Below are 72,089 nucleotides of genomic sequence, written 5' to 3' on the forward strand. Positions count from 1 at the left end.
GATCATGATCTCACAGTTCATGAGATCAAGCCTGGCATTAGGCCCTGTGCTGACAACATGGAACTGCTTAGGATTCTCTCTTTCCCTCTGGCTCTACACCTCCCTCTCTTTCTCTCTCCCAAAATAAATATATAACCATAAATAAATAAATAAATAAATAAATGTCTCTTCTTCTTACCTTCCATCTCCTTCAATTTGCCCAATTTTCCTTTTCAGATGATCACAAAAAGTAAATCATCAATGCCATTTTATAAACAAAGAACCAAGCTTATCAATGAAATACCAGTCCCTTCTTTGTATAATTGTTTCCACATTTATTGGCTTCTTGTGGGGTCTTCTTCATGTGTATTAATGGGAATTCCACAAATTTGTATGACGATGTCTTGGCAGTTCTACTTAGAATAACAGACAAACAATCTATTGTCTAATGTCTGTTAGGGACATGTAGTAGAATGAGTATTTTTTTTCAGCGTTCTACACATATTCAGTAATAGGATCACACATTCACATTCTTTGCCATGTTGCTTCCATGGGCCATATTTCCCTACTCCTCCACTCTCAGTTCAGCTATGCATCTCACTTTTGGGATGATTATTCAAGAAGCAAGCTCAGGCTTGAAAAATGTTTGTACTTTTGCATTTATTCCAGAACATCTGAAATTGTCATGAGAAAAACATGCCCAGTATAGTTTGATTTTTATCAGAAGGGAGAAAAAAAGTCTTGGAACAATCACACTGTCCATCTGAGTGCAATCCAGATCAGCTGAACCCTGCCTAACCTCCACTGAGTCACCTGTGGGAGCCCAAAGCTCAGCAGAGTGACCAATCAAAACACAGTCTAGACCAACGGACCCTCAACTGATCTGGAAACTTGTGAGGACGAATGATTACTGTGACTTTGGAGATGGTTAGCTTCTTTTGCTTGTTTCTTTTTTAATCACAGCATTTTTGTGACAATAGCAAACTAACACAAGGATTTAGTCCCAAGTAGGTATACTCAGGGAAAAGGGGAAAAAAAGATAAATATATAAATTACCTATTTTTTTTTACTTTCTCACATATGCTTATTTTTGAAGTGAAAAAATAATGACAAAACAGATTGAATATTCATTTTTCTAGTCAAACATGGTTTGCCATCGTATAAACTTGCCCTTTTGCTGAATTTGATTTTAAAGAATTCCATCAATTCCATCATCTTTTTATATGGGCACGCATTTGTATCAACCTACTGCTTAGATTTTTATTCTTTAAGCATAAATTTTGTAGTTAGAAATGTCACCTTTGTGTAGATTACTTATCATCCCAGCATTATATATTTTTTCAGCTTATTTTGATTTTGCATTGCATTTTTTTTCCAATATAAGAACTTGGTACTGGATATATTATCGAAAATATTTGGATAGACATTTTTTTTCTCTTTGTAAATACCAATTTAAAACTACTCAACAAAATTCTCTAAGTAACATTGAAAGACACACAATGCATATTTAACATTAAGTTAAAATGGCAGAATTAAAAACCAGCTAGACTTTAAACAAGAATACAACATTATATTAAAAAAAAGCAAAGGTTTTTCTACTTTATTTTAGCCATTTTGTTGTTTTGCTTGATGACAAAGGTTTTCTGATTTTCAAGTTATTGTGTAGAAATTGGGATAAACACCACAGAGGAATTTGGGCTTCATAAAGTAAATCAACTTCCATTTATGACTCCTGTTTCATTTTCGTACTTCCCAGGCCTTTTAAACAGAACAAACATGCCTTGGGCTTTTTCTTAAAATCATTTTGAAAGTGTGATTCTGTTATGACCCATCAGTATGAAATATAGTTTTCTGATAACATGATGGCTAAAATAAGTTTGGGGATTTTTTTCATAGGTAGAGAGCAGGTTGGATATGTGGAGTTTCTATATGGCAGGAATTTAATCTATTAAGAAACAATGCTTCAATGTGTCAGCATACAACATAGATTCAAAAGTGTGTTTAATATGGAATAGTATTGAAAATTAAATAAAAGAGAAACCAAGGTTCAAATGAAACAGAAACCCATTCAAGTGGTGCCACTTCTATGACTGAGCTAATAAAGATCAATTTCTTAAAATGCACAAACTATCAAAACTGAGCTGATATTAGATTGCCTTTATCTATTTTAAAAATTGAATTTGTTTAGTTAGTTAGAAAAAATCTCCCCAAAATAAATCTCCAAAAGCAGATGATTGTACCAGAGAATTCTACTACAAGTTTATAAAATAATTAACACCAATTCTACAGTCTCTTTTAGAAAATAGAAGAGGGGATGCTTCCAAACTCATTTTATAGATTCCATATTATCCTGATTCAAAAATTGGATAAGAGCAGTTCAAAAAGAGAAAATCACAAACCAGTATCCCTCATGAAAGTAAGTGCAAAAATCCTCAAGAAAATGTATAACAAATTAAGTTCAGCAATATTAAAAGTAATTATACGTTGTGACCAAGGGATTTTTATTCCAGAAATGCAAGGCTGGCTCAGTACTCTAAAATTAATCAATATAATTTATCATATTAATAAGCTAAAGTAGAAAAGCAACATGAATATATCATTGGTATGGAAAAAAATATGTGCCAAAATTCAACAACCACTGGAGACAAAATTTTCTCTGAGTAAATTAGGAATAGAAACTTCCTCAGCTTGATAAAGGACTTTTACAAAAAATAATAATAATAAAGCTAACATATTTCAGGATTAATGAGTAAATGTTTTCTTCTTAGATTAAGAACAAGGAGGGGTGCCTGGGTGGCTCAGTCGGTTGACCGATCAACTTTGGCTCAGGTCATGATCTCACAGCTCATCAGTTTGAGCCCCTATTCAGGCTCTGTGCTGAAAGCTCAGAGCTTAGACCTGCTTTGGATTCTGTGTCTCCCTCTTTCTCTGCCCCTAACCCACTCACATTCTGTCTCTGTCTCTCTCAAAAATAAATAAACATTAAAAAAAAAAATGAACAAGGAAAACATGTTCTTACTCTACATAATCCTGGAAGTCCAAGTCAGGGCAACAGGGGAAAAAGGAAATAAAAGGCACATGGATTGGAAAGAAAAAAAATTAAATGTCCTTATTTGCAGTTTATATGATTGTATATGCAAAAATTCCAGGAAATGTGAACAAAATTTTCAAAACCTAATGTAAGATCAGCATATATAAATAAGCTGTATTTCTATCCACTAGTAATAATGTGGAAAACACAAAAGGAGTTACAATTACTCAAAAGATTAAATCCTTGTGTATAAACATAACAAAGATGTACGGGACTTGCATACTAAAAACTACAAAATGCTAATGAAATAAATCAAAGAAAATCTAAATAATTGTAGTGATATGATACACCATGTTCATGGATTAGAAGACAGAGTAAAAAATCCATTTCTCCCCATGTTGATCTATAAATAAATAATAAAGGGAACTTATCAGTGCTTAACCATATTTAAAAAACAAACACATGGAAAACATAGCTTTATTTTAGAATTGAGAATTGGTAGTTTCTTAAAAATCTAAGCATCACACTACCATACAACTCAGCAACTGCTCTCCTGGAATTTAATTCAGAGAAATGAAACTGTGTGTTCACACAAAAGCTGTACCTAAATGTTCACATAAAATTATTCAGAAGAACACCAAAGTTATCTCTACAGATGGTTTTCATCAAATAAATGGTTGAGTAAACTGTACATCCATATTATGCCATATTATGTGACACTGCTTGGCAACAAAAGGAAACTATGAGTCCACACAACTTGGATGGATCTCTGAAGAATTATGCTGAGTAAAAAATGGCAATCCCAAAATATATATACTTTAGTAATATATTTCTATAACATTCCTTACCCCACCCTACCTTTCTAGACTCTAAGGTGAATGTGGCTTTTGTTTCCTTTCTTGGAAGAGGAGGGGGAGAGGGCCTTTCCCATTGCAAATCAATCTAAAGAAGAGGTGAGAATGACTCAGAAGATGCAGCTAGAAGGGCAAGGTGATTATTCCTAAGCCTTCACTGCAGTTACTCCACACGGGGTGGCAGCTCCTGCCTCAACAGAGGCAGGTGTGTGGTGGTGTTCATGAACAGGATGGAGAACAGGTGCAGTGAGTGACTGGAAAGAGGGCTGGAGTAGCCAACCCTGCACCGATGCCTCCCCAGAATGATAACTCATAAAATGAGTCTTTTCAATATGATGGCTGGTCCTTTAAAAAGGTCCATCTCAAGCTTTGACTCTTTACTTTTTCACTGGTTTTTCTTCTGGGCTTTGAGGCAGGTGACTCTGGCTGGCTTTATTGGAGGGCTTATGGCAGGCATGGCTCATGACCTTGGAAATGGTGCCCCAGGGAAATGGCTGTCCAAGCACTGTCTCTGTGGCCCAGGCCTACCTAATATTCCTGAAGTGGCAAATTTATTCAAGCAGAGTCCATATTAATAGTTGCTAGAGTTTAGAGACAGAACAGGGGGAAAGAGTGGATGTAATTATGAAAAGATAACAGAAGATATTTATGGCAATTCAACAGTTCTGTATTTTGGTTGTGATAGTTATATCTATTTACTCATGTAATAAAATTTCATAGAAGCACACACAAATGCAATGCAAACATACAAATAATAAAATGTCTGAATAAATTATGTGGATTATACCAACATCAATTTCCTGGTTTTGATGTTCTATAGTTGTGTAAAATGTATCAGTTGAAAACTGGGTGAAGGGACCTCTCTACCATTATTGCAAATTCTTCCAAATCTACAATTATTTCAAAATGAAAATGGTTTAAAAATTGTTGTAGCTTTGTGGCATGAAGCTTAGAACAAGCATTCATGAATACTCAGCATATGCCTGAAGGCAATGTTGTATTGCTGACAATACAATTACTCCTGAGTACTGCCATGCCAGGATATCACCATACTGAACTTGACAGAAACTTTAGAGTTCATCAGATATTGATCGTTTTAATCAACCAGAAGAATGGATGATGCAATTTAAAAATGAATAGCATATAAAGCATTTTTTATCAAAAAGATTTGGCATTTAAAAAATCTAATTTCTACTTTCTACAAATATTTACTCAAAACTGTTTCTTACATATGGATGCTTCTGTGTACACCTGAGGCTATGTAGTAACATAGCAGGATTAGGCATAGCCTTATGGTAAACACGGTGATTTTTTCCAGATTAGTAAGTGTATTTTAGGATTTACAAGTAAACATTTTGAATGTCTGTACTCCCCAAAAAAGAAAAAAAAAATGTTGAGAGTCTGTGCAAACACAGTCAATAGAATACCAGTTTTATGTGAGATTTTCGCGTATGTATGTGAGAAGGCTTTCAAAGTAGAAAAAAATAATTTACCCAAAAGGATTAAATGATCTGATATTTTTAGTTCTCAAAGAATCTAGTAGAATTTATTCTGTAGTCATGTCAAAATGAAAACAGCAAGCTATTGGAGTTCAAAAGTATTTTATTGTTGGTAACCAGTTCTGAGGGGATTAGCTGAAATCTATGGCTTCTTTCTGAGACTGTTCACCTTGAATTGACCCAGATGTTTGTTATTTATTTTTTTTTGAGATTATCAAACAAAATCTTGTCCATAAAATTATTTGCTTCCTACTGCTATTGTCACCATCAGTTTTTTTGTTTGCTTTGTATATTTTTATGATATAAAATTACTTATCATTATTTATTATTACTTAATAAATTATTTGATATTAGTTGCAGTACATTTAAGTGTTCAAGAAAGGAATTTTTAAGGAGATCAAAACAGCAAAATATGCAAAAAATAAAGGAAATTAAAAATTCCTTAAGCTGTAAATGACTGAAGCAGACATAGTATTTTCACTTAAACAACTCAAAATGAACTTTACAGCAAAAGACAAAAAACTAACTTAATTAGAACTAAAAATCTTAATCATTAAAAAAATGGTCACTGTAATAATAATTGTTGCAGACACACTCCTCTAGTGGATGTTAAAATCAATGGACCAAAGTTTAGGGACAAACTTGAGAATATCTTATAGTTTCAAAGTATAGTGTCATGATATTTATGAATTGCAAAAAAAAGAACATTGACATTCAGTGAAGAAACTCAGAAGACCAAGTTATCAAGGATAACATTATTAGTAATAAGACTTATTAACATCAAATAGTTCATCTGACAAGATGAACTGAGGACACCACATCATTATGGGGTATTCTTATCAAAACTGGATAACCTCAATCTAATCATGAGAAAATGTCAGAAAAATTAAAATTGGGAGACATTCTGAAGTAAAAATGATTACTAGTACTTTTCAAAAGAAGTGAAGATTAATCAAAGTCATACAAAGACTGAGAAACTAGTTCAGATTGGAAGAAACTGAGGAGACACAATAATTAAATGCAGTGTGGGCTCCAGAAACAGAAGGACGTTAGAGGGAAAAGATTGAAATTTAAATAAGGTCTCATATTAGTTAATATAGTTAATATCACTACTATCAATGATCTTTTAAAATTTAATATTGGGCTCTGTGCTGACAGCTCAGAGCCTGGAGCCTGTTTCAGATTCTGTGTCTCCCTCTCTCTCTGCCCCTCCTCTGTTCATGCTCTGTCTCTCTGTCTCAAAAATAAATAAATGTTAAAAAAATTTTAAAAATCTAATAATTGTGGTTATGTTAAATATAGAGAAGGCTAAGTGAAAGGTATAAGTAAACTCTATACTATTTTTTTTCAATTTTTCTGTAAGTCAAAAATTATTTGAAAATAAAAGGATTTATTCCTAATATATTCACAGGAGTTAGCGGTTCCCAACCAAATTAATATATTAAATTTTCATTTTACAAAAATAAAATAAAATATTAAAATAAAGAAATAATTATATTTTGCATATGACTAGATGATTGTGGTAGAATTCGTTTTTAATCTTATCAAATATCCTCATAAACATTAACAAAAATTCCATATAGCCAATCTAAAATCAAACCAACAAGCAAAAACTACAGTCATGATAACATTGTCAATAAAATTTAAAGATAAGACATCTTTATATCTCCTGATCCAGAATATTAATATGTGGGGACAAGTTACTGACACCAGCAAGTCCCTGGTTCAAGATGAGCAGTAGCATAGGAGAGTGCAGAGGGAAGGAAAGAGTTAGTCAGATGGTCTTATACCTAAGCCAGAGAATCCAGAAGTTCCCCACAGGTACTTACTTGTTAGTTCCCAAAAAACGAAATGGAAATTCAGCACATGAATCTGGTAAAGACAGCCAAAACTGAGGAAAAGAATACACAGGTTCCATCTGTAAATTATGTCAAAGTTACTGCGAAAAATTTGGAGAGTACTTTGGGTGAGGTGTGGCTAAAATCTCAAAGTACCCAACAAAAACTCTTTCCCAAGAAGACTGAACAAATCTGCTGAGAGTGGACTGTAAATATAGCTGAGTAGAAATACTGATAATAAAGAAGAGAAAGGAGAGCAGATACAGAGAATATACAGAAGGTGCAGAGAAATCACCACTCTCTTCCTTACAATACAAAAAAAAAAAAAAAAAAAAAGCAAAGCAAATTAAAACTCAATGACTTTTCTTGAACCCATCCAAGGACTGGCATTACAGAACAAATCAAAGCCCTGAAACTTGTAGATGGATGAATCCATAGAGTTAAAGTCAAGAGCTACTACCCGGAGCACAGCTGCTGGAGCCATCAACTGGTAGGAACACTAAAATGATAATTTTGACAAAGTGCTGGAGTCTGAGTGTGGGCTAGATATAGAGGGAGAAATTCCTGGGGCCCACAGTCTATGCAGGGTCCCCACATTTTCTTAGGTTTTACCCATATGAAGCCTCCAGGTTCTCACTGGCAAGAACTAAGTATAATCTCTCATGGCCTTGGCAGAGGGAGGGGAAGAATCAATCTTGTGAAACATGATCAGGGCATTGTCCATGATAAAGGTTCACTCTAAAGGGCAGCTGACCTTACCAGAGTGTTATCTCACCTGCAAGATAAACATTTCTCCTACTGCATCCTCATGTAGCCTTTCTGTGTTATCTAAGATGTGGAGGGATCAAGAAATATTGATGAAGTTTGTAGTCCAAGGACACAGGCCAACGACAAAATTGAAATTTAATTTTAAGATTATAGAAGGTTTCCCTTCATTCAAACCTTAGTATGATACCAGTAGTTTTCCAGAATAATAATAGTGGATTACAGCTGAAAGAGATGCGAGACACAGACTCTTCTTTGATAACCAAAATAGAAGGAGAACAAAAATAATGCCACAAAGGATACTAAAATGCCTGGTACCTACAGCTACAGCAGATATCAAACATGATCCAACATTCAAACAGATTAGCAGATCTCATTCTAAAATCCTAGTTACCTCAGATTCCAATTGCCCATTACATCATGCCTAGCTTTCAACAAGAAAATTCTAGGAAAAAAGAAAAAACAAAACAAAACAGAAAACCATAGTCTAGAGGGACAAAGTAAGCATCAGAATCAGACTCAAGTATGACATAGAGCTTGGAATTCTCAGACATGGAATTTAAAATACCTGTGGTTAATATGTTAAAGTCTATAAAGTAGGCAGCAAGTGATAATAGATGGGTAATACAAGCAGAGAGATAGAAAACCTAAGAGCGAATTAAAAGGAAATGTCAGAAACTGAAAACTGAAACAAAATTATAGAATACTTTTGATGGATTTATCAGTAGACTAAGCATGGGAAAGAAAGGAATAAGGAAACTTGAAAATAGGTCAATAACACTGTTCAACTGCTCAAATGCAACAACAAATAATATAAAAACCAAAACCAGAATATTTAATATCCCAGGGGAAATTAAAAAATTTTATATGCATGTAGGATCCTAGAAGGAAAAGAACATAACGGAAGTAATATTTGAAGTAATAATGGCTGAGAATTATCTAAAATTAATGAAATAATCAAATCAAGATCTAAGTAGCTCAGAGAATACCAAGTGGGATATATACCAAAAAATTAGACCAATATATATCATATTCAAACTGTAGGAAACCAAAGATAGAAAAGGTTTTTAAAAATCCAAAAACAGAGTGGGGGCCGAGGGGAGGGGGGAAGGGTGGATGGTGGAATACCTTAACAATAGAAAAACAAAATTTTCTTTTCAAAATGGAAGAGAAACAAAAAATAAAAAAACACTTTCAGACAAAAACTGAGATAATCCAGCAGACGGCACTAAGGTAATATAAAATGAAGATCTTTAGGAAGATTAAAATGGTAGACGTAAGGAGTTTGTATTTACACAGAGAAAGGAAACCACTAGAGAAGGAATAAAAGAAAGTAAAATGACCTTTGTACTTTTATTTATTATTTGTTGATCTATAAGACAGCTGTTCATTTCAAGGAATAGCAGTAACCATGTAATGGGTGTTTATAAAACACGCATGAGTAAAATGAATGGTATAATGACCTAGTGGACAAGAGGAAAGATGTGAGAATTCTCTGTTGTAAGATACCTGCTTAGACATGACTTGGCATAGTATTATTTGAAGGTGGACTTAGACTAGTTAAAAATATATACTGCAGACTCTGGAACAACCACTAAAATTATTTTTTTTATGTTTATTTATTTATTTTTGAGAGCAAGAGAGAGTGCAAGAGGAAGAGGGGTAGAGAGAGACACAGAATGTGAAGCAGACTCCAGGCTCTTGAGCTGTCAGTACAGAGCCCAATGCGGAGCTTGAACCCATGAACCGGGAGATCATGACCTGAGCTGAAGTTGGACGCTTCACTGACTGAGCCACCCAGGCACCCCATTAAAAGTATTTTTTAGGCACACTTGATATTCAAAGAAAGGAGTTAAAATAGAATCATATAACATGCCCAATTAAAACCAAAGAAGACCTTGAGAGAGAGGGGAAGAGAGAAAATGTAACTAATAGAAAATTTGTTTCAACAAGATAGCTTTTAATGCAACTGTACCAATGATCACTTAAAATATAAATGGTCTAAATATGTCAATTAAAACAGACTGACAGAAGTGGACAAAAAAAAATCATGACCTGATTATATGTTGTCTGCAGAGAAATCACTTAAAATTTAAGGCTTATGTAGGCTAAACATAAAAAGATGGAAAAGTAAGTATCATGTTAACACTAAACCAAAGAAAGCCATATTTATGTCAGATAAAGCAGACTTTAAAAATTAGAACCATTATCAGTGATAAAGAGAGACATTACATCATAATAAAGTGGTCAACTCTTTAAGAATACATAAAAATCCTAAAAGTGTATGTATCTAACAACAGAATGTCAAAATTTGTGAGACAAAAACTGATAAAACTGCAAGGAGAAATTGGCATATCCATTATTATTGTCTGAGGTTTCACCACCTCTCTCAATAATTGATAAATTAAAGAGGTAGAAAATCACTGAGGATATAGTTGACCTGAACAACGTTATCAATCAATTTCATCTAATTGATGCTGATAGACTACTTCATCCAACAGCAGAATACACATTCTTCTTAACCTCACATTGAACACACACCTAGACCACATTCTCAGCTATAAAACATACCTTAAGAAATTTAAAAGAATGGAAGCATGCAAAGTGTGTTCTTAGACCAAATGAAATTAAACTAGAAATCAATTACAGAAGGATAGCTAGAAAAATCCCCAAATATTTGGAGATTAAAGAACACACTTTTAAATAACAAATAGAAAAAAAAATTTCAAGAGAAGTTAAATAATATTTTGAACTTATCAAAAACCAAAACACAACTCACCAAAAATTGTGGAATGCAGTGAAACAGTGTTTCGAGGGAAATTTACAGTATGTAATCTATATATTAGGAAAGATAAGGATCTGAAATAGAAAATCTAAGCTTCTATTTTGAGATAATTAGAGAAAGAAGAGCAATTTAACTCTAAACAAACAGAAGAAAAGAAATAATACAGAGCAAAGTTGAAAAGTAGGATACATATTCTCCACTCTGGGCCAATACAATGAAGTTTCTCACAATTTTGAAACTAGGGCTAAGAGGGTCAGACACTTCTGATTTTCCTCTAAGAGAGGTGCAAATAAACTACAGTTCAAAGCACATGCATGGAGAAGAACAGAAAATGTGTAAAACCTTAAGGGTGATTCAGAAACTTGGAACTATACCTTGATGGCTTCCCAGGCCTTGGTTTCGATACCTTTTTGAGACCCTACTGTAAACTACCTCCTGGTTTCCATGAGATTCAACCAGATTCCTTCGTGAAACTGTCTGGAATGTTACTGAAATTATTTCAAGTTGATTTCTATTACTTATAACAAGGGTATAATAGCTAAGATACATAGCTAAGCAGCAAAGGCATTTAAATAAAGATTCATCTTGAACTTTAGCTTCATTTTTTTTTCTTATAATCTAGAGGATAGCAAAGGATTTGAGCTATTTAGCATCACCAAGTGCTCATATTATTTTTTTCTTATTTTAAACAAAGTACTTATATGTATTTTTAATATTCTCATTTGGAAAATAGGAACTTCAATTTGGATGCATATATCATTTCTGTGAGGTTCTCTATTGAAAGGACAATATGGATCAAGTTTACTCTCATGACACTTATCATGAGATAACCATTAACAAAATAGTATATTCAGGGAAAAAAAGTTCCACTGGAATTTTAGAGATCCATATTGAAGATAATATGCTCTTCACTGGGTATTCAAAAGGTTTTATATCTCTAAATATTTTCCACTTATTTCTTGGTGTAATATTGACTACTATTTATTTTTGCATGTGATTATTTGTAAAATCACACCTATTGATATATGAATAAATAAATGCAAACATGCAGATGTTGATGTTCATACACATCTTTGTTATTTTTCTACTCTGCGATTTTTTTTAACTTAAAGTACTGTGTACACTCTGAACTCCTAAAGTTGAAATCTTTTGAATAAAACCTTCAGAACTGTACATGAGTATCATTGTGAAAGGCAAGTACAAAATACAATACAGGTTAAGGACAACCTATATCTTGAAATAACACCTTTGACTAAGTATACAGAGATTTCAGAACCTTATGATGAAAGTCATTAGCATGATACAGATTCTTGATTACTTTTGTTTAAAAAAAGCTTTGAGTATACCCACTTAGTGTTTTGGCCAACTCTTTTGATTAGCTTGGAGTTAATCAGTTCTATCTCCATTCTTTTACTAAGGTAAAATGTGTTTTGAAGTTCCTTTTCTATAAAGGGCATTGGTATCAATGGCAATTCATTTTCTCTTGGGATGCTCTTGCAATTTTGCTGTGCTAAATGCTTCCACTAAGCACTTAGTGAAGGCTGAGGTCACCTCTCTTGTTAAAGAAGAAAAATTGCAACGCTTTAACTCAAAGTTTCCCAAAGTGCAGTATAAATTGTAATTAAAGGCTGGAATTAATTTTTTCAAATGACACAGAAGTTTTATCCTTGTTTACCCAATCTTCCTGTTTAGCTAGGTAAATATTATCTTGAAACTATATGTTATGACCCTAAGGACATTTATTTTATTCCTTAATGTCATACGTCGTATAAAACATAGTGATATAGAAAGAGGAATCATATTTCTTTCTGGTGTCTGGAGACAATGTCATGTTCCATGTAAAAATGTCTTCTATTTTTTTTCTTTTTTTCTTTTAGAAAGAGAGAGAGAGTGTGTGTGCATGCCAGTTTGGGAGAAGGGCAGAGTGAAAGAGAGAGAATCATAAGCAGGCTCCATCCGCAGCACAGGGCCCAATGTAGGGCTCTATCCCATGACCCTGGAATCATGACCTGAGCAGAAAGCAGGATCCGAAGCTTCAACCAACTGAGCCACCCAGGCACCCCAAAAATATCTTCTATAAAAGTGATGGTTAACTCATTGCCAGCGTGATACTTTTCAGTAATTCGTAGTTTATTACTAAATAAGAAAGCAAATTCCACTGTTCATACCTCTGAATAGCAATGCTGCTATAATAGAGGCTTAAAATGTTCTTTGAAATTTATGAAATCTACATCCTATTTAGTGTTCCACATGCATGAGTTATATTAAAGCTCACATATTGATCTGATCATATAACATTTTGTCCTTTTAGGAGTGGTCTTTAATTTCTAAAATGAAAATAATAAACAAAATAGTAACGATTAAAAAAATACTGTGAAATAATATTGCTGCAGTAGATAGCAAGCAAGCATTAAATTAGTCCAAGTAACCTATCCTTCAGCACCTACACACAATAACAAATGTGCACATTTCTTTTGGCAAGAGTGTGATTTTTTTTAAGGTTTGTTTATTTTGAGAGAGAGAGAGAGAGAGAGAGAGAACGAGCACACATGGGGGAGGAGCAGAGAGAGAGAGGGAGAGATTCCCAAGCAGGCTCTGCCCTGTCAGGGCATAGCCCAACACGAAGCTCGATCTCACCAACCATGAGATCATGACCTGAGCCGAAATCCAGACTTGGCTGCTTAATCAACTGAGCCACCCAGGCGCCCCAAGAATGTGATCCTTCATAAGATTCTTTGGAATTAGAAAATAATTTTTAAAAAGAATATCTTCTGAGAGTTAAACTTTTAAATCTTCACAAGTATGTCACATTAAATGCATACATGTTTTAAAATGAAACAAGTCTCTGACAACTGGCCTGGATTCTTATCTGCTTGAAGTAGTTAACACACATAAAAAATAAACATTCCATGGAGAGGAGGACTCATCCAATCAAAAAATCATGGAAGAAGAGAAACATTGAAGCAAATAAGAGGAAGTTTGAAAGGAAGGTTCTGACATATAGACTGAAGCAACTTTGCCTCATTAGCTGGTCCAATGCTATTAAAGGGATACATGCATTTGTATAATTTTACCTCTTGACATTAACTGCAAAAACAATCTGATTCAATTTGCTTACATCCATATGTACTCAGCAAGATACTACCTCTCTGTGGAGAGAATGGGTTAGTCATACGCATGCAAGTATTTCTGTGCTAGTGAGAATTGCTTCTTATTTTTAATGGCATTTTTATTCCACAGAATTTTCTCTTAAAATTTATTGATTTGATTTTCTTTCTTATAAATATAGTCACATTTTTGATATTATGAGAAAGTTATGATTCATGGTGAGAATGCAGACTTTGGTAAATTTGCCAAAATAATGAATACTACAAGTGAGACTTCTTTAGAATCCTATCGCTAATGTGGACAATGAAAATCCACATTGTTGAGAAAGTCGTTCTCCTCCACGCAGTCTTTCTGCTGCCTGGATGACTAAGAATGGGCTTAGGAACAGTTCCTTGCCAGGAGCCTTCGCAGCCTGTACTGGAATTATCATCTTGTACGGGAATGTATTTGCCTGTTTCAGACTCAGGGAAAATCTTCTGTTCTGCTAATAGCCCTGAAGCACACACCCAGCTTTCTCTATTTCAGACCCCACGGGAGAGGGGCTGAGGTACTTCTACTGCAGCCTGGACCGGGGTGTGCATAGCTACACCACCCACATGGGCATGTGTCCACTGGCCAGGGGAACTGATGCATTGCAAGGGGCTGGATCTTATGCACTCTTTCTCCTTTCTCACTGTGAGTACACAATCACTGCCCTACTTGAGCCTGTTATACATGCTCTCTTCTTAGGGACCTTGCATCATACATTGGTCTCTTCCTTGGCTGCCACTTATCTGCCCCTTAACCTTGGCCGCACAGCGAGGCCACTGAATTATGCACCCATATACACGTAGTCCATCACAAAAATGCACCTATGATCTCATACACACCTTAGAAACATCACAGAAAAATATCTTCAAAACAAAGCAAAGCAAAACAAAACAAAGCAAAGCAAAGCAAAGCAAAACAAAACAAAACAAAACAAAACGGTAAGTTAGTAAAATGGTAAGCGGGTATTGGTACCTTACTGGCTCTGATATTGTTTGCTCATCTCTGTGATCAAGTATATTAAGTATCAATGGCTTGGTGTCCTGAAAAGGTGGCCTGGCTTTCACACGAACTTGTGTAATGAAACTCAGACACCTAAAACCGAGATCTTGAAACCTACTGTGGATCATACAACAAAGGGAGATTACAGAGCTAATATCCACAAAATGTCACTCAAAAGCGATTTTTAAAGAATGCTTTTTATAAGAAAGAACACTATTTCAACAGCATAGTCCAAGATTAAACAAACACTACTGAGGAAAGAAACTGAAAAAGGTGGGTATGACTCCAAATGAACGTTGACTGTTTTAAACACTATTTTTTGATTTTTTCAAAATGTTTATTTTGAATTTTTTAAAAATTTTTGAAAATATGTATTTATTTTGAGAGAGAAAAAGAGCATGGGGAGGAACAAAGAGAGAAAGGAGTGAGAGAATCCCAAGCAGGCTCTGTGCTGTCAGCATGAGCCTAATGTGGGACTCGATCCCACAAACTGCCAGATCATGACCTGAGACAAAATCAAGAGTCTGACACTTAACTGACTGAGCCATGCAGACGCCCCTCAAAATTTTTATTATTTTTCAAAAGTATTATTATGAATAGTAATAATCATTGTCAAACAGAGGAGGGGAAAAGAAAATGTACATAAAACCTGGAAAACGCTAACATGAAGTTGGTAGCATGGTGCTTGGTATTAGATTTTTAAAAGGCATTTTTTTTGTCTTTGTTTATTCTTATTATTTGAGAAACGGCTACAGACATGTTTTAATTTTAGATTTTGTCAAATTTAACATTCAATTTAATATTTTATTTTATTTTTTCTAAATATTTATTTTTGAAAGAGGGAGAGACCACAAGCAGGGGAGGGGCAGAGAGAGAGAGGGAGACACAGAATCTGAAGCAGGCTCCAGGCTCCGAGCTATCAGCACAGAGCCTGACACTGGGCTTGAACCCATGAACTGTGAGATCATGACCTGAACTGAAGTTAGCCACTTAACCAACTGAGCCACACAGGCACCCTCAATTAAAAATTTTAGGTAGCCATTAGTAAATGAGAATGTATGCAATTTCCAAACCAGGAAAAAGAAAACAAAACTAGACAAGCAACAAAAACAAACAAAAATCACCTCCAGTCAATCAAAATGAAGGTAGAAGAGGAAGAAATAAGAAAAGGACATAAATGACTATCCTATGCCTGGTTCCACAAAAGCAGATCCTGGGTAAGTGGTTTATTTTCCTTCCTTCTTTTCTTTTCCTTCTCCTTCTTCTCCTAATCCCTCTCCTTCTCTTCTCCTTCTCCTTTTCTTCTCCTTCTCCTTTTTCTTCTTCTCTTCTTCTCCTTTTCCTTCTCCTCCTTCTTCTTTGAATCAAGACAAAAGGAAGGGGATGTAATTAAGCAAGGATATCATTTCAAACAGTCTTGCAAAGGTTATCTTCAGTCTAATCCTTCATGACTGCTCTGTTGTGTAAGTTATCTTCAGATATGTCCAAACCTAAGGACAGGGCTTTTATATTCCTGCACCATCAGGCTTTGGTAAAGAGCTGCCCTAGGGGAATGTGAACTCCCAAGTTCTCCAAGTTCTGCCCCAGGAAGCAAAATATGTCCCAGTAACCTGAGAAAACCTTTCCAGCCACGGGCTGCAGAAGCGGGCTGTGGCCAAATCTAAAAAAAGACATAATGCTAAAAAGATCTAAGAAAATCTGGCCAAGTTTTCAACATCATCTGCTACAAAGACATATAAGGAAAGTCAAAAATAAAATTGTTTAAATACTTTCAAATATACCACTAATCATAAAAATGTAAATGGCCTTAATTATCCTGTGAAAAAACAGAGGCTGCCAGATTGGGCTTAAATCAAAATCTAATAATAATATATTTATAAGAGGTACACATAATACGTAAGGATGCAGGAAGATTGAAAGTAAACATTAAAGATATACTTACCAGTATACCAGGCAAACATGAAACAATTAGAAGCTAATATCCTTATTAACATCACATGAAATTGACTTAAACCCATATGTACTATTAAAGATGAATAGGGCCCTTAGATAATGATAATGTAATTTAAATAAATATATACAACAAAAATTATTTGTCCTTGTAAAATGGTGAAAACTATATGGAGCAAATGACAGAACCCTATTAAAATTTGCAAAACTAGGGGCACCTGGCTGGCTCAGTGGGTTAAGCCTCTGATTTCAGCTCAGGTCATGATCTCCCTGTTCGTGGGTTCAAGCCCCACGTCAGGCTCTGTGCTAACAGCTCAGAGCCTGGAACCTGCTTCAGATTCTGTCTCCCTCTCTCTCTGCCCCTCCCCCACTCATGCTCTGTCTCTCTTTCTCTCAAAAATAAATAAACATTAAAAATTTTTAAAAAACAAATATTAAAAAACAACCTCAGTGGCAGATTTGTTTGGTGATTTTTTAGTGATATAAAATACACATACTAAAAGGTAAATACATTTTAAGTTTACAATGCAATGAATTCACACAAAGTGAACACTGCCATACAACATCAAAGTCAAGAAATAGAACATTACCAATATCCCAAAGTCATGCTACTCTCTCTCCCAGGATATGCCCCATCAATTTCACTGCACTATTGACATAATGCCATGAATTAACATCACTTGCTTTATAATTTTCTACAAATGGAATCATACATTGTTTACGTTTATCTCTTTGGCTCCTTTTACTTAGCAATTTGTACTATTTGTCTATGCCATAGATTGTAGAAGGTTTATTGTTCATTCTCATTGTTGTGTAGTGTTCTACTATATGAATAGAACCCATTGTCCTGTTAATAAGCATTCACATGTTTCCAATTTTTGTCTATTATTCTATTATGAATAAAGTTGCTCGAATCATTTCTGTGCATGACTATTAAGTCTATACACAGGCATAAAATGGCTGATTGACACGGTATGATCCACTTTTAATGGATATTATCAAATAGTTTCTCAATGTAATTTATGAACATTAAAATTTCCGCTAGTATTTCATGAATGTGGGACTTCCAGCCCCACATCCTTGCCAACACTTAGCATTGTCAATCATTTCACATATAATCATTCTGGTAGATATAAAGTTGTCTCTCATAGAGGGTTTGGTTTGTTTTGGTTTTGTTTTGTTTTTTTTTTTTTTTTTGCATTTCCTTAGTGACTAATGAGATTGAGATATTTTCATATTTTTATTGACAACCCTTTAGATAACTGTTTTTCGAGATGCAATTTCCACTGGAGATTTTTACTCACTTTTCTATTTATCTGTTTTTCTTATTGATTTTAAGATTGTTATATATTTTGAATATTGGAAAGATGTATACCTTGTGTATGTATACCTTATGGATAGCCTTTCATCCTCTTAAAAAATGATGAGCATGCATTATTACATTTAATGTAGTTATATTTATCACTTTCCTTTATGGTAGCAGATATTTGTGTCTTGTTTTATTTCTCTTGGTTTAGAATATTCTATGCTTTCTTCTAGAAATTTAGTATTTTAATATTTTATACTTTAATATTTATTTAATTTAGACTCACTATTCTTTTTTTTTTTTTTCTAATTGAGTATTTGCTTGCCTCTTTCTCTCTCTCCCTACTGCAGTGCCAATCTTCTTACAAACCATGCATGTGTGGTTCTATTTCTGAACTCTATTCTGTTCCATTATTTTATTAGTCTATACTTGAACTGATATTACATTTTTGTAATAGCTATATCTAAATACATTATTGTCTCATAGTGTAAATCTTCTTTCTTCTTCTACTTCAAAATTTTCTTGGACATTTTGTCTCTTTTCATTTTTATGTTTTTACTTGTATCAGCTAGTATTTTTCCACAAAATAGCAGCTATGGCTTTGAATGGGATTAAATTACATTTATATATATATTTGGAAAAATATTTTTACAAAATTGAGTGTCCTGCACTCATAAATATTTTATGTTGTCCATTATTTAGGCCTCCTTTAATTTTTTGAGTATTTTTATATCTTCTTATTAGATATATTGCACAATTTCTGTTAGATTTGTATGACTGATTTTTATGCTATTTCACATATCATTTTAATATTCTAATTCAATTTTTAGTGGTATATAAGAGTAGGATTGATTCATCTATCTTAATTTTATGCTTATTAACCTTGTTAAATCAAATATTTCAATTTTTTTGTAGTTAGACATTCACAATTATGTTGTCTTAAATCTCAGCAGTTTTAGCACAACTTTTCTGATCCTCATATATATTTTTTTCTTGCCTTAATGTACTTGGTAAAATATAGAGTACAATACTGAGTGAAAGTGATAATCACACATTTTTTTTTGTTTTTGCTTCCAACATTTGAGTAATATTGTCAATAATTCATAATTAAACATGATGCTTTTGTGGGATTTTGTATGGTTTCTCCATACTAGTTAAGGAAATTTCTAATTTCCTTCTATTTCCTGGTTCATGAGGTTCTTTTTTCTTTTTTTCTGAGTGGATGTTGAATTTTACAAACTATGATTTATATCCGATATTTCAGAATATTATCTTTAGTTACTTTTAAATTTTATTTTTACATTATTTTTATCTATTATTCTGATCACATAGTAAATCTTACTGATTGAATTAAAATTGTTAAGTGACCTTTACATTATTGAATAATGAAATAAACCTAATATTAACACTAGTAATTAGTGACACTGAGTTTGTTCTGCTAATCTTTTGATCATCATTGTCCTGTGAGCAATGCTTAATATATATCAATTAAGTCGTTTCTGTCAATCGTGTTCATATTTCATGTTTAAAATAGTTAATGAATTTTGTTTCTTTGTCTATCAGTGACAGAAACAGTCTACCTACAACACTCAGTTTGTATATTTCTTCTTATCTATGTCCATTTTGCTTCGCATATTTGGAAGCTATGTGTTAGATGGATGCAGACTTGAAGTTGTGTATCTCCCTGATGGATTCACTTCTTCATTTTAAAGAAATGGCCATCTGCATATCTGCTAATTCTTCTATCCTAAATTCTATACTGCCTTCTGTTATTGCATAACTCCCACCTCCCTTGGGATAATGTATTAGTTTTCTATTCCTGCTTTAACAAATCCATACACTCAGTGCCTTAAAGCAATCAAATTTATTCTTCTTTTTGTTCTGCAGTTTGGATGTCCAAAACCAGTTTCACTGAGTTAAAATCAAGGTGTTGATGGGAGAGTGTAAGAGGATTACTGCTTTCTTGCCATTTTAAAATCTTTGTGGCCCCTGGATCCCTTGACTTATGGCCCTTTCTTAATGTCACTATAACCGCTTGCTTCTATCATCTCATCCTCTATTGCCCATCTGATCCTTCTGACTCCTTTAAATAAATATCCTTTCATTATATCAGGGCAACCCAGAAAATTCATGATAATCTTCCCATCTCAAAATGTTTAGCTTAATCACATCTGCAAAGTCTTTTTTTGCAATATAAGGGAATATTTACATGTTCCAGGGATTAGAACACAGACATTTTGAGAAAGGGAATTATTTAGCCTAAAACAGTGTTTCATAGCATAGCTCTTCCCATTCTATTACTTTCAAAATTACTGATTACCTATATTGAATGTGTGTATCTTAGTTGTATTATTCTGTGTATTCCAATGGAATATTGTTGTGATATATATTTTTAATATACAACTTAATTTTTGTGTTATATTATTCTACTTGTTTTATGTTATTTTTTTTGCTTCTTTGTTTTCTTTGGGATTACTTGTTTTTACTATTCATTTTTCCTACTATGACATGTTAACACATTCTTTCTAGCTCATTTAGTGCTTATCTAGAAATTATGACATGTCCCATTTAGTTGCTAAAGTCTAATATTAATTAGTACATCTACCATTTATTGAAAAGTGCATGATCTTAGAACACTTTAACTCCACTTCGCCCTAAACCTGCATGTTATTTTATGTAGTTTTTATTTCTACACATATTTTAACCTCTACAAAATCTTATTTTATATAGTCTATGACAATTTATATTTTCTGCGTACCCACTCTATCACTTTATACTCATTGCTCTCTGTATTTCCATGCTTCCATCTGATATAATTTTCCTTTCATCTCTGTGTTTTTTTTAACTGCAGACTTGCTAATAATGCCATTTGGGGTTGGACAATATTTCTAAGTTTGCTTCATCTCTGAAAGATTGGTTTTTGCTCATATGGGGCTTTGTGTGGGTAGTTATTTTTTTCCAGCAGTTTGATGACACTGCCCCCCCCCCCCCTCTTCTGCTTGGTTCTATATTTGAGTAATCAATCATCAGTTTCCTCATGTCTTTTGAAAATAATATGATTTTATTTTCTGGCTCTCTTATAAGATTTGTTTTCATTAGGTTTAGTATTATGTGTCTTGGGGTGGTTTTTCTCTGTATTTATTCAATTTGGTTTAAAAAAACTAAAATCAGTTATTTATTGTGTCATCAGTTTCCGAATATTCTTAGACTTTATCTCTTCCATTATTCATTTTCTGTCAGATGCACTATCTTCTTTTAATCTTGAACTCCAATTACATGATTATATGATACCCTTTAATATGGTAGTTAAGAACAGGGAGTTGGCAATCATATGGATTAAATTTGCACCTGTGCTCTTTTTTTTACTAGTTCTGACAGTAGGTAATTGTTCACCTGTCAGTTTCCTCATAGGTAAGTGGAAGATCATAATTCCACAGACACTAACTGCTGAGTAAATATTCAACAAGAAATACCTGTAAAGCATTTAGGACACACATTTTGTTTCCTATATAGCAATATAGCTTTTCGTATACCAAATAGACTGAGTATAAAATAAATTGCTTTAACCAGCATCTCTTTATTTCTTATACTCTTATTACCGTGTGTGTGTGTGTGTGTGTGTGTGTGTGTGTGTGTGTGAAACATGTAGTTGCATTACCATTGTACTTAATCTGAACTGCAGTCCAAATACCTCAATATAAATTAACTTTCTTCTATGAGGTGAGCTTATAAACTATGATTATACTTTCCAGACGTTATTGGTCAGAGCAGTAAGTCAAAGAAGGAAATCAGAGAAGTAATGTGATATTATAGGAGGAGACCAGAGAGTACATGGTCCAGAGCATTTTCCCTGCCCAGATTTTGCTGATTGTTGGTCTGAAGGATCCTTAGGAATTTAATAGATAACATCAACTATCCACAACTATCAAAGACAAGAGGATTTAAACAAAGCTTTCATGGAATAATACTACTACTGAACACTCCTATAAAAACCGATTGCACAAAATAACAGATATTAATAATTAAGGATATTGTTTATTTCTGTGTTCATATTAACCAATTCACTTTGCATTCATATCAAATAATTCATTTTGAAAATGTATGTTTGCTAAATTCAATTAAAATTAGTATCTCCAATTGAACTAAATGTATAATTAGTATCTTTCAAAAACTAGTGTAGTTATTCACTTAATTCCATGACTTCTGTTTTAGTCATTAAGCTATATATGCATTATACATGCCTGTGAATAAAACCAGTGGAGCATTTCTATTTCAGTTTTGCAATGATAATTGGGACTTAATTAAAAGAGAAAGATATACAAAGCTATTGATTAGTTTCCTACATATTTAAAAAAAAAAAAAAACATTTGTTTCTCTCCATTCTGTGTCTATGTACAAAAATATATAAGAATATTGACATAGAGTATATTGCTTACATTGGCTTTGGAAAATAATTTTCTGTGTGATCTTTCTAGTGAGCATCAAAAATTTCAAAAAGAAAAAAACAAGTTTTCAAATATGTCTGTACTGTGGATTTTATATATTTAAAAAACAAATAAGCAGGGGCGCCTGGGTGGCGCAGTCGGTTAAGCGTCCGACTTCAGCCAGGTCACGATCTCGCGGTCCGTGAGTTCGAGCCCCGCGTCAGGCTCTGGGCTGATGGCTCAGAGCCTGGAGCCTGTTTCCGATTCTGTGTCTCCCTCTCTCTCTGCCCCTCCCCCGTTCATGCTCTGTCTCTCTCTGTCCCAAAAATAAATAAAAACGTTGAAAAAAAAATTAAAAAAAAAAAAAACAAATAAGCAAAGAGAATAACTTTGGGAGCAACCTTCCTAAGTAGATTACTTTAAGAGCACAAGAAAAAAAATTAGGCAGTTTTTAGCCAAATATTTTGCTTTGATTAAAATGTCTTCCTCTCTCAAAAAGAGAACCAGAAGTCAATATCTCTGATGAACATAGATGCAATTATCCCTGTCTCTCTTTTTCAGCATGAAAAAATGGTTTCTGTTTTTTTTCTAGTTTTTATTTTGATTATTGCCATTTTTAACCCAAATTTTATTTTTAAATTTTTATTAAATAAATTAACTCTTTTATCATTTTATAAATTGAAAATGTTTTCCATGTTGGTATGTAAGTTTATATTTTAGTAAGGATTTTATAATGCTATGTAAGTTTAAAATTGTGAGTAAAAAGGATAGAAAAATGTTTCCTACTCCTGAGGAATAACCTCTTGGATAACATCATACCATTTTAACATTACATTCTATATTTTTAGATTCAAAATGAATTTATTCAAGCTCATGAACTTGCTAAGCATTTCTTAAATTAGAATTTTCTATCTTATCACAGCTAATTTAGATATCAGCATATTAGATATATTTTCTCATGAAAATTATTTTGTAACATTTATAGATTTCATTAAATTATTGCACTATACTTTATAGAAATAGAATGTATGTTGGCAGCCATCCATGAGGCACTTTAATGTATAATGTACTCAACCTTCTTCTTCTATCATTTTTATCATTAAAGTATTTATAATGAGTAACATATAGTCCCATAACTTAATTGTATAAATTGAAGAATGTTTAGATGATACTAGTAATCCAATATGACTCAGAATGCAACAAATATATTTGAGACAATTTTTAAGGTAATGATTGTATTAGTGCCTTGAAAAATTGTTGAATATTCTAAGAAAAAAAAAATCTGATGATGGCTTAGTCTGAAATGGCTTTTGTCAAACTCATGATTAGTATGTCCATTAACTAATCTCCATTGTATGAAATAAAGAAAATACAAACCAAAAAAGTCAATTTTTAATCAGTTGTTCAAAATATCCTAGTTTAGTCACCTGTGGGTATAGTAATTTTTATTCTATTTAACAAATTTTATTATCCCAAAATGTATTGGAAAACCACTATTTACTTCTGGAAAAATAAACCTGAAAAAAAAACTCTTAAGGACAGAAATTTTCTTTTTTCTCAGCTTTATTGAAATATAATTGACTTACAATATTGTGTGACTTTAAGGTGTACAATGTGTTGATTTGATATACTTACATCATGCATAATGATTACCATAGTAGTTTTAATATAGTTACATCATCTCACATAATTACCATTTATTTTCTATAGAGAGAACACTTAAGAATTACTCTCTGAGAAACTTTCAAGTATAGGGGAGCCCAGGTGGCTCAGGTGGTTAAGTGTCCACCTCTTGGTTTTGGCTCAGGTCATGATCCCAGGGTTCATGTGTTCCAGCCCCAGGTCAGGCCCTACACTGATAGTGCGGAGCCTGCTTGGGATTCTCTGTCTCCCTCTCTCTGCCACTGTCCCACTTGCACTCTCTCTCTCTCAAAAATAAATAAATTAACTTTTAAAAGAAGAAACTTTCAAGTGTTTAATACAGTATTGTTAACTGTAACTATGATGCTAAATGCTAGATCCCCCAAACTGACTCATTTTATGATTGGAAGTTTATACCCTTTGACCAATATCTCCTCATTTCCCCAAACCCCTAGCTCCTGGTAACCAGCATTCTAGTCTTTGGTTTCTATGAGTTAAGCCTTTTATATTCTACATATAAGTGATATTATACAGTACTTGCCTTTATATATCTGCTTATTACACTTAGCATAATATACTCAAGATGCATCCATGCTGTTGGACATAGCAGGATAGGCAAGAGATTTTCTAGTATGTTAATCCCCATACCTAGTCCATGTAAACCCACAAATATTTTCCAGAATAGTGAATGTTTACTTACCTCAAGTGACTTCTTTATTATAAGTCCTTTTACAAATCGTCTTTTCTTGAAAGAAGATCTCTATCGTCTAGGGGGAAATAACTTAAAAAGTGAGAAGATTGATCAACCAGTTGATGATTGATAGATGATAGATAGATAGATAGATAGATAGATATGATAGATGACAGATAGATAAAAGATAGGCAGACAGATACAGGTTAGTACAAGAAACAAACATCTTTGTGGTCTGTAAAAGTAAAGTCCCTGAAGAGTTGAGCCTAAAATATTATAACTTATAATATAAAATATTATAGAAAACTATTGTGGTCCAACTTCATAATCCTAATAAACAGAGTCTGTGGACTTGTTTCTAACTTGGCAGAGATAATTACTCTCCAATGTTTAAATTTGGAAATGAAGTGTCCAATAACTTTAGGTAAAACCCAAGACCAGATCTTGGTCTCTTGTTTGTATAAGCCCAGAAATGAACCTTTTATGTGATTCAGAGCCTAGAACTTAGCTGTTAATGTGAGACTAGCTAAGAACTGTGAACAATAAAAAGCTAACTCATTGACAATGTTTATACCATCTTATAGGCAAACATCCCTTTAGAAGATCCTAACAGACAATGAACTGTCACATAAAAATTTCAAAATACACAAGGAACACAAGCACTCAGACACACACACACACACACACACACACACACACGCACACAGGCATGAACAGGTCAAACAAAATGAGGCAAGAAGAAATTAGATACTCTAAAAAAAAGAAAAGAATTACATATTACATATAGAACTAATTACATATAGAATTCATATTACATATAGAACTAATTACATATAGAACTACATATTACATATAGAACTACATATTACATATAGAACTAATTACATACAGAATTCATACTACATATAGAACTAATTACATATAGAACTAATTACATATAGAACTGTTAAGTGTCAAGAAATATTGAGAAAATTCTCAAATGGAAGAAATGAAGTTTTGCCTTCCAGATATCAACCATTAAGTATGGGGATAATTTGCTACACAGTAATAGGTAATTAATACACTGAGATTCTAGTCATTGTTCTAGATTATGCATTTTAATCATGATTCTGGTCCACTAGTAGCTCAATGTTCCTGGAGGAGTTGTTTATTTGTTTTAAATTTTACTTTTCTTTGTACAATTGTTATATTTAAAGTGACTTCCAAATAGAAAAAAATGAAATTTATTAGCCAAGTGTATACTTTCTTGTAGCCAAAAATAATCTTATGAACATTTTAATAGCAATGACCTTAAGTAGTAAATGGCATTTTGAAATAACTACATTAAATGTTCATTATTTTATAAATAATTATAAACCCAGTTGTAATTATTTCTGAAGAAGGATCCCAGTCCCACATAAATCTAAATCACAAAGTGTTACACCATCTTGCCAACAGTTGTATCAATGTCTTATTATACTTCGCATATGAAAGAAGCAGAATTCTCAGATTTCCATTTCTGTTGATATCCACCACAGTTAGAAGTATATTTTAATTTGAATTAGGAAGTAAGTTTGAATTAATAAAAAGTAAAGAGAGAGTAATGCAGTATCTAGACATGCCTATATATGCTATGTTTAAATATTTTCTTATGTTATTTACTAATACTTGTTGATGGGTTATTTTTTAAGTCACATATGCCATAAATATTTGTGGCATCTGAAACATTATGTTTTATGTTATAATTCTTATAACTAAATAATATGACTGACTATATAAACACCGCAAGGCTGTATCACGTGTAGCATGATTTTCAGTTCTTCCCGTTTTGACGACTATAGAGGTGATATGATTTACTATTCTGTTTTTATTCAGCCTCTGTTGATAACAATGGTGTGAATTTGTGAGCTCCATATTTGATATATACAGTTAACACAAGAATAGAAGTAGTTCTGTGTAGGTTAAACCTTTCTCCTGGCAATAGTGGCATGGGGATCTTACCAAAGAATTAAACATCCAGTCTTTGCAGTGATCACCAACCCTCAATAATTTATAATAGAAAATACAAATACTGAAGAGGGAACCCATATCTAATTCAAGTGTATATCTACCTTTAATATATGTTAATAATGCAAATTCTCAAAAGCTTTCCTTAGTATATTTTATGAATTATATTATTTTTTAAAATGTCGCCACCTGCTAGACACCAATAATTCAAACCATTTACCTTAAAAGAGGAACAATAATACAAATTATATTTGTTTTTATGAAATTCATAACGATAGAAAAAACTGCAAAAAAAGAAAAGAAAAAAGTGCTTGCTTAGTCAACCAGTTAAATAGATGCTTTCCTATTTTTGACACTAAAATGTTTTATTTTTAATCAATGAAACTCCTTCTTGATGAAAGTACATTTTCCATGCTGCTAGAAGTACTCACATTACCATTTATATTCCATGGAAATAAAATGCTTGTTCTTATAAATGTATTAAATATAGGTAGCTTAAAATGGTCTTTTTAATTTGATACATAGATGATACAGATGATAAATGATAGAGAGAGAGAGAGAGAGAGAGAGAGAGAAAGAGATAGCCTATATAATTTATCATTAACTATAAGAACACATTATTTTTAAAAAAATCTCAGACTATTTTTATTTTTATTTTTTTAATTCTAAAATTTTATGACTCAGATGGCAGATCCTGGTGAAAACTGAAGTCTTTGAATGGCCATAACATTTCAAAGAGCAGAAAAAAACTTCTTCCAAAAATATGTGGCTGTTCAAAACTTTCCTTCTTCATCCCAGTGACAAACTGGGAACATTCATCTGACGCTACCGTCGTTTTGTTCTCCATAATGCAGGTTACAATTTACTTCAGAAAGACATGAAGGACTTTTCTTCACAAATAGCTGCAGTGAAAGAGGATTGTGTCTTTTATCTGTCTTTTTTTTTTTTTTTTTTTGCAAGATAAATGGAGCAGGTGTAGAGGAATTAATGAAGCAACTGCCAAATTGTAGGGGTCATTGGTGTGTTGAAAGCTATAAATTAGCCAGGTCTTGTGGGAAATTACCCTCTACCTCTATTGAGATTCTGCCATTTCTAAATTCAAGTTCTAGACAAGAGAAAAAGCAATCTGAAAGTGGAAAAGAAAAGTGCTAGTTAGCTTGCATTATTCAGGGTCAAACTAAGTGAAAAACACATAGTGGAATATTTCTAAATATTAACTTTACAATGAAATCCACCAATATACATATAGTTAAATTTTATTAATTCTAGAGAAGAAAATATAGTTTATGCTTAATTAAAATCATATTTCTATTGGTAGGAACAACTTAATACTATTAGGAGTACAATAGAAACTAGTGTTCGCAAAGATACTGATTTGTTGAATTCATAATAAATCCACTGTTTTTTCAGGGAACTGTTACAAGACTAAGGATTAAAAAGAATTTGAATTAAATATGAAATCACGGGATATGCTTCTTGTACTTTCTGCCTCAGACTCTCATATTTAAACGAAACATCAAAGGGAAAGTACTTGTTTTTTTTAGATTTATTTCATTTTCAGAGAGAGAGAGAGAGAGAGTGTGTGTGTGTGTGTGTGTGCAGAGGAGAGGGGCAGAGAGCGACAGACAGAGAGAGAGAATCCCAAGCAGACTCCACACTGTCAGCACAGAGCCCAATGTGGGGGTCCATCCCAGGACCCTGCGATCATGACCTGAGCCAAAATCAAGAGCCGGATGCTCAACCGACTGAGCCTCCCAGGTGTCCCGCAAGTGCTTTATTTTTAAAATACATTTTCTATAATAAACTAAAAGCTAAAAAAAGAAGACATTTGAAATTCTTTCAAAATAGTATTGAAATTTTATTCATATTGTTTCAAAGTTACAAAGAAGCCAAACAAGACTTGTAATGTAGCTATGAGGCAAGAAAAATAACTTACTTGCATAACAAGAAAACTTGTAAATTATGTTCTTACTAATATAGTGCTCTTCAGAAAATCTACAATTTTAGTTCAAATGTACATATATCCTTGTAAAGTTCTCTAGAAATACAATATTCTACACATAAGGCAAAGACAGAAAGTACAGTTTTGTCTAGAAACTGAAGCCAAAATTAGTAAAAATGATGTATGTATCATAGGCTTCTTTATTTAGATGTCAAACATGTACATTAATGTTATACTACCATTGACTGTGCAAGTATGCTCTAACAGTTTTCTTTTATTAATTTCCTGTTGATCACATTACTGCTTCTCTCTTCTCCAAAGTATATACTTCAATGTGTTTGATATATATTTTACAATATGTCTGTATCATTTTAAATATATAGGATTCTAAATTTTACTTTATATGTTGGAAAACATTTTTCATTTTTTCACTAAGCATTATGTTACATAGCATTATGTAATGTATGTACAATTATGTACTCCAACCATGTTGCACTTTTTATAAATTAACCGCTTATAATTGCTAAGAGTGTTGCTTTGTATGCATTAATCACATTTTACCTGCTTCCTCCCACTGCGGGGATGCACATTATTTCCAATAATCAATGTCACAAAACTACATAAAAGGAAAATCTCCACAAATATTCCTTGTGGACGAGGGCAAGCATTTCCATTCATATATGTGCAGGATGAGTTACTCAATCCTAGAGTGAATATTTGCCTTAGTTCATTACATTCTTCTGAGGTTGACCTCCAGAATGGCTATATCGTTCTAGAGACTTGCAAGCAATATATGAAACATTCATTTCCTAAAATAGCAATGGACTTACCAGCTCTACAGATTTTCCCACTAGTGGATTTCCTGTTTATTTAATATTCCTAATTTTGTAATATTTACTTTGGGTATATGGAGGACAACTTTTATATTCCAAAGATTAATTCATTTTCAGATTTATATGGCACAAATGTTTTCTCATACTGTTACCGTACCCTTACTCAAGAAAGCTGTCTTTGAACAGAAATTCCTATTTTGTGTGTATGTAGTCAAGTTCATGATTTTACTTATGATATATTCTTTGTGGATTTGTTTAATATATGAATCTCTATCCTTATGTAATAATTAATTGTCTGAATTTTCTTTGATTACACTAACAGTTTTTTCCTTCACATTTTGACAGTCAGTGGGGTGTATGTTTTGTATATAACATAGCATAAATGTTTAGCCCTAGTTTTCTGTAAATAATTTTTGTCCTAAATGATAACTTTTCTTCCCAAATGATTTAGTAAAAATTCATCTGTTTCCCACTGACATGTGGTGTCACTTTTACCATATTACAATTTCTTATATGTACATTTATCTAGTACTGAACTTTCAATACTGGTTCATTGTTAATGTCACCGATAGGACTATATTGTTTTTACTATTATTTTGTGATAATCATTATTCATGAACTTTACACATCTATAAAATTTCTCGGGTAAATTGTTGAGGTCCTCAGTAAAATCTTCCTATTACTGTAATAGGGATTACATTTAATCTATTGATCAATGTGGAAAGAAATAAGATATCATAATGTTAAATAATTTCATCATGAAGAAAGTATAATTTTTTATTTACTCATCATCATTTATGTATAGCAATAAAGTTTTAAACCTTCTCATCCTGTGCTCACTTCAGCAGCAAATACACTAAAATTGGAATGATACAGAGAAGATTAGCATGGCCCTGCATAAGGATGACACCCACACTTTATCAATCCTATCATCCTTTTATTGTCCTCTACATTTATCTTTCAACATCCTATCCCCTACTTAAAAGTTAAGACCCTTCAACATCTAAATTGTCTTCTTACTACTTACACCCCATATTTCATCATTATGAAACCTTACTTACATTATAAAAACCTCATTTACCACAAAGCACTATCTTCATGATGCAAGTCTGAAAAAGGCCAATTCATGTCTACAGTAGGACAGCCAAATGTGGGCGGTAAAGCAAATATGAAACCTTCAATAGTCTTACTTTATTTTTTAAAAAAAATGTTTTAATGTGTATTTATTTTTGAAGGAGAGAGAGACAGAGCACAAGCAGGGGAGGGGCAGAGAGAGAGGGAGACACAGAATCTGAAGCAGGCTCCAGGCTCTGAGCTGTCAGCACAGAGCCTGATGCAGGGCTTGAACTCATGAGCCATGAGATCATGACCTGAGGTGAAGTCAGAGGCTTAACCAACTGAGCCACCCAGGTGCCCCTAGTCTTACTTTAAATCTAGAAACTCTAACATCAATTATGCCCTTACTGATGCCTACCAATCCTATTGTATTTCCACAAGTCCACTTCCTTTTTTGTTTTCTATTCAGACTCCTCTCTTCTGATGCTTCCTCCTTGAACTTTAATCTCAACACATGACATTGCTTTTCATTTCACTGACAAAATTAAAAGAAGGGGGGGAGTTGGAGTGACCTCACCAACCTCTCCTTATCACAGACTTGTTTGTTGATTTACCCTCATTTTCTTAGATTGAAACATGAAAGCATATCAGGATGTCATCCTCAGTTCCTGTCTCTTCTACTGCTCACTCTGTAGGTGATTTAAAGTATCATTTGTGTTCCAGCTATGCCCCACTTTAATGAGCCGGCTAGGTTACTCCTTGACCTACAGATTCACACATGCATGTACCTTATCAATATCTCCACTCAGGCAACCAAAATGTTGAAATGTTTCCACAGCTTCACATATCTAAAGTGGAATTGCCAATTTCTTCCCACAAAAGACGAGTTCCATCTGCATTCTTCTCAGTAAATTACACTTTTATTCAGTCAGTAACAAGGTGACAAACAAAGCTCATTCCTTTTTTTTGATATTTTTTCCCAGTTTCTACTGTGTTAGATGAGAACATGTTACTAATTCTAGCCATGAGACTATGTGTAAAAGTGATGTATATCACAGTACATCCTTGACTGAAAATGAATACCACTTAAAATCTGCTATGACCTATTGTGTTCTGGTGGCTGGTGTGGAGACAATCCTCAGACCATGTGTAAAGAGTGCAGAATCATTTAATGGAAGGAGCTGGGATCCCTACTTTGTTGTTTTGGTGTGATTCACCTGATCAAAAAAAAAATGCACAGCAGATTGATATGTGTGCAGGAAATGTACAAGTGCTAAGTCCTTGACATTTCAAGAGTTTATTTGTTCAGAAAATAGAATGATAATAAGCCTAAATATCTTGATCCATTTGAAGTCTTCATATTGCATATTTGTTAATAACTTCATTCATAATTTGACCATCTTTTCAATGTCACTGTTGTAGGCCTCTACCCTGCGTTGTTTCTATTATCTCCTAACAAAATTGTTGCATTGCTGTAGAAATAATTTCATTGGAAACATATTTACATGCTTGTAAATTATCCTACTATAACTTTGTCTTGAAATGATCCTGCTAAAACTTAAATCAGATAATTCCACAGTATTGCTCAAAACTATGCAGTGGAATCCCTTCTGAGAATAACCACATAGATTTATATGAACTTTCTCTTCTTCATTACCTCTTTGACCTGCCCTTCTACCTTTTCACCCCTCCTACTCTGCTGTAATTCTCTGGCTACTTTGTAGATCCTCAATATATCAAGTGCACATTTTTTACCTTTACTTTAGCTATTCCTTCTGCTTGAAAGGCTTTTAACGTAAGATATATGCTAAGCTTTCTCATTCCATTCATCCAGGCACCTGTTCAAATTTGTTGAATGAGCATATATAACAATGCATTTATCTCTTTTATTTTTGCGATTTCCATTTCATGACTTATAACCTGTTTGTAGTTTTATGCCTTTATAAACAATGCATGTCTATGAGCATATCTGGAACTCTTCCAATACTAAGTTATATATCTTGTGTTAAAGTTGAATTGCTAGGTCATGAGATAGGAGATAGTTAGAATATGCCAGGCAGTGCTAGTTTATATTCCCACCACAATGGATAAGTGTTCCAGAAGTTCAAACTCCACCAAAACCTAAAGTTCATTTTATATATTTTTTATTTTTAATTTTTTTCTGATAATTTAAGGGGTGGGTTTTAATTTTCAGTGCTCTGATCACTAACACATTTGAACAACCTGTCACACACTTATGACCATTTGCCACAACCTGTTTTGTCATATATCTGTTCAAATCTTTTGTTGATTTTCTTCTGTGATTTTCTCCTTTTTTTTTTTTTTTTTTTTTTTTTTTTTTTTTTTTTTTTACTGACTGTATGACTTACTTTTCTTGTTAATTCCTTATGAATTGTATTAGTTAAAAATATTTCCCTTCATTGTGACTACACTTTTAAATTTTTTCCCTCTGGTAGTAATGCATGTTGGTGATCATAAGTACTTAGGTTATCAATTTGTATATTTTTCAATTTCTTGCTCCGTTTAAATTTTTTAAAGTATTCCATTTTGATCTGACGGTTGTGCTGAAAATAACAAAAATAACAAAATGACAGTGGACTAAGAATCAAATATCTTGTTAAAAACCACATAGAAGTAATTTCCAGTGCCTTTTTTTTGAGCAGTCTCACAAAGACTTTATTACATTTATTGGCATAACATCTATAATATCTTTTATCTTTAAAATTCTCCGACTTTAAATGTGCCATTCTTTTCACCCTCAGTGTTTAAGAGTATTTTTCAAATGTCTCTTCATTCTCATTGTTCTCTTAAGTGATAGTGTTATTATTGCTTATTTGAAACGATGTACCTTTACGTTTAGCTATTTTTATGATTTGAAAAAGCCTTTGATTTTCAGTAATTTTGCTATGATATACTAAAATGTGGTTTTCTTTGGATTTATCCTGCAGTAGGTTTAATCACCTTGAATTGGTTTTCACATCTGTTTTTATTAATAATCTCTTTGAATTCCCTCTTGCATTTCTACATTTTCTTCCTACTGTATTTTTTCTTTTGTTTCTTCAGTTTATTTATTTCTTTATCTAAATATTTTTTGTGTGTTGATCTGCTGTTAATTCTGTATCTTTAGCTAATTTCTAATATTGAATTCTTCCATTATAGAATGTGGCTAAAGATGCTTATTCTAAAGTTGCCAAATTTCTTGTAAAATTCGTCTTTTTATCTATTTTCACCTTAATTTCATATATCCTTTTCACTGTATAAGGCACAGTTTTATCCATTTTTTTGCTAACTCAAAACTCTTAACCACTTTCACATTTGCTCTTACTGTTAATTTTCTCTACAATATTTGTCATTTTGGTCTATTTGAATGTCTAGTAGTTTTTATGTATGCTAAACTGTAAACTTAAAGTTACGATAGGGGCACCTGGGTGGCTCAGTGGGTTAAGCATCCAACTCTTGATTTGGCTCAGGTCGTGCGTGATCTCATGGTTTGTGAGATCAAGCCCGGCATCAGGCTCTGCTCCAACAGCACAGAGCCTGCTTAGGATTCTCTCTCCCTCTCTTTCTGCCCCTCTTCCACTCATGCTTTCTCTCTCTCTCTCTTCACCTCTCTCTCTCTCTCTCTCAAAAATAAGTAAATAAACTTTAAAAATCCTTGAGAAAAATAAAGTCACTGTAGAGAATCCAGAACGTGTTTTTTTCTTTTTTTTACCAGGAAAGATTCCCTCACTCCTCTGTTATACAGATAGCACAAGGATATCATTTCAATCCAAACATGAACACATCTAGATGGAAATTTGAAGATACTTGGAATATCTCTGCTTCATTCCTGTCTGTTGAGCATGGGCTCTTAGGCTTTTGATTGAGACTTTGTCAGGTTTTTGTGGCTTCACCCTTAAAAGACTGCAGAATATTCATCATTATTCTTAAACGGTTCCCTAGTTTGGGTTTCTGTTCTCCTATCCCAGTGAGAAATAAATCTTCAAGATACATCTGTAAGCAAAGACTAGTTATATGCTTTGTTCCTTGAGCACAGTGACAATGCAGGGAATTTTAATCTCCTTTTAAAAAAACTGTAACTCAGTCTAGGTCTCTGGCCTCTCGAGCATCTCCAGAGCTCAAATATTCTGTGTAGGCATGTGGTTGATCATCCTCCAGATCTTAATTTTGATTACCAAAAGCTTTATTGTTTTTTCTTTCCTCCAGCATTGTTTGTCTGTTTATGCTGATCCCAATCCTATGCCCAAGCCCAGAATTGGATGAGGCACCCAGTTTAATAAATGAAACAAAAACAGTGCTGGTGAACATCAGCTAACTTCAGATAGACTCTAATCTCTCTTGAGTGAGGTAATAATTGTAAAATAAAGCAAAATCTATTAATATGTTGTGAAACTAATAGTAATTCAACTAGAATTGGCAATAAGGGAAATGAAAATTGTTATTAAATTTCTTTTCAGTTCAGTTCAGGATTTGGCACTAAATGAGTTAATACCATTTTTTTTAATATGTGTTTTCAGAGCTCTCTTATTTTGGTATTTGTGGATCAGTGACTATGGGTCACTGATGGTCATTTGTGGATCAGTGATTATGGGTCAGCTAGTATCTCTACTCACTTTTTGATTAGCAAATACAAAGCAAAACACTTAAATTTCATTCCCCTCTTGTACTTGCATGTACTATTACTGTATATTTTAATTCTAGCTTAAATTTCTTAAACATCAAAATGACTATTATTGCCAATTTACAAAGTGATTATTTATGGTACCTGTATAACTTGTTTCCTTTAGTTCTTCAACTGACTTCCCAACTGAAATAACATTCCTTGTTTTATTTTATTTTGTCATTTAATTCACTAATTAATTTATTTACATTTAGTGAGAATTTGCTGACAGCAAATGCTACTTTGGTAAAAATGCCTATTTTTTTCTAACGTTATTAACATATGTTTGTATTGAATAAAGAATTCATGCTAGGAATTTATGTACTTTCACCACAGAAGATAAAATTCCATTGTTTCCTGGATTTTATTATTTATTTTTAGAAGTTAGTATAACTTACCTTTAAACATAATTTTTTTTTTCTCTTTAACACCTTTCTATATTCTTTCATAGTCAAATTACACCTTTGTATAGATACCTTGGATTACTTTAGTTGGGATTTATATTCTTGTTATTTGAATTGAAGGTTTTCATCTGCTCTGAAACATTTTTTTCTTCTAGTGTCACCTCCTTCCCATTCTCTCATTCTTCCTTCTGTAAGTCCAATTAGACATATGTTAGACTCTCCGTCTGTCATTCCTTATGAGCTCCCACTTATATTTCCCTCTCCTTGTGGCTTGGAAGCAATTTGGGTAATGTCTTTACTTTTACCTTTGAATCTCTAATGACCTCTTTATCAATTCTGGTATGAAATTATTTGAGTTTTTTTAATACTCGTATTTTATGAGGTAAAATGTAAGTATAGTAAATGTACATTTACTTGGTAGAGCTTTTCTATCACCTGAAAATACCCTTATGTTTTTGTCAGTCATTCTTCACACTCCATAAACATAGATCTGTTTTTTGACCGTGAGCTAGTCTGGTTTCTACATATTCTAATAATTAATTTTAATTTTTAATGCTTAATTTCTTAATTAATTTTAAAATTAATACAAGTATGGTCAGATGAAATGCCCTTTGTCCTTTGGGTTAATTATTCTGTTATTTTATCTATTATATTTGTAATATAAGTCATACTTATCATATTTAGTATTTTGTGCTCCATATTATTTATATCTGAATATTTTAAATCATGACTACTTTACTTTTATTCTTTGGTTCCTTTTTTTTTAAATTTATTGTAGGTAGCCAGTATACACAGCTTAAAGTGTTATATTATCATGGAGTTATTTACTGGTAATATGTGCTCAAGGGCAGAAGCTAAAATCCAGACTATATCTATGGTTCTTCCTTCCCTACCGAATGTGGGGTATAGAGGCCATAGAACAAGAAATTCATAGTATAGAGCTTCTGACTTTAGTCTGGGCTTCATGCTCTTTCCTTGTTCCCAGGCATTAGAAAGTTTTGTCGTTCAGGCTTTCTACTGGTAGGTCTGACTAAGACTTTCTCTTTCCAAAACTTTCTCCTTTAAATATAATACTCTAATCTTGAAGTAAGAAATAGGGGAAGGTAGGCTTAGATTCTATCGGGCATTACTAAACCTCTTTGCACCCTTCACCCCTGGCAGGGCCCAGGTCCCTAGAGCTCTGCTTTTGCTTATTTCTCCCTTAAACTAGGCTTAGGACAGGCAAATATTTTTACAATCTATACTTGCTCCCTGGATCTCAACCCTTCTCTTCCCTAGAGTCTTTGGAACCCACCCTACCACCAGCCCAGTGCCATTTGTACTAACTAGCCATAAGAAAGTCATAAGAAGGTTTTCAATTCTTTTTCATTTCTTTATACTTCTGATTTTTCAGATGCGGGTAAAAGAGGAAAAGCCAGAAGCCCATGTTAGTCTTCCATATTGTCAAAAACTACTTAAATCATATTTATGGAGCAAATTATATGCTACTTACCATAGGAAAGTGAAAACAGAAAGTGAGATATGGCTCTGTAAATGTTTTAATCTAACTCTCAAAGAATCAATAGATGCCTGTGAAAACTAGCAAATAGAGGAGAAGAAATTTCATTTAGAAACTTCTTTATCCTGTATCGTTCTTTAAATGCGTAATGCAAATCAGTTATGAAGATTCAGGTTTTCAATAACTTTGCAAAAAAGGGATAATTACAATCTAAATGTTCTAAGAATATATATCTATTTCACTATTATTTCTGTATTAATTTTATAAATGACTAGTAATTCTAAAATATATGTCATTGGGGTGCCTGGTGGCTAAGTCAGTTGAGCATCTGACTCTTGGCTTTGATTCGGGTCATGATCTCATGGCTTGTGAGTTCAATCCCCACATCCAGCTCTGTACTGACAGCGCGAGCCTTCTTGGGATTCTCTCTCTTCTTCTCTCTCTGCCCCTACCCTGCTCATGCTGTCTCTGTCTCTCTCTCAGAATAAATAAATAAACTTAAAAAAAATTTTTAAAAATAAAACATATGTCAGTAGAGTTTCCATTTCTATGTGGTCCTCTATGTTTATTTCATGTTAACTTTCCATGTAAGTTTACATTAAGTACATTATTAAATAGTAATTTAACTCTAGTGAAGTATGTTTTACAAAGCATCTGATTTGAAATATTTGTTATTTCAATTAATAAATCTCAAAACAAAAAAAAACTTTTGCCATTATTTTCCCAATGTGAGACTATTCAGTGAAATAATTGCACTACATAAAAATGACAGAGACTTTTCTCTGTTTTTCATGTCTTAAAATAAGTATTGAAATATGTTTCTTATTACTTTAGAGCTGTTCTGGAGATTTAAATATTGCCTCTGAATATTCTAAGACACTTATTTCAGTTTTATAGTAGTGTCCATAGATTGTTTCATGGCTTGCATATTTCTAAATTTAAATATAATTTCTCCATTATTTTTATCTGAAACTGGAAGTATCCAAGCAGCAACACTCTTTATAGAGAATGATCCTTGAGAGAATTTTACTGATTGAGTTTTGTTTTAAAAAGATGAGATATACTAAGATTTCAGTTTCATATTATTTTCTTGATGAAGAAAATTTCCTTGTTCAATGATGCAGAAAATATTTAGTTTTCTCTCAAATTCATAGATTCCTGTTGAGACATAAATGAACTGGCTCTATCTTAGAAGATTAATATTCATATTTTTTATTTTTATAAATGTGCCTTTTCCCTATTAGTCTTTTCTTGTTTTTCAGCAGATACTTGCATGAATACTAATTTGACAGATTTTGTCTTAATAGTATTTATAGCTGCTAATGATATCTCAGGATGGAGTATCCCTAATAAAGTAACTAATAAGAGTTTTCAAAGTATCAGATTCTGACACAAGTATCTAAAAAAAAAAAAAAAAAAAAAAAGAGGGAGATGCTGAAGAGTGAGGGGGAAAAAGTGTAGGAAACACTGTGTTACAGTGAAGTAGATTTCTTTCTACAAAAGAACTAAAATATTCTAATTTGTTAATGGATATGGCACATTTTCCATTGAAGATGTCATATTTAACATTTTCTAAACTTATTTGCAACACCTCATAGGACTAGCTCTAATACACACTTTGAGAAATGGTAATATAATTGCAAAGAAAACTTTCAGGAAAATGTGGTCTTCACTATAATAAATAAAAATATTAAAGACAAATATACTGATATCTTTTGATGTAAAGAGTAATTATTTTCGGTTATGGAACGTGGGCAGCAACTAATTCTAATATTAGTTGTGTCACTCCTCAGGGATAGAAACATGAGCTGCACTGATAGGTAATTTCAGCCATCAGGAATATAGTTATTATAATAAATAGGTTAGATATTTCTAGTCTTTTTATGTACATGTGTCCTTAAGAACCTATAGGAATGCTGTTAAGTATAAAGGTTCCCAAGGTCTATTTCTTTACATTTTGCTTCAGAACATCTAGATAGAGTTCAGGCACTTACACTTTTAAGTTTCTAGGTGATTTGAAAACAAATTTGAGAACTAATGGTCTAGACCAAGAGTAGGAAAACTACAGCTCAATAGGTCAAATCTGTACTAGAGACTATTTTAGGTAAGAATCGTTTTCCATTGTTAAGGTTTTGTGCAAAAAATAAATACATAAAAAAGAAAAATATGTGACATAGACTATAGGTAGCTGACAAAGCCTAAAATATTTATCCTCTGGCCCATTACAAAAAGTTTTCTGACCTGTGGTCTAGATTATATTTGTAAACATTTGAAAAAAAATTTTAAAAATATTTTTTAAATAATGTCTTCGCTGAGATATAATTTACATACCATAAATTCACTCTTTTAAAGTATACATTGATGGTATTCAGTATATTCACAAAATTGTGCAATCATCTCACTGGCTAATTTTAGAACATTTTCACAGCCTCCAAAAGAAATTTACTACTCATTAGTAGTAACTCAGCATTCTTACCTCTATCCATCCCCCAGACAATCACTAATCCACTTTCTGACTCTATGGGTTGGCCTATTCTGGACATTTCATATAAATGGAATGATAACCATATGCACACTTGTGTGACTGGCTTCTTTCAGCAAAATGTTTTCAAGTTGTATAATATATCAGTAATTCATTTCTTTTCATAAATAATAATTGTATTGGTATGTGATATCTTGTCTATCCACTTATCAGTTTATGGACAGTCGAGTTGTTCCCACTTTTTGGCTATTTTGAATGGTGCAGCTATAAACATCCATGCAAAACTTTTTGTGGGGACATATGTTTTCAATTTGAGAGGATCTATATATATAAGTGAAATTGTCAAATCATCTGGTAACTCTATATTTAGCGTTTTGTGAAACTGCCCAACTGTTTTCCGGAGTGGCTGCACTATTTTACAATTTCCCCCACAATGTATCAGGTTTCCAATTTTCCACATTGTTTCCACATTCTTTTCTTTTCTCTTTCCTTTTCTTTTTTTAATTTTTTGAAAAGTTTATTTATTTATTTTGAGAGACACAGAGAGTTGGGGAGGGGCAGAGAGAGAGGGGGAGAGAGAGAATCCCAAGCAGGGTCCACACTGTCAGCACAGAGCCTGATATGGGGCTTGGAGTCATAAACTACAAGACCAATGCCTGAGCCGAAATCACGAGTTCGACATTTACCAGACTGAGCCACCCAGGCACACCAACACTTGTTGTTTTCTATCTTTTTAATTTTTGCCCTCTTACTGGATACAAAGTGGTCTCTCAGGGTTTAGATTTTAATTTCTATATGACTAATTATGCTGAATATGTTTTTCATGTGCTTGTTTTCAATTTGCATATCTTCTTTGTTGATGTGTATATTCAAATATTGTGCCCATTTTTTGAATTTTTTATCTCTCTCTTTTTTTTTTTTTTTTTTTTAGTTTTGAGCTGCTCATTATATATTCTGGAATACGAGTCCTTTACCAGATATATAATTTGCAAATATTTTCTCTCATTCTGTGAGCTGTCTTTTCAGTTTCTTGATGGTGTCCTTTGTAGAATAAAAGCTTTAACTTTAATGAGGTCTAATTGATCTCTTTTTCTTTTGCCTTGTGTTTTTGGTGTAATTTCTAAGAAACCATTGTCTTATCCTAGGCCAAAGCTCTACTTTTATATTTTCTTCTAAGAATTTTATACTTTTAGCTCCCACATTTAAGTCTATGATACATTTTGAATGAATTTTGTGTATGGTACGAGGTGAATGTTTATTTAGTTTCATTCCTCTGCATGCAGATATCCAGTTTTTCTGGCACCATTTGTGGTCTAGACCCTTTTTTAAGAAATGTATAAGAAATTTTTAAGAATGTATAGGTACCACCTGGTGCTGTCACATTCCAATAGTAATGAAAAATTTTGTATATAAACACATTTTCTTACTTAACATAAATAGCAGTCATCAATCTAGATTAAAGTTAGTATATTTCATAATCATTGAGCCAGAAATATCACAAAGTTAACCCACAACTGATAATGCACAAATATTCCCTGTAACAAATCCACTTGGAAGTTTCTCTGCTGTGACAAAATGTAAACAAAAACAAAAATACATTAGTAGGAATACATCTAAGACACTGCATTTATATATGCCAGTTATAAGGCACAGTAGGGATGCCTAAAAATGTGACAGCTATTTATATTAAAGGTAAACTTTGGCTTCTCTTAGTAAAAATAATAGAATTCCAGGGGCGCCTGGGTGGCGCAGTCGGTTAAGCGTCCGACTTCAGCCAGGTCATGATCTCGCGGTCTGTGAGTTCGAGCCCCGCGTCGGGCTCTGGGCTGATGGCTCAGAGCCTGGAGCCTGTTTCCGATTCTGTGTCTCCCTCTCTCTCTGCCCCTCGCCCGTTCATGCTCTGTCTCTCTCTGTCCCAAAAATAAATAAATGTTGAAAAAAAAATTTAAAAAAAAATAGAATTCCAAAAGAAACAGCAAACAAAATCAACATGTTCTATCTGGGCAAGGAAAATAAAAACACTTGCTGTAAACTATGTTATTGTTGCCATGTTCTTATTCTTCCAACTCCTCACAAAAAAAAATGTATATATGTCTACTGTATATCACTTTCACCTGTTTGAAATGTCTTGCTACTGCTTGTGGTTCATTAATGAGCTTATATTCTATACAAAATGAGCTTATATTCTATACAAGTTAGATTTTCCTCAACTAACTTGATAGTTTGAGTTTACCAGTGCATAGCTCCACTCCACAGTGCCAAGCTTAATGGTTTGAATTGCAACTGATATATATAAAAGGAATTTAAGAGCTTTTATTTGTTTTTAAATGTCATGCTTCACATTATATTTCTCGCAGTTTATTAAGAATTTATAAAAAGCTTACTGAAACCCCACTGTGTGAAATTATCACTTTTTGAAAGAAAACATTTGAACGATTTCACAAGTATTAGTTTGACACAACTTCTCTTGTACTAAAAAACTCACTCTCGTTGCGGTAAAATACTACTTTCAATTAAGTGATTCCATTTTATGTATCATAAAAACAAAGGTTAAATAATGTAATAATTTTCAAAATAACCTAATAAGTTACTAATACACTAATTATAATGAGCAAAGTACACCATATGCCCAAGTTCATGGAGTTAAAAATGAACTCTAGCTGTGACCTGTAGCTGTCAGAATCCAAATTGCTACTTCAGAAGGTGATGGTAACAGTTAAAATGTACAACTTTAGGGGCGCCTGGGTGGCTCAGTCGGTTAAGCGGCCGACTTCGGCTCAGGTCATGATCTCGCAGTCCGTGAGTTCGAGCCCCGCGTTGGGCTCTGGGCTGACAGCTCAGAGCCTGGAGCCTGTTTCAGATTCTGTGTCTCCCTCTCTCTGACCCTCCCCCGTTCATGCTCTGTCTCTCTCTGTCTCAAAAATAAATAAATGTTAAAAAAAAAAAAATTAAAAAAAAAATGTACAACTTTATTTAACCAGAAAGATCTAATTTATTTTGTACTCTATATAGCAAGGGTTTTAAAAGTTGTGCTTTTTTTCTATTCCATTTTCCAGTTTCATAAAAAAAAAAAAAAAAACACTTGTATCTTCACTTAATCACAAGCATCAATGATACTGAAGTGTGATCTCTTCATGATCAACTATATTTAAGCTTTAGAATAAACTTAATACCAGAATATGTCATCACCTGAGATATACTCCAGATCAAAGCTATAAGAAAGGAACAGGGCTGGAGCCTGAGCTCAGAGACAATGCCTTCGGAATTATTAATTAGATTGTCATACATACCAAAGCAGCTACAAAGAACATGAGACAAGTGAGGGAAAAGGGCCTCTCTGTCACAGTCATTCACTTATCAGCTGGGTAAAATACAAATTATCAATGCATAAAAAACAAACAAACAAAAAATCTTCCAAAATTCTAAACAGAATGGAAGAGGGGCAAATCAATGGAAGATCAGTTTTTTAAAAAGGAAAATTAATATAAACAGGAGGGGAAAGTACCATTTTTCATGTTTTGTCTTTGAAGTGTCACTAAAACAGATCTCAAAATGTATCAACAAAGTGAATGTCAATGATGAAAATTTTCAAGTAGTATAAAAGCATAATTTTCTTTCTCACTTTCATTTTTATTCTATAGCATTATTCTTAGCACACATTGTTGTGCAATATTCTAGTCCATTTTTATATATCAGCTATGAACATGTTTTCATTGAGTTTTTACTTTACTTTCATTTTATTTTATACAGAGAGTGTGCATGCAAGTCAGAGAGAGGAGCAAAGTTAAGGAGGGGCAGAGAAAGAGAGAGACTCTTAAGCAGGCTCCATGCTCAGCACAGAGTCCGATGCAGGGCTCGATCCCAGGACCCTGGGATCATGACCTGAGCCCAAACCAAGAGCAGGGCACTCAACCAGCTGAGCCACCCACGTGCCTGCTTTCGTTGATTTTTATAAATAGATCCACATGTGTGTGTACCTTAGTATCTAACAATTCCATTATTTTTTAAAATTTTTTAAATGTTTATTTTTGAGACAGACAGAGAGAGAGAAAGAGAGAGTGAGCAGGGGAGGGGCAGAGAGAGAGGGAGACATAGGATCCAAAGCAAGCTCCAGGCTCTGAGCTGTTAGCACAGAGCCTGACGTGGGGCTCAAACTCGCAGATGGTGAGATCATGACTTGAGCTGAAGTCAAACTCTTAACCGACTGAGCCACCCAGGTGCCCCTAACAATTCCATTATTGATAATTAATTAGTTTCTTTCCATTTTTTAAATGTCTAAAAATGGCAATGATTATTTTATCTATGCACATGCAGTGAGTTTTTCTTAGATATATTCTTAAAAGGGAATAACATAGAATAGGATTTCTGTGTTTTCATTGTCATTAACTAAATTGCCAAATCTGTGTCTCATAGGATTTTTGAAATGTTTGATTATATGTTGCTCTAGAAAATTCGGATGCCTGAACAAAAAGAGAAACACTATTTTTAAAGTACCCTAACCTCTGTAATTAATGAAAGAAAAGTGACTTCACTTTTCAAAACTGAAATATCAAGGCATGACATTGACCCCAAAGGTTAAATACTCTAAGTTCTCCTTGTGATTATGACACAGCATGTATGCTTGTTTGTGCATGTGTGTATATGTGTGTGTACAAAAAGAAAATCACTTTCAAAAATTTAGGGCACATGATTTTTTCTTTGGAAACTTAACATTTCATCTATTCCCAAATACTATATTTGTCCTATTTAAAGTGTTTCCTACAAAATGAAATATCACTTTGAAGACAAAAATAAAAACTAATTTGGAATCAATAGTAATAGAATAATCACTCTGATTGGCCAAATACCTTTTTAGAATTAGCATATAGCAAGAATAAATGTCATTCTTTATGAGGAGAAAATTTCTACCTTCTGTTCTTGTCTCTTCTTAGATCAAGTACACATATGGACATGTATTTGTACTGAGATGATAAAAATAGCATAATTATCTAATCTTCTTTTTCTATGATTAAACTGGAGAGGCTATTGATAATGCCATACTCATCCAGATATCATTAAGAGATGGTCTGCCTGTGTTATTAAATGTTTGAGTTTACAACTCAAACATACAACTTGAGTGGTTGTATATTGAAGTTTCCTTCTGGATAATGGCATTAAGATGTGAGAAAGTTATTCTATACAGGTTTATAAAATGAATATAAAACTTTTTTTAAGTTTATTTATTTATTTTGGGAGAAAAAGAGAGAGAGAATGAACGAGAGAGAGGTAGAGAGAGAGGGAGAAAGAGAATCCCAAGCAGGCTCCACACTATCTGCATGGACCCCCAGGTAAGGCTTGAACTCATAAAACAGGAGACCAACACCTGAGTCAAAACCAAGAGTTGGAGGCTTAACCAACTGAGCCACCCAGGTGCCCCATGAATCTAAAACTTCTTAAATTCAATTTAAAAAAAAATGAAAGGATTAAAATGTGCTTTATGTAAGTCTCAGCACATCTGAAAATAAAATTAACAAATTAATATTTGCATTTGGATACTTTACCTGGCTTTCAAAAAAATGAAAGAAAACAAAAAAACATAGTGCTTCCAGTATTTTAAACTTAATGTAAAGAGTAGAATTTTGGGGGCACCTGGCTGGCTGAGTCAGAAGAGCATGAGACTCTTGATCTCCAGATTGTATATTTGAACCCCAGGTTGTGTGCAGAGATTACTTAAATTAAAAAAAAAAAAAAAAGTAGAAGGAGGAGGAGGAGGAGGAGGAGGGTGGCCATTGTAAAAGTAAAAACTCCTAATGTAGAATTAATCAGAGTGCCTATCCAGGGCCTCAGAATAACAAGTCTCATTGATAGGGACCTATACAACTCAGGGCAGATATTCACTTGTGAGGTGTGGTCAACCCTCCAGAGATACGTGTACAAAAGTGACTCTTTTTCTAGTGATTAGCAGAGAACAAGGCATGTGGCTCCCTGATTCAAGCTAAAAGGAGTCAACTTGGAGAAGTAAAGGAGAGGCTTCTTCACTAACTAAAAATAAAAGCTATAAAAATATTTTTTTCTTTTCCATATGCAAGTGTATGTTCACACAATGACAAACAATGACAAGGGTGTGATGGATAACTGTTTTCTAAACTTTTTGCATTTTTGTATGGAGAAGAAAAAAGTTATGTAAAGAGTGAAAATACGATAGGGAATAATCAGTTGTTTTGAACATACCATAACTTTATAAATGGAGAAATAGATACTTATAGAAAAAAATACTTATAGAAAAAAATCTTTCATAGGAACATGTAAATATTTCTGAGACCGTGCTCTTTTATTATGATATACCAAATGATTCAATTATGAATTTATATTCATCTCTTCTGAAGAGTCTTTAAAAGGATATCTAATACACATATCATACTGAGTTCTTGAATTGTTTGTACATTTGGTTGTTGTGCTTTCAGAGTTATTAATAAGGAATATAATTGACACATTTTTAGTACATACTAAATCAAAGAGTGTCATTCTATACTAGATAGTCATTAGCCAGTTTTTCTCAATTCTATTATTAACATAGATATCAAGTGCTGACTGCCTTGACTTATGGAAGACAAACTATATAATAGCATTTCAGGATTTGAAAATCAAATAATAAGTTAAATCCAGTATTAAAAATAAAGAATATCCTGCTAACACATTAGTATTAGTATTGACAAGATATTTAGTGCATATTTAATGGATATCTGGCTTTAATTTTTTTCTTCAGACACATCATCTTTTTGTAAAGTAGTCAATAAAATTTAGGGAAGTCTTATAACAATTAGAAAAATTTCAATCAAGAAAAATATTTATGGCAACAATAAAAATAGATCTGTTTTTGAAAATAAGTAAATATTTGGATTCTTTTGTAATTATTATGAGTACATTAATAATTAGTATGTTGTAAATATATGAAGAATAATCTAGAAACATTTTTCAAGATGCATAGGCATGAAAGAAAAAAAAAATATGTGGCACAGTTGATGTTTTCCTTCTCTTGAAATACTTCCTTCAATTGGCTTTACACTACATACATTTTTCTGTTTACTGTGACTTCATTACTGGGCCATTCTTTCTCAGTCTCTTTCCGTGGCCCTTCGTCACATCCTTAAACTCATAAAATCCAAGTGCTCCAAGGAAGTTCGCCAAAATCTCCCATTTCTATCTATTTCACTCCATTGATAATTTTACCACGTCTAGAGGCTTTAATTACCTTCCACACATGACAATTTCCAAATTTATCTCTATTGTATGCCACTCATAATCTCACTGGTTACTCAATATCCTAATTTCAATACATTGTTGCCAACTCACTTTCTCACAACAATTACTTCTATTCTCAGGGTTTTCCTCATCTCAATTAATCAAATTTCAATTGTTCTAATTTGTTGGGCCAAAAATATTAGAGTTATCATTGACTCCTTTCACTATGGTAGGTTCCCACTCCCCAATGTGACTGTATTTGGGGACAAGACTTTTAGGGAGGTAGATAAAGTTAAATAAGGTCATAAGTATGGAGTCCTAACCTATTAGGGTTGATGTCTATATAAGAAGAGAAAGAGACATCAGAGAATAGCAAAAGAGTGGAGATCAATCTCTCTCTCTCTCTCTCTCTCTCTCTCTCTCTCTCACTGTGCATGTATGTGTGTGTGTGTGCAGGCACAGAGAAGAGGCCATTTGAGGACCCAGTTGGCTCTCTTCCCAACTGATAGATAGATGCCTTCTCCGGAAGGCATAGTACAGCATAGCTCAGCTGGGTTCTAGCTCAGTCTTACCAGGTTGACATCAAGGTATTCGTAGGGCTGTATTTTTGTTTCATGTCTTTTTAAAAAATATTTATTTATTTTTGGAAGAGCACAAGTGGGGAAGGAACAGACAGAGGAGGACAGAGGATCCAAAGCAGGCTCTGCGCTCACAGTGTGACAGCAGTGAGCCTGATGCAGTGTTCAAACTCACAAACCGCGAGATCATGACCACAGCTAAAGTCCAATGCTCAATTGACTGAGCCACCCAGGTGTCCCTGTCAAATCAAACAGATGGCTCTGGGGATGAATCTGCTTCTAAACACATTCAGGTTGTTGGCAGATGTGTGTCATGTGGTTGTCAGACTGAGGTTCTTTTTCTTGGTTGTTGGCTGAAGGTGATTCTCCTCTTGTGGATGCCGCCTGCGTGCTCAGACTCATTGCCACTTTCATCTTCACTGCTAGTGTGGGTGGTTGAATTTTCATCATGTTTCTATCCTTTCTGACCTCTCCTTCTGCCTCCTATCTCCTACTTCCAGCCAGAGAAAATGCTCTGCTTTTAAGAGTTTATGGGATTAAATTGGGCCAATCCCCCAATAATAGAGGATAATCTCCCTGTTCTAAGACCCATAACCTTAATTACATCTGCAAAATCCCTTTTGCCATGCAGTATAACATATTCAGAAGTTTCAGGAATTAGTCTCTAGACACATTTGACAGCCATTCTTCTGCCTTCCACTCTGCTTATGGGTTTAAGAGTGTGTGCACGTACCTTTTTTTCCCACAATTCCTGGTTGTGATCCAGTGCAAATTAATATGCACTTTACAAATTGTTGAATAGTCAACTCTTAAGAAATCTTTTGTTTAACATTGAGATATCAATTTAATACATTCTAGTAGTGCTTAAAAAACATTGAAAATTACATAGCTACATTCTTTCTAACTTACTGCCCAAATATTTTAGATCCATTTTAGTGTTATTATTGCCTTACAAGTTCCAAGAATTATAAACAAATTTAGTGCTTGGCATTGTTCCTAAGAAATGTATAATCTAGTAAAAGGCATAAAGAAAGATCAGAAATAATTATAAAACAATATGTGATACAATATGTCATGTAGGGATTTATACCTTTTGAGTATTATGAGAATATGTGGTCACAATGGTGGGAAGAATTTGGAAAAATCTCATCAAGAACTGTATCTTGAAGAATTAAAATAATTTAAATAACATGATGCCCAGAGGAGACACCCCTAAATAAAACATATGACAAAGATATAGAAGTAAGAAAGTGCATTGTTTGAAGGACAACAGTCAGGATCTGTGATTTTTTTCTGAAAATAAATAGCATAAATCAAGACAGAAAGAGATAAGACTAGAAATGATCACATTAATAACATCTATTTATTGGGCATCTATGAAGATCACACACTCTTCAATGGGCAGATAACACAATGGGGAACCAAAATAAAATTCCAGTGGATGGACACAAATATAAACAAATGCAAGAATATATAAGTCATCAGTTAATGACGAGTATTTTATATAAAAACAAAGCCTGGCAGTAAAACTTGAGAGTATCAGAGCAGTGCGCTGGTTTGTATAAGTTGATTAGGGAAGACCTTTCAAAGAACAAACCATTTAAAGGCATATCTGAACCCATGTGTGAAAGACTGAACCATGCTGGTCTTTGAATGAAAGGCCTTCCAGGGGAAGAAAGAGAATATGAAAGGTTTTAAGACAGGTCAGGAGCAGGTTTAATTTATTTGGGAAACAGAAAGAAGGATCATACATCAGGAAGAGAAAGATCATGTGTTGGGGAGAAGAGAGAAAGGAGATGCTCTCATAAAGACATTTGCAACCTTATGATGAAGAGCCTTGACTAAAAGAGGGAAGAATTCTGATGAGTTTTATAAACTCGTTGAGTCACATATTAATGATTTGGAGCTGTATTTTAAGATGATTATGGAAACAACAAACAGTGTGAAGTTTACCTGGAAGAGATCACCAGCAGAAGACATGTTAGGGGGTTATTACAATAACCTGGTGGGGAAGCACAATGTTTGTACTTGCAGACCTGATAAAGCATTGAAGCAGAACAGGACATGAGACAAGGTAAAGAACAAGGAGATAGAAAGGAAGAAACAGGAATAAAATTTGGTACACAATTTCCAAACTTAAGTAAATAGAAGTAAGTTAGGATTGAACCCTCAATTAAAAAATATTTATGTAAGTTGCAGTTTGGATATTGTATCTGACACTACTTAAAAAGAGATGCCTCAGACTTTTGCCTATATCACTGTTCTCCTTGGTTTGATTCATACAAAAGTGGCTGCAGTAATAAAGTAATAACTTACTTTACACACCTGAAAAATCTACCACCTGAAAGTGTTGCCTAACTTCTTTTTTTTTTCATTTTTTAATGTTTTTATTTATTTTTGAGACAGAGAGAGACACAGCATGAGCAGAGAGGGGCAGAGAGAGGGGGACACTGAATCCAAAGCAGGCTCCAGGCTCTGACTTTGAGCACAGAGCTCAAACTCACATACTGTGAGATCATGACCAGAGCTGAAGTCAGACGCTTAACTGACTGAGCCACCCAGCCGCCCTAACTAATGCCTAACTTCTTAAGCCTCTCTCCTCAAGACTCCCATCCCAAGATGGGGATTTCAATCAGCTCCTCCTCTCTTGATTAAGTGAAATAAAAAGTCAATTAACTAGTCAGTACACCAATTTTATGCCACAAGTTATTTGAAAAGTGTACACAGAAAAAGATAAAAATAAATGAATGAAGAGAAGAACAGACACAGATGAAAAGTTACACACCTGAAGAGATAGAGGTGGAGGCTGCATATTTGAATTTTAGCTCGCTGCAAGTCTAAATGAATAATGTTAAGAAAAGCAGTAACATTATTGTCATTGTTCATAGATTAAGAACATTAATCTGAGGAAACTAAGCTTTCCTGGAATAATTTCAGATATATTTTTTTTCTTTTGTGGACCTACGCATCAGTGATAACAAATGGCATAATGTACAATGGCCTCAACCACATTTCCTCAACAAATGTAACTGTGGGTTTTAACGTCTGTTCTTCACAAGTTCTTTGAAGAAAGATAAGACTATAACACAAATGTGAAGAACAGGTAAATTTAGGGGATGGGAGTCAAGGAAAGTAAGCAAATAATCTACCATAATTCTGGTAGAATCTCCAAAACCAAATTACAAATAACATGAAAGTTTACAGTTTTATGATAGTCCAATCTATTCGTCTCTAGTGAAATGGATGTCTATCCACCATTATGGACTAATATGACCTCCATTATTGGCAGGTTGGGCATGTAGCTTTTGGTCTATTTGGGGAGGGGATATAGGAGGATGCAGGAACCCCACAAATTCTTGTGCACAATTAAATTTCTTTTTTGGAGTACAGATAGTCAACAGTATTCAACTACTTCTGCTTTAATACTGGTAAATTTGTTCTGACCCAATAATATCAGGTATCCTTGGTCAAGGATGCTTAAAATCTCTTCTCACAAACATTTCTTCAATCCATAGAGAAAAGCTAGCAAGGTTATCAACTTATTTCTCTATTTCTATACTTATCATTTTCTTGCTTTGTAATCCTTTCCTCTAGGTTTATTTTCCTTCTTGCTAATATACATCCTTTAGTAATTCTTCTACTGAGAGCTATGAATGGTACATTTCTTACTGCTTTATGTTGGGTTCATTTTAAAAAGCCTTTTATCATTACCAAGTTTTAATGTTTTCAGATTATTAATGTCCATTGGTATTCCTACAGCCCATCTAGATCTGAATTTAGTTTTTATTATCTTAATTTAAGAATGCATGCTTTCTCTAAAACAACACTTCCAGACCAATTTAAGTTCTTATTGACTAGCAAATAAAATTAGAACAATCTCTGAACCACAAATCCAGTAGGCCACTTACTTTAAGCTTCCACTCAATCTTTGGGGTTTTTAATTTATTTTTTATTTTTTAAATGTTTATTTTTTTTTTATTTTGAGAGAGAGCGAGAGCGAGAGAGAGAGAGGGAGAGAGAGAGAGAGAACACATGAGCAGAGGAAGGTCAGAGAGAGGAGAGAGAGAACCCCAAGCAGGGATTCAGTGCACTGCCAATGCAGAGCCCCATGCAGGGCTTGGTCTCACAACCAGAAGATCATGACCTAAGGTACTTAGCCAACTGAGCCACCCAGGTGCCCTGTTTCTTTGTTGTTGTTTTTTAAAGGAAGTTAAATTTTAATTTCCAGACTGATATGTTTTCTTTTTCTCTGTCATTGCAGTGTATTTGGAAACAGGGGTGAGGTTAAAAGTATAAACTCACAAAATTTATTCTGAATTAAATCTATTGGTAATATGCTAATTTTCTTGTGAACTCTCCAACATGTTGTTGATAAAAAGAGCACAATACTTCCTTTTTCCAATGTTTTATCATTTTATTCAATATCAAAAATAATATTTTTAAATGACTGGAAAATAAACCTTTTAAGGTTGAAGGTTTCAAATGTCAGTATATTAGGGGAATGTTTTGTTGAGGGGGGAGGGATTTCCCATCATGCAATTCTACTCAACTTTAATGCCAAAGCTTTACCTTCTACGCTGCTTTCGCTCTTTTGTGTGTTGAGTACTTAAGAATTTAATCTGGCAAGTGTGAGTATTTGAGTGACTGGGTTATTAAAATGTATATGAACTTATGACAGTTCAGATGAGTTTCATCCAGGTTCTGGGACATTGACAGACATTATTATGGTAGAAATTTTAAAATCAAATTACTGGAAACTATTGATGGAGGGTTTACACTTCACAGCTAACAGGGGTTTAATGGTAGATCATTACTTATTTTTTAGGGCACTGTCCATACAAGGCGCTTATAGCATTTTAGATGTAGTCTTCTTGTCTCTGGCTCTAACCTCCAGGGTCAAACCCCATCCCCTCCTCCCTATGAATACCTAAGAAGTCTTTCATTTATCTCCCTGGAACCAGGAAGTCTAGCTCATTTTATATTTTAATTTCAAGCTGCTATGACATAAATTCAATGCTTATTTCCTTCAGTTCTTTCATTTTGATTCTGTAGAATATCTTTTGCACATCGAAATTATAAACAGTGATTATTATTTCTCTCAGTTTTAACTTGAATGATTTGTGTTCAGCTATGTGAACAGAGCTGATTTATTTGATCTCATAGTATATGTCCCACTATGCTAAGTTGTCTATTTTTTGGCCTCAGGCTATGTGGTCTGGAAAAGATGACAGTTTAATATTTCAAGTTATTATCTGTCTTCACAATAATCTTGATTTTATGTATATATAAATATAGACAACATATTCATAACATGCAGCTTCTATATGATATATAAAATATAAGGATGGTTATGAAGTTTTGTTATATACTTCTCATTCTTCCTGGGAAGATGAAACTTTCATCAGTGACTTAGAGACTGAAATTCTGAAAATAGCATACGTATGCATTTTGCAAACAATGGGGCAAATTTCAAAAATCAAAGCAAGAGCACCCATTTAACTCATCACGCTGTATAGTCAAAATACACCTAAAACATAGATATAGAACATCTTTTCTTTAAAATTAGATCGAATGCATCAGCATTTTTGCAGATTCAGCAAAGATGCTAGCAGTTACTAGACTCAGTTTATAAGCCACATGCAGCTATTTTACATTTTGGAAGATCTCCAATATCGCTACTTACCTAAATGACGTTTGAGGTGGTGGCACTTAATGAGGTACATGCAATACAGTACTTAACTCATGACATCTACCACGCATAAAATACTTTATTAGCTGATCCTGTTCTATGAATATAAATTGATTTTCCCCCATGGTTAGGGAAATTGGCTCTTCAACTATACTTAAAGACAGAGTTAACCGGGTCCATCTAGCAAATTAGAGTAGGTTTCTTTGCATAAATGACGGCATAAATGGGAAAGGGTACTTAAGTCTAGTGATCTTTGTCCCTAGCCATCATGTTTATCGATTGCCCTACATTTAGGTCAGGAAGAAAGGTCTTACCTTACAGTTTGTAGAGACCCTGGAGTTTAATTACTTTGCTACAAAGCATTAGGTAATTCTTTTTTGTTTAATAAATGAATTCCTTAAATGTCAGATTTTTAGTGCTAATAGACTAAGACCTTGAAAAAATATTTTTTTCTTCCAAGTTTCTTGTTTCTGAATCACACTGTCTTTGATCTACAAATGCAACTAGGTTTTAGTTATTGCTGTAATTACTGATGTTGGGCATACACAGGAGGCTTAGGACTATACCAGTCGAAATGAAGGTGGTAAAAGAAGCATAAAGGTGTTCTCTTTTATCAAAATTCATCCAACAAAGGGGAAGAGATAGATGCAGAAGTAGAGATAAAGAGAGAGAGACAGAGACAGAGAGAGAAGAAAGGAGAAAGAAACATTGAACACAGATAATTAACATTCTGTAATAAAGGCTTAAGAACAATGAATCTTCAGGGGCGCCTGGGTGGCGCAGTCGGTTAAGCGTCCGACTTCAGCCAGGTCACGATCTCGCGGTCCGTGAGTTCGAGCCCCGCGTCGGGCTCTGGGCTGATGGCTCAGAGCCTGGAGCCTGTTTCTGGTTCTGTGTCTCCCTCTCTCTCTGCCCCTCCCCCGTTCATGCTCTGTCTCTCTCTGTCCCAAAAATAAAATAAACGTTGAAAAAACATTAAAAAAAAAAAAAAAAAAAAGAACAATGAATCTTCAGAAAAGAGTGATTTTCCTGGTTATTCATAAAGAGGAATTAACAGATGAGGGGCGCCTAGATGGCTCAGTCAGTTAGGCATCCAACACTTGATCTCAGCTCAGGTCATGATCTCATAGTTCCTTCAGTCGAGCTCTGCATTGGGAGTCTGCTTGGGAGTCTCTCTGCCTCTCCCCCACTCGTGTTCTCCCTCTCTCAAAAATAAGATGAAATTTGACTTAAGTTCAGGGTTTAAAGATATATGGGATTAACTTAATTGAAACGGGGAAAAAAGTGATTTTAGTTTAGTAGAGTATATAAACTTCATGAGCATAAAGAAATGAAGGAACAGAAATGAAAGTCACCTGACTGATACGAAAGCAAGTCTGAGACACGGTATTGCTAGGCTGTGCCATTTGTCAACTATATTATACTTCATTCAACTTTGTATTTGAAAACTTAAATCAAAAATGTAAACTCTACATTTTGTACACAGAGTAGTCACATAGGCCTAAAAATTATGTTATATGAGGAATGATAGGAAATGAGGTGATGTTTGTGGAAAGTATTTTTAAGATTATATTTGCCAGTTGTTTCCATACATTAATTTTTAGTTATGATATTGATGGTTTCCAGGGGAGGTTAACAAGAAATATAAAACTTGTCTGTTAATATGTGAAGAGCTGTCATTTAAGAGAAAGATTGGAATATTGTGAATGATGCCAAAGGCAAGGTCAAAACCACTGGATGCGAATTACAAGTAATCTGGTGTCTAGCAAAGTAATAAATAGTTCTCATAGAATCAACCATTAGAAACAGCATAATAATAACAAAATAATATCCTATTACTGAATACATTTAAACAAATGTGAATGATTTTTAGACAATGGGTGCTATAGAAGCAATCCCTTCATTATTTTAGTTAGCGTCTAGGGTTCTTTCTCTAAAAAGTCTACTATTTTGTAAGTAGATTTACTAGGTTAAGTGAAGTCAAATTGTAGAAGTTTTGGGAATATAGATTGAGAATTGCATTCTTGATATTATATCCAAGAAAGAAAGAATATAAATTTTGTTAAAAAGATAAATATAATGTATTTAGAGTGATTAAGGGAATATTAACCCAGTAGTAACATGAAAAATGGAAAAGAAATCAAACTTCTGGAAATTCTTATTAAATTCTTCTGAAAGATGCATTTATTATATGATTTTGATTGTGGAGTATCTTGCTTTAGAGCTAAGGAGAAAGTACAAGATAGATCACTCAAAAAATCTTGATCCACTAACTGGTTTTTTCAATAATTCTTCAATCATTCTTAGTTTCAGAAAATTCATAAAGCAAATAATATATGAGTTTATTCTGATTCACAAAGACTTTTTTCATTTTTGTATTTTGAATAATGTCTCTTCTGGATAATTCAGTATGTCATTAAAAAAAAATGGAGAAGGGTAGAGAATGAATCTCCAGAGACAAACAGAAAATATGTGGCATAGTATGTGAACTATACGCACCTGCACAGAAACACAATTGGGAGTATTTAAGAGATATTTTAATAGGAGACATTCATCAGCATGTAACAGAAAGTACAAATTAAAATGGTTTAAACAATGACAACACCCACTATCACATATAACAAGAAGTTCTAAGATATTTACATTCTTAGTTTATTATATAGGCTTCTTGTCAACATCATGCCATCATCAGAAATATTTTTCATCTTCCTAGAGTCTCATGTTCAATGTATTGGCTTGATCTTCAAGTTATTTCCCCTTGTGATTGACAAATGTCACATCAAGACCTGGCAATATTGGGGGCAAAATAAAAGACAGCATGCTCCTTGTGTGTTTCTAGGCGCTAGAAGACCTCTTTTAGAAGACACACTGCCCTCCAGAAGACCTCCATTACATATCATTGGACAGAAATTGATAATGCACCATCAACCTCTTACCTTCAAGGGAATAGGACTACCAAGATCGACTTGAATTACGAGGATTTACTCATGAATCACATGTGTGTAATGCAGATGCTGGAACAAATTCAAGCTCTACCAGTAAGATAGAAGGAAGGAATGGCTGCCATATAAAAAATATATGATGATAATTTATCTCTAAGTAATGAGTAAATCACGTATATTTCTTTTGTATTCTAGTGCTGCACATAGTTTCTTGCTGAGCCAAAACTTTTGGAATAAAAAAATACAAGAATTATAAAACAGAGCAATACTGAAATTTATTGCTGCTATAATCAAAGCAATTTGCCTCTGCAAATGAAAACTAAAAATAAACACAATGTAACGTGCTCACAATTCTGCTCTCCCTTTAAATGTTAGCTAGAAATTCCATAATGCACTATGCGTCTGTCTGCCTACATGAAAAAGTATACACAATGCACATGTGGACATATTTACACACATACATGTATACACACACGCATAGATACACACTGATTCATGAATATTTAATTATCCAACAACTGGCCAGATCTCTGAGTTGCGCATTTATATTTGGCATACGCACTATGAATAAAAAGAAATTACAATTGACTGAAGTGCCTGTAGTTAAATATAGGATGTTAGGTATACCACAGCATCTGCTTACCTATGCAATTTATACTTCCCTAAATATAGAAAATGCAAAAGTAGAGGAAAAATTCCTTGCTCATTAAGGAGTCTGACGCGCTGATCTATTGGGAAAATTATAAATTTATTATGCTCTTATTTTACATGTGTTCCAGTAGGTCCAAGTGATGGATTTCGAGCACTGTACACCTATCATTATTGTTTTACTTTTAGGCTAGTAATACCAATTAAAATATGTAGTTATGTCACTTTCAGTGACAAGCTACAGTGAAATTTTGTTTAAATAGGATTCCTATGATTAGTGTCATTTCCCTTATTACTGCTTCCCCATTATATATAAATTTCCTTCAATTATAATTTAGTATTTAATAATCTCACAGTTTTATTTTATGCCAACCTGTGAAAAGCTGAATTAATTTTTTGTTGTTGTATTTTTTAAGTTCTTAACTATGTGAATTTATCACAGATCCCAACATGTTCATACACTATATTTTCAGTATTTTTCTATAGACATTTATATTCACAGTGATAATTGAGTGTAATGGAAAGTTTAAAATATGTAATGAGTAATAATAGAGAATTAAATTTTGTTTGCTAGCCGAGTAATTTGTGTATTAAAATATTTTTCATTCAAAATGTTTTAAAATATAGAGATATAATAATCTGGGCCAGATCCAGATTAGTAAAGTTTGAATCTTACATATTTTGAGGAGACCTTCTTTAAGGAAAAAGGATTCAAAACTATAAAAATAAAATTTTGGTATGAAAGCAAATATTGTTTAGAATCATAAATGAAAACAATAAATGACTACAATCTACCAAAAATGGTTACATTAAAATGCTTTCTGATTGCAACCAGCTCTCCTTCCTTACCTAGAATATTCTACAACTACCAGCAAAACCTACTACTCACACAGACCTTTGACATATGAGACTCTGATTCTTAACTTTCTTTTCCTTCTTGGTATGTCTTCTTCTGATGGTAAAGCCTAAATAATCACAGTTTTTATTTAAAAAGAGAAAACTAATTCCTCTCCATTTTGGATACCTGGAAATTTACTGTATATTCAAATGGAAATGCGTTTCAGCCAATACACTAAGGGAATATATAAGAAGAGAGTGGCTTCAAATTGTTACTTAAGCCCTTCCCCCTTTTTATCTTTCTTATTTGCACTCAATAGTCTTTACAATCTTTTGTTTTCTCCATTACCTATAACTATGATTTTATCAATAAAATTAAACACATCCTTATTTTCTAATTCTTGTGCTACCCTGTTGTCTTCTGTTCCAATTAAATATTAAATAACATTAATTAATAGCATATTAAATAATAGATTTTATTAAATTAAATTTTGTTCTCCTATGCTTTTTAACACAAAAGAAATAAATGCCTGAAATTGTCTGTTATGAGTAAGACCAGAACAGGTATAGCCATGAGAAATGAAATTCCTCAATAGAAAGCTAATGAGTAACTTCTTTTTTTCCTACTTTGGAGGAATTTTAATGTCATAATATATGTGCACATTTTAATTTTGAATGTTACTAGAATATGAAAAAATTATTGTATGCATGCTACGAAAATGCTTGCACATTCTATTAAATCAAGAAGCCAGCAAAAATAGAATATTACAGGGGCCTCTGGCTGGCTCAGTCTTAGGGTTGTGAGTTTTTGACCTCAGGGTTGTGAGTTCGAGCCCCAGGTTGGGTGTAGAGATTACTAAAAATAAATAAATAAACTTAAAAAATATATAATTACATAGTAAAAGTGTCATTTATGGCAACAATTTTTTGAGAGTTAAGAATTGAGAAGATATAATTTCACTTTGGTGCAATTATATTTAGAGAATTTTTTTTCTTTAATATCCTATTACTTTAAGCCAACTATGGCAGGCTAGTATGCCAGCAATGAATGAGCAGCCAAAAGCACTATGGTATTTCACTTTTGAAGCATATTAATTTATTTATATATTTTAATATTTATATTAATATATTTTAAAACTATAATATATAACATAGTTTCAAATAAAAATGGAGAACTATAAAAATATTCTAAGTATGTAGACCCTGTGAACTCTGCTTCTGTTCAGATACCATGCTGGATTTATCATTCAGTAAGATGTAAGAGATATATAAATATATGATTCATTACATATCAAGATTGTAGGTATATGCCATATCTTAGAAAAACTGTTTAATTCTAGAATAATAATAATCACCTTTTACTTATGAAATAAATATTTTTTATCATAGAGGCAATTATTCCTGAAAAATCTGTCTGAAAGTATTGAAGAAAAAAAACTAAGTCCTTAATTTTTCACCTTGCATTAATTTTTACTTAGCAAGTTGATCTTAACTGTGTTTTTGTAGTGACTTAACAAACAGCACATATTTGAAAAAGTACACAGTCTAGAAAAAAAAAAAGAAAGAATTGAGGAAATTCTATTCTTCCCTAAGTACAAACAATGTCCTCAGGGAATAATTTTCTCTCCCAAATAAAGCAATTCATGCCATTTTTACACATAAAGCATATGTTTTATGTCTAATTTATTTTAAGTTCTTGCTGAGTAATAAAACAGTATAAATAAATTGATTTAGTATACATGCTATAATTATTAGAAAATAGCTATTGTGTGTTCATTGTAGGTTGAAGTCTAGGGGCACCTGGCTGGTTCAGTCAGTGGAGCAGGGGACTCTTGATCTCGGGGTTGTGAGTTCAAGCCCCATATTAAGTGTAGAGATTATTTAAAAATAAAATCTTTTTTTTTTTTTTAAAAAGGAAAGTCTAGAAAAGAATCCAACTGTAAAGAAAAGGAAAAATTAATGCTTTTTTTTTTTCCTTTTAAGTTTCTGTGTTAGTTTGCTAGGTCTTTAAGCCACAAAAGAGTGGCTTAAAGAACAGAAACTTACTGTCTCATGACTCTGATGGCTAGAAGTCCAAAATCAAGGTCTTGGCAGAATTGGTTCTTTCTGAAGGCTGGGGGAGGATCTGTTCCACGCTTGTCTTCTTGGCTTTTAGATGGTCTTCCCCATGTGTTTCTTCACATTATCTTCCCTCTAATATGCATGTCTGTCTGGATCCATGTCTCCCCTTTTTATAAGGACATCAGTCATAGTGGGTTAGAACTCACCCTAGTGAACTCACTTTAACTTGACCACATCTGTAAGTGCCTGATCTATAAATAAGATCACATTCTGAGGTACTGTGGATGAGGATTCTAACATATTTGGGGAAGGGAGTGGGAGGGGGTTTCCTTTGCATGAATACAATATATACCAAAAGCTAAATATTTATACCAGGTTTATGTGTGTGTATGGGAAAACATAAAATTTATTGTAACATTTATTTGGTGAAAATTGGTGCATACATACATTCACAAACACATACTTAGGTCATTGACTTATACACTTGAGTGTGCATTACTATGGTCGAAGACTTGTCAAGGAAACATGGTTTATAGAAAGAATAAGCTAAATCATCTAGTGAAATAAATACTATTCAGAAGTTCAAAGTGTTACTGAAATGAACATTATATTAGGATAAGACAGGCTAATAGATTTCAGTGGAAAGATTCCAGTTTTAGGAATTATATTATGTTAAAAAATAATCCTGTTAAGTCTAAAATCTATTAGATTTATTACTGTAGGTGATTTTAAAAGTTTTATCACAATGAACTTGGCAACTATATAGACTGGAATTATTAGAAGTATAAAGCAGTATTATATCTGATCTGTTCAACTCATCTACACCATATACCATTTGATTTTAGTAATATTATTTCAAAGGTATTTCAGGCAAAGTCATTTTTGAATTAATTCATAATTCTTTGACTTACAAATCATAGACTTAAATAGTCTGTTCTATTTCCTTAAAGGTAAAAAGAAGCAAATATCTCTATAAGATGGGAAAGTCTAAAGTTATTTTATTTGTAAGCACTATGAAAACAATGTATTTTTTATTGAAATTGTGATATTGTGACCTAAATAAAAACATTTATTTCAAAATGTTCATTGGTACATTTACAATAATTACACAATTTTCATTTCCCCTTAGGGTTTATAATACTTGAGTTAAAATAGTACTACTTTTAGAAATATACAATCTTAAATATTAATGTTATTTATCAAAATAATTATCAGCAATATAAACATTTTAAGTATAATTAGTTTTTATATAAATTCAATTCTTCTTTTTTCCACGAATCAGCACCATCTCTTTTGGTTTTCTAAATTTCTAACTGTACATGCAGACATACAAAGGGTAAAATAGTTGATTTTGGACATATTCTCCCTTACTTTGAGCTATCAGGCCCAAGCCTGGGTATAAAATAGAGGGCTTATTCCCAGCAGCAGATGGGAGCAACCTGAGGCCTTTAATGGGATACAGTAATCCAAGGTTTTCTTCTTGAACTTTAACATGTAGGCAACACTACAGTCCTCCATTTAACCCCTAATTGAAGAATCCATTTTCTACAATGCAACTGTGCAATGCACTTGCCAAGAAATCTGTGTTAAATATAGACATGAGGAAACAATCAGATAAATGCAAAACTGAACAGGAAAACTGGTTTGGACTCTTCAAAAATTCAAGGTCATGAAAAATACAGAAATGTGCAACTGTTCTAGATTTAGAGAGAAAACAGCAAAACAAACTGAGACATTTTGTGGCAATTTGAAATAAGGTTTATATAATTGATGATTTTATTGTATTTGTGTTAAATATCTTAATGTTAATGTGGTTATATAAAAAAATGTTGTTTTTCTGAGGAAATGTATATCAAAGTGTTTAGTTATGAAGGATTAGGTATAACTAATTTCCTTTAAATAGCTTAAGAAAAAAAAAGGAAAGATATGTTCACAGATATGGAGAGATGAAAATGTGATAAAATAGCAGCAATTAATTAACCTAAGCAAAAGCATTACTAGAGGTATACTATTCTTATTTTTAATTTTTTTTCTTTAAATTCCAGTTAATTGACATACAGTACAATATTATTTCAGGTGTACAATACAGTGACTCAACACTTCCATACATCATCAGATGCTCATCACAGCAAGTGCGCTCCTTAATCCCCATCACCTATTTCACACTTTCATCCACCCACCTCCCTTAAGGGAACCACCAGTTTGTTCTCTATGGTTAAGTCTGTTTCTTGGTTTGCCTCCCTCTTTCTTTTTGTTCCCCTTCAGTCATTTGCTTTGTTTCTTAAACTCCACATACGAGTAAAATCATATGGTTTTTGTCTTTCTTTGACTGACTTATTTCACTTAGCATAATACACTCTAGCTCCACCCACATCGTTGCAAATGCCATGACTCCATTATTTTTAATAGCTGAGTAATACTCCATTGTATATACACCACATCGTTACTCATCAATAGACACTTGAGCTGTTTCCATAATTTGGTAGACAATACTGCTATAAACGTTGGAGTGCATGTATCACTTTGAATTAGCACTTTTTAATTCTTTGAGTAAATACTGGGTCATAGGGTAGTTCTATTTTTAACTTTTTCAGGAACCTCCATACTATTTTCCAGAGTGGCTGCACCAGTTTCCATTCCCATCAACAGTGCAAAAGGGTTGCCCTTTCTCCACATCCTCGCCAATATCTTTTGTTTCCTGAGTTGTTAATTTTAGCCACTCTGACCCATGTGAGGTGGCATCTCAATGTGGTTTTGATTTGAATTTCCCTGATACCAGTGATGTTGAGTATCTTTTCATGTGTCTGTTGGCCATCTATATGTCTTCTCTGGAAAAATGTCTATTCGTATCTTCTGCCCATTTTTTAATTGCATTATTTGTTTTTGCAGTGTTGAGTTTTATAAGTTCTTTTTTTTTAAGTTTATTTATTTTGAGAGACACAGAGAGAGAGAGCCAGCAGGGGAGAGGCAGAGAGAGAGGGAAAAAAAGAGGGAATACCAAGCAGGCTCCGTGCTGTCAGCACAGAGCCCGATGTGGGGCTTGAACCCACAAGCCATGAGATCATGACTGGAGCCAAAGTCAAGAGTCAGACACATAACTCACTGAGCCACCCAAAAGCACCAAATTTTATAAGTTCTTTATATATTTTGGATACTGACCTTTTATCAGATATGTCATTTGCAAATATCTTCTCCCATTCATAGGTTGCCTTTTAGTTTTGTTATTTGTTTCCTTCACTATGCAGAGCGTTTTATTTTAATGAAGTCCGAAGAGTTCATTTTTGCTTTTGTTTCCCTTGCCTCTAGAGACATAGCTAGAAAAAAATTGCTATGGCCAATGTCAAAGAAGTTACTGCCTCTGTTCTCTTGTAGGACTTTTATGGTTTCAAGTTAGAGTTGTACTATTCTTTAAACTCTCTGCCATTTTAAACATTTGAAATTATAACTTCCATAGAGTGTATTTACATATGAAAATTGGAACACTCCAGTTTTTGTGAGAACTGAGATATAGAAAAATATACTTTATTAGTATATTTATACTTTATTAGTACTTGTGAAGTATATACTTATATATTATTTATATAATTTGTATTTTAATGGTAGATTCACTAATGATATAGTATAGAACAGTAAAAGGTACAATTAATCTGTAACAAGTAATTATACCTCCTTTTATTTGTTTGGAAAACAAGGTTTAACATATACTTCTAGGAATAATGTGTTCTTAACAAATACTTAATAGTAATATACTTGTCTTTTGTTTTGATTTTTTTTCTTGTTTTACTTTATATTTTATTTCTTCTAGTCATATGAACCTTGAAAATATTTGTCAGTTTTAGGGGCGCCTGGTTGGCTTAGTTGGTTAAGCAACCAACTCTTCATTTCAGCTTGGGTCATGATCTAATAATTCCTGAGATCAAGCCCCATGTTGGGCACCATGCTGACAGTGCGGAGTCTGCTTCAGGTTCTCTCTCTTCCTCTCTCTCTGCCCCTCCCCACTCATGCTCTCACTCCTTCTCTCTCTCAAAATAAATAAATAAACTTTAAAACATATGTATAAAAAAAGAAAATATTTGTCAGTTTTTCAATTATTTACAAATCATAACCAAGAAACACAAGTAATTTGGGTCCATCCAGGCTTGAGAAACTTATAAACACTATGAGCATATTTAAATGAAATATTAAACTCCAGGATTAAATTAGAAAATACTTAAAGGTTACATAATCAAAGATTATTAACTAAGTTTGAGTTGAAATGGCACATTTAACTAATGATATTAAGCACTGTATTATTTTAACTTCTTTATCCATAGTAATGCAAACTAAGTAGTGAAAACAAAAATATTCACTTGTATATTTGATTATTTTTAACTAAGAAAATTGGTGGATGCATGCTAAAAATTTATACCAGTTGTACACCACATCAATAAGATATTATGTTAAAAGTACAAAATTAAGCATAGATACTGGAAACGTATTTTTAAAATTTCTTATTTCTTAATTACATTTTCCCTATATGTACTCAAATATCATCCTGAATTCGTTGGCAATTTAACTTTACATTATGCATTTTAAAATGACATCTAGTTTGCACTGCAGTTCCAAGTGGATGAGGAGAAAATGAGAAATAAATGAATGCTCACATTTTTAGGCGATCATGATAATTCTATTTCAATTGCTATACAAATAACAGAAGTTAAATTTATCCTAAAATTTGGCTCAGAGATATCAAATATCATTTGGGAAATAAATTACACAAACCCCATCTCTCTCTCTCTCTTTCTCTCTCTCAATCTGTCACACACACACACACACACACACACACACACACACACACATCCCAGAATCTATGATAGAACATGGAACATAAAAAAAACATAATTTACATTGTACTGTCAATTTTTGCTACTTCAGCTTGGAATATGTTTATTGAATACAATATATCTCTTTCTGGAATATTTTCAATATATTCTTAATGAATTAATAGTTTGATAACTCCCTGTCTTATTTAAGAGCATCCATATGCACACTGAGCTCAGTTTCCATTCATGTGACTTAGTATTCTCTAGTTCTTTCAAACATCAAAAATGGAGTAAAAAAGTAAATTTCTTTTGCATGCAATTCCTTACTGCATCCTCCATTTACCCAAATTGTTTTTTTTAAGTTTATTTATTTTGAAAGAGAGAGAGAGAGCGAGAGCAGGGGAGGGGCAGAGAGAGAATCCCAAGCAGACTCCACACCTTCAGCACAGAGCCCAACACGGGACTCAAACCCATTAATTGTAAGATGAAAACCTGACCCAAAATCAAAGTCAGATGTTCAACCAACCGAACCACCCAAGTGCCCCATACCCCAGTTGGTTTTTTGAGTAATTTCTATTTACCAGAGTCTCAAGCCATAAATTTCAGAATTCTTATCATTAGAGTGCAGTGTGTTATATGATTATTTAAATAATAAATGTTCTGACACATTTCTACCTGAAATGTTCTGAAAATGTTCTACCTTTTCACGCTGTCTGTTTAAGGTTGGTGTAAATATTTTCAAATAGTCCCAGTTTCTTTGCAGAAGTTGCTGTCTATAGATAGAGGAGACAAAAGAATAATTACATTTACATAGACCTCATTGAACTTTACTCCAGCTTCTGTTTAAATCCTCATAAAACCTCCATTAAAGCCTACATTCTTTTTCTTAACTATCAGGCAAGGTCACAGAGTAGAATAAATTCTCTGAAAATCCAAGTCATGGAACTCAGAGTAGAAAATGAATGATAAAGGGGCGCCTGGGTGGCTCAGTCGGTTAAGCATCCGACTTCGGCCCAGGTCATGATCTCGCCGTCGGTGAGTTCAAGCCCCGCGTAGGGCTCTGTGCTGACTGCTCAGAGCCTGGAGCCTGTTTCAGATTCTGTGTCTCCCTCTCTCTCTGACCCTCCCCCGTTCATGCTCTGTCTCTCTCTGTCTCAAAAATAAATAAACGTTAAAAAAAATTAAAAAAAAAGCAAATGAATGATGAAGTAGAAAAGCCAGGAATAATGCAAAATCGCAAAGTTATTACATGTTAGTTGTCCATCTGATTAGAGAATAACTGATTGCTAAATTATGAGTTATTGAGAGTGAGATGAAATGAGAGAGATCACCATTGATCCCAAAGTAAATGAAATTTGAGGAGGGCTTTGTTGAAGAAATGGTAAGATTTTTGCAGGTGGAGATGAAAAAATGGGTCAAGAAACAAATGAGCAAAATCCAAAGAGCAAGGATGAGCATGCTATAAAGAGGGAACAGTAGGATCTTTTCCCAACAATACTGGAGTCTTATTGTGTAGAAATATTGGAAATTAATGTGAAAGGTATAATATGAAACTAACATGAAATATGTACTTGCTCAGTGAATAATGATGATCAGAAAGGGGACTTTGCATAAAATTAGTTAATTATTTATAGCTTTCCTCACTGAACTGAGGTACTTTCAGGAATAAATAACTTCCATTCACCTTCATATTCCCAGCAAAAGTATAATGCCTGAGGCAAAATAAATAGCCAGTAAATAGCATGGAATGAAATAATGAAGAGGTGAATTAAGAAATAAATGTAGAGACAAATCAATGTTTAAAATAAAATACTTTGGCATGTTTATTCTGATGGCAGTAAGATCTTTTAATAATTCTGAAAAATGCCTAAATGTGTGGGAACGAAAGTGCAAATTTAACCTATACTTGGAAATTAGGTATATATGAATCAACAATACTACAACTTCAGAAAAATCATGAGATGTACCATTGTTATTTGTAAGCTTTTAAGATTTCAAGAGTGGTTAAACAATTTCAAGTTTATTTTAGTATTTGGCTTTCTATTATGGCTTAGTACTTTCTTTCTTAAAAGGACCATTTTGAGTAGACTCTTAAAATATTAAGATAATTATCAATACTTTCTCTGGTGTTTGAAAATACAATGGAGTATAAAATTGTAATGAGACAAAGAATGTTAAGCCTGGGCACTGAACACAATAGCACTAGGAAAGATACCATCACTGAACACTTCTTTTGCATTTTTTTTTTTTTTTTTGGTCCCTAAGGGAAGAAATGAAAACAGCATTCATATTGCTTTATTTAAATCAAATTAGAATATAATTGTAGTTTGGAAACATTGGGTTTGTTGTTAAAGAATCACAGGAAAGTAGTAGGAGAAAATAATACTTAGTTCCTTCATTGTACATCAGATCTTTGTAAAATGAAGCAAACGTTATATAAAATCGTGTATGTTCTCTTAAGCAAGCAAAGTGCAGGAAGCCTCCAATGATGAAGACATTAAAAAACAATGGATACTGCAATTTTATCATTGTATGTATTTAATTTTTGAGGCTTGTTACACTAACCCATTACAGAATAAGTCAAGCATCATATCCTTTACTGATTTTTGTCAGCAAGAATATACAAATTAAATCTGCAATAAAATGAACAATATTCAAATTTATAAACATGTATTTAAGAGTGTTAAAGAAATGGTTATAGATATGAATAGTTAGGTACCTCCACAATGAATTTGTATGCTTTAAATCAGTGTTTATTATAATTTTTATTTTTCTATCTAAATAAAAGTTATCGACATCTTTGATAACTTATTGCAGAATTTGATGCATACATGAAATTTTAGAGTAACTACATATGATATACAATAATAGTAGAATTGAGGTTTTAGTGTGGATTTGCAAATCAGGCACACACACTGATTTAAGTTTATGTGTTCATATACATATGCACAGATGTACATATACATATGCCCTGGCTTTGTCTCTTGAGAATGCCTAAAAGCAGCAAGAGGCCAGCAGTTTTGAGTCTAGCTACTGCCTACATCTTGGCTTCTATAAGGCAAACAGCAAGGCTCCTTGGAGGAATGACTGATTCTAAGCCTTGTACCAGAAAAGTACAAGATGATACTGGAAACATCATTTTGTACCAGACAGCAAGGATATGCGAAAGAAAGAAAGAAAGAAAGAAAGAAAGAAAGAAAGAAAGACAGAAATAGCAGAATACATTGAACGGACACAGAAGCAAACACTAGTCAAATTAAGAACAATCTGAGTTTCAAGGTAAATAATTGAGGCAACAAATTACAATTCATCGAAAAAAATAGAAAGCAATGTGTCCACGAAGATACAAATGAATAAAAATAAATGTGTGGAAACTTTTGTAAGCAAAAACTTCTATTTATGCAGTTTCAAAATATTTCTATATAAAAATAATTAATTTTAAAAAGAAAAAAATAGTGACTGTATAATTAAAAATCCTAGCAGACATTACTGTAATCTAGTGATCTAAGTGAACTAATGAAACAATTTTAAATTGTGTTCCATCCAATAGAATGCATTCAAAAGATTTCAACATCACTTCTAGGATATTCATGCAAAGATGCATGACCTGAAACTACCCACTAAGAAGCATTACTTAGGGGATAATCTACAAAAAGAGAGAGGGGGTGGGGCATAAACTGTGTCAAATTCATGAAAATCAAGATAAGCTTAAGAAGTTTATGACAGACTGACTTTGTTAACAAGACATTATTGTTACAGTTGTCAAACTAGATAGAAACTTGTGGATTATATAGCAATAACGTGTTCATGTTAATTTTTTGTCTTTGATGATCATATCATAACAGGTGATTACATTATATAAGCACATGTTCTTTAAAACACAAAGTTTATAGTAATCTATTTGAGGCATCAGATCTGCAATTTACTTTCACAAATGTTTAAAGAAACACAGCTCTTTTTACTATAATTCTAAGATCTCTGTTGTTTGTGTTTATCTAAGAAATACCACAATTCTATGCTTAAATCATTTGCCAGGTTTTGAAGCTCTATGATTTTGGAGTCTTAAGTGTTACTAAGAACATATAAAAGGCAGAAGTCAACCTGCCCTTCTCTTTCAGGAAATCATATCCACCAACCAAAAGCCAGAGAGGGTCAAGTACAAGGAATGGGAAAAATTAAAAGTAGGCTCAAACTACTGAACTGAAAGGTCCCTGTGACCAACACCCAATTGGATTAAGTTGATCAGTCATTCATTCCATCTGCTTCACAGAGTGAAAAGAGAACCATCTCTTGTGCAAGATAGAACATTTAGATCTTAAACAGTTGTCTTATACACTATGTCCAGAATATTATAGACATGAGGCAAGAAAATATTACTAATGAGTAAGACAAAAATATAGACACAAGAAGCATCTCTAGACATGATATAGATATGGAAGTTAACAGATAATGTTATTGAAATAAATATGATTAATTTGCAAATGAAGTCAGAAGAAGTGAACAAATAAGAGGAAGAATGATAGATTTCAGGAGATAATTAGAATCTATATGAGAATCAAAAATGCTAAAATGAGTGGTTGAAAAAAACAGATTGGGTCTTGTAGAATAAGGATTACCAAAATGGAGGACAGGTCACTGGAAAATTTTCTTTTCTTTTTTTTTTTTTTTTTTTTTTTAATTTTTTTTTCAACGTTTATTTATTTTTGGGACAGAGAGAGACAGAGCATGAACGGGGGAGGGGCAGAGAGAGAGGGAGACACAGAATCGGAAACAGGCTCCAGGCTCTGAGCCATCAGCCCAGAGCCCGACGCGGGGCTCGAACTCACGGACCGCGAGATCGTGACCTGGCTGAAGTCGGACGCTTAACCCACTGCGCCACCCAGGCGCCCCTGGAAAATTTTCAAATTGGAAAAAAAGGAGAAGAATATATATTTAAAATAAAATAATAGAGTATAAAAAGCATACAAAATCTTGAAAGTTTTACAATGGGTAAAATAGATTTCCAGAAGGAGAAAACAGAATGAGAAAGAAGAAATATTTGAAGAGATGACTAATAATGTCCAAAACCAGTAAGAGCATCTATCTGCAAAATCAAGAAACTGTGAAACTCAAGCTTGTTAAAATTTTCCTCTGTGAAAATTTCTGCTTTTATGGTATTTAGATACATCATATGTATTTAAAAAGGAAGAGATGAGAGTTTCTTTTCAAACACAAAGTTCATTTAGAAAAATAAACCAACACAATTAAATTTTACTGAAAATATACATGACAGTAAAATTTTAAACATTTCAACAAAAGTCAAATAATTATTCCTCAACTTTTAAAGTGTTCATTCAATGTGTTTACATAAATCCTTGGTCCTTTCCTTTAATTCAACAAAATGTCATTAATTACATTTTATGTACATAACATATTCTCCATGATATCGCAGCAAAACATTTTTTCACTTTAAAGATTAAACAGATTCGTTGAGATGAATTGAATTTTGTGAGAAGAGAGTTTAAGATTCTATATCTTTATACATTTAATGGATTTGAAGCTGAAATATTTGTCACATTTTTAATATATATTAACAGCTCTAAAAATGGCTTGAATTTATGTTTAACCATGTTTTACATATGAATTGTTTTCATTCTTAATAATAAACATAGTGGGTCAAGGAAAGATGCTAATTGCTGAAAGCTAATTAGGCACCAGTTTGACACCATTTGGTACTCAAATTCTGGATTGATTAAATGTTACAATGCTATTTTACAACCAAAGTACCAATAGAAGACTTGTCAGCTACTACTCTATGCTCTAAAATGTATTGAGGTCTTTAATAAACAGAGCTTTGAAAGAAACTTGCTCAGTATAAGAAAATCCATTATTAAATTTTCTAAAACAGTGTTTCTCATTTGGAAGGATGGATAATATTTACTGTGGGATCATCTGTGCATTGTAGGATGCTTAGCAATATCCCTGCCTCTACCTTTTATATCCTAGGATCACTTGCCCCCAGACCTAAGTTGTGACCATCAAAAATGTCCCCAGAAGGAAAAAAAAAATTATACAGATTTGAGAACCATTGTACAAAATAAGGAATTTTCTAAAAATAAAAGTCTCCTAATAGGCACACAGTTCTCACAGGTTTGGGCTGTTTTATTCTTAACTACTTGGTTAACACAGTTATCCACCGTTTGAGTATTAGTGACAGCTAATCTACTGAGAGATAGATAATCACATCCAAACCAAGATTCTAATTTCTTTGCTATTTGTAACTGTGGCTAGTGAAGTATGTCTCCACTTCATAAGCAATGTTTGATTTTAATGTTGAATCAGATCTTACAACATTCATTGATTGAAAGAAGTCATGATTTATAAACAGATATTTGTAAAATGGTATTATAGACTTTTCAACAGAAATTTTATAAGCTTAGATCCTATGGCTATCTTTCTGATTTTTAGATTTTTTTCTGTTGTTTTCCTCAAAATATTATAAAAAAAAAAATGACTTTCCAGAAGAAATCACTTTTATTTTTAACTAAGCTATTTTAATAAAATTTGTGTATTATCAATATGTTTTAAGGTTTTATGCTAGATATTTAATATGCAAAAATGAATATCTACTATATATCATCTATTGTTCTATGTATTGGTTCCTACACACAAAAAGCATGCAGATTTGTGGCATTTTTTTAATGGATCTCTTAACATAAAGTAATGTTTTGCATGAAAAATGAAATTGTAAAATCACCTGATAGTACCTTACAGTGTAGTTATTTATACGAAGGAAGAGTATAAAATTTAATTAGAGAACAAAATACTTCCTTTTGTAAAAATTTAAGAATTCTCAACACCTCAGGAAAGATAAATAATGGCTTTCATATAAAGCAAATAAAGGCACGTTTGAATTCTTAAATTGAACACAAAATTTTAAGATACAGTTTTTATAACTAACAAAATATGATATCAAAGTTGCTTTAAATAATATGATAAACAAGATTGCACATATGGCTACATTTAGAAAAAGAAAAAATAGTTTATCCATATTTCCCTCTTTATTTTTAGTTCAATGCCTTCATAGGGAGAGGCACATATTATAACAATTATAGAGATACACTTTTCATAAATGTTTGTTATACTGAATTAGGAATAGCTATATGTCTTATAACTTTTAAACTGTAATTTATGTAAGTGGAAAAATACTTACTATTAAAACAGGATTTGGTAAACTTTTTTGTAAAAGGCCAAGTATGGAATATTTTAGGCTTTGCTACCCATACATCTCTATGGCAACTACTTAACTGTCATTTAGCAGAAAATCAGCCGTGGACAATACATAAACAAATAGGTGTGGTTATGTTTCAATAAAAGTTTATAAAATCAGACAGTAGGCATGATTAGTCCATGAACTGTCCTTTGTCCACCCCTGTAACAAATTACTATGCATATCTTAACATGCATACATTTTTGCTGTTAATGAGATGTTCCCCTTTCCTGGTGATCGGTTAAGTCATTCCCTACATCTTATATAATAAGAACTATATGTTCCAGTTAATAAATTAGTG

The 72,089-nt window shown here is 33.1% G+C and overlaps 1 non-coding gene across 1 annotated transcript; it reads left to right on the forward strand.

The window, feature by feature from the left end:
- Nucleotides 1-30,493: 30,493 nt before the first annotated feature.
- LOC112850539 (U6 spliceosomal RNA) lies at nucleotides 30,494-30,600 on the forward strand. Its single transcript, XR_003222662.2, has one exon. It is a non-coding gene; the product is annotated as a U6 spliceosomal RNA (small nuclear RNA).
- The last annotated feature ends 41,489 nt before the right edge of the window (nucleotides 30,601-72,089 follow it).

The sequence above is a fragment of the Puma concolor genome, chromosome C2, assembly GCF_028749965.1.
Source record: "Puma concolor isolate L17-30 chromosome C2, mPumCon1.1.hap2, whole genome shotgun sequence".
Lineage (NCBI taxonomy): Eukaryota > Metazoa > Chordata > Mammalia > Carnivora > Felidae > Puma > Puma concolor.